At 48.0% G+C, this 60948-nt stretch overlaps 1 protein-coding gene and 1 long non-coding RNA gene across 3 annotated transcripts; one reads left to right on the top strand and one right to left on the bottom strand.

Moving 5' to 3' along the window:
* Positions 1-5742: 5742 nt before the first annotated feature.
* On the bottom strand, positions 5743-20732 carry LOC138845146 (uncharacterized). The gene is made up of 2 exons (XR_011381945.2): positions 20556-20732; positions 5743-10358 (listed from the first exon to the last, which is right to left on the bottom strand). It is a non-coding gene; the product is annotated as an uncharacterized LOC138845146 (long non-coding RNA).
* A 100-nt stretch (positions 20733-20832) lies between these two features.
* Positions 20833-46784, top strand: RGMB (repulsive guidance molecule BMP co-receptor b). 2 transcript variants are annotated; one of them, XM_051853608.3, is made up of 6 exons: positions 20833-21356; positions 21518-21715; positions 22560-22617; positions 25206-25459; positions 30139-30647; positions 43434-46784. In XM_051853608.3, the coding sequence occupies exons 3-6, from the start codon at positions 22613-22615 to the stop codon at positions 44100-44102; spliced, it is 1437 nt and encodes a 478-aa protein (XP_051709568.1). In that variant the 5' UTR covers positions 20833-21356; positions 21518-21715; positions 22560-22612; the 3' UTR covers positions 44103-46784. The 2 variants fall into 2 exon arrangements, with proteins under 2 accessions (XP_051709568.1, XP_089169187.1); XM_089313061.1 differs by having other exon boundaries at positions 21134-21262.
* The last annotated feature ends 14164 nt before the right edge of the window (positions 46785-60948 follow it).

A 60948-nucleotide genomic window follows, 5' to 3' on the forward strand; every position in this document is an offset into this window, starting at 1 on the left:
ACACACACACACACACACGGTTGCACATATGTGCTTATATATGTTTTTGTTTTTTTTTTTTTTTGACAGGCAGAGTGGACAGTGAGAGAGAGAGAGACAGAGAGAAAGGTCTTCCTTTTGCCGTTGGTTCACCCTCCAATGGCCGCCGCGGCCGGCGCGCTGCAGCCGGCGCACCGCGCTGATCCGATGGCAGGAGCCAGGAGCCAGGTGCTTTTCCTGGTCTCCCATGGGGTGCAGGGCCCAAGCACCTGGGCCATCCTCCACTGCACTCCCTGGCCACAGCAGAGGGCTGGCCTGGAAGAGGGGCAACCGGGACAGAATCCGGTGCCCCGACCGGGACTAGAACCCGGTGTGCCGGCGCCGCTAGGCGGAGGATTAGCCTAGTGAGCCGCGGCGCCGGCCATGTGTGTAGTTATATGTATAGAGACTAGTAAACATGAAAGAAAAATATCTGTTACAAGATCTTGGAACCATCAGTTGCAGAAGCCAGTACAGGAGGAAATAGATAAGTAAGATAGAGGAGCACAAAGCCATGAAAGAAAGGGCTATTTGCACAGATCTGTATCCAGAGGGCACAAGTAAAAATTAAGATAAACAAAAAAATACACTTTTTGGTAGCTCACACTACATCAATCATATAGTAAGGAGCAGGTAACCTTCTTGGCTATTTTATAAAGAGGCTGTTATCAATGTTAAGACAGGCGTAATCCTTTGCTCTAACGTGTTCCCTGAAACCTTTAAAAAAAAAAAAAAGTAGGTTTTGGCTGGATTGTGTCAGATCACGCCACAAGTCATTTACTTTTGTGGACGCTTTGCTAAATTTCGAAGCCCAAGATGAGCTATATAGCAAAAATCTGTAAAATTTGACAGTTTATATGACAGATGAAAGAGCAAAGATCCACCTTCGGTGCGCCAAGAACAGAGGGAGTTAAATAGTAATGCACTTCATGGAGACAGCTGTTGAGCTGTTTCCCCTCCCTTTGATCTGTCACCAGTGTGTTTGACACTCCTGCAGCTTAACAGATAAACTTTGCGATTCTCAGTATCTCCTCAGCCCCCTGGGAGATTTCACTGAAAATCTGTTGTTGGAAAGGCTGAGGACTTGCACAAAATGGCTTAAAGTGTCAGGTTCCTGGGAGCCAGCATTTAAATCACCTTCTCTGCCTACACCACTTCTGGTCCAGCTTCCTGCGGGACAACAGACGATGGCTCTAGTACTCGGGTCCCTGCTGTCCATGTGGGAGACCTAGACTGAATTCTGGGCTCCTTAATTCAGCCTGACCCACCCTTGCCTATTGCAGGCATTTGGGGACTGAACCAGCGAATTAAACAGTTTTCTCTGCCTGTCTCTCCACGCTGCTTTGCTTTTCAAGTAAATAAAAATAAATAGATGAGGCTCCAGTGCTGTAGCGTAGCAGGTAACAGCTGCCACCTGCCTTGCTGGCATCCCACTTAGGTGCCTGTTGGGGTCCCAGCTGCTCCACTTCTGATCCAGCTCTCTGCTATGGCCTAGGAAAGCAGTGGAAGATGGTCCAAGTTCTTGGGCTCCTGCACTCACATGGGAGACACTGATGAAGCTCCTGGCTCCTCGCTTCAGATCAGCAAAGCTCCAGCTGTTGCAGCCATCTGGGGAGTGAGCCAGTGGATGGAAGACTCCTCTCTCTCTTTACCTCTGCCTCTGTAACTCTGCCTTTCAAGTAAATAAATAAACCTTTAAATAAATAAATAAACATTTTTAGGGGCCGGCGCTGTGGCACAGCGGGTTAACACCCTGATCTGAAGTGCCAGCACTCCATATGGGCACCAGTTCAAGTCCCGGCTGCTCTACTTCCGATCCAGCTCTCTGCTATGGCCTGGGAGAACAGTGGAGGATGGCTCAAGTGCTTGGACCTCTGCACACACATGGGAGACCCTGAGGAAGCTCCTGGCTCCTGGCTTCAGATCGGCGCAGCTCCGGCCATTGCATCCAACTGGGGAGTGAACCAGTGGATGGAAGACCTTTCTCTCTCTCTCTGCCTTTCCTCTCTGTGTAATTCTGACTTTCAAATAAATAAATAAATCTTTTAAAAAATAAAAATAAAAAATAAACATTTTTAAAAATCAGATTTCTGGCTCTGAAAAAAGCTACCATCTAAGGCCAACAATATTAATAAGGCCAAAAGATTAAATTATGTCAGTGCAATACAAAAAATTACTTATTTAAAGATAAGAGAGGTTAAATATTTCCTTGCCTGTGAATTTCTAAAGTAGGATTTATACGTTTTTCAGGGCCAGTACAAAGTAGGTATTCAGTTCTCTGTTGTTGGATAGAATTGAATTAAGAAGGTATTAGAGTGCTTAGCCTGATCTAATGTGAAAAGGAAAACACTAGAAAATCCACACGGTGCAGAGAATTGTAAACACCCACATCCACCCATGTTCCTCCTGGCAACAGGGCCCTGACATCAGCTCTCCTTTCCTCTCAAACATGGGCTCCTGCCAAGCCTCCACACCTAGCTTGGGGTTGGGGAAGAGTGTGTGACACACATCTGAGCCAATCAGCATGTTACATTACCCTGGGCCATATTGACTGGCTCAGTGATTGACACAGCAACCAATGAGAAACAAAGACATGCTTCTGCAAATCCAGAGACAAAGGTTCTTGCTCTTCTTTTTTAAGATTTATTTATCTGAAAGTCAGAATTACAGAGACAGAGAGAGAGAGAGGTCCTCCATCTGATAGTTCACTCCCCAGTGGGCCGCAATGGCAGGAGCTGCACTGATCCAAAGCCAGGAACCAGGAACTTACTCTGGGTCTCCCACGTGGGTGCAGGGGCTCAAGGACTTGGGCCATCTTCTACTGCTTTCCCAGGCCACAGCAGAAAGCTGGATCAGAAGTGGAGCAGTCAGGTCTCCAACCAGCACCCATATGGGATGCTAGCACTGCGGGTGGCGGCTTCACCCACCATGCCACAGCGCCGGCCCCAGTTCTTGTTCTTTTGTATGACATTTAAAGGCCAGATAACAAAAGATTGACAGCTGCTGATGATCATGAATGAAGTCAAAAGTGAATTAAGACAAAGTGGACACAAGAGATGGAAAGAGGTTCTTCAGCCCCAACTGGCTCTGGTTGAGCCCCTGCATTCAGCTAATCTAGATATCTGCTAGCTTGTGAGTCTGGTCTACTGTTTGCCATGGCTCACTTGGCTAATCCTCTGCCTGTGGCACTGGCACCCCGGGTTCTAGTCCCAGTTGGGGCACTGGATTCTGTTCCGGTTGCTCCTCTTCCAGTCCAGCTCTCTGCTGTGGCCCTGGAAGGCAGTGGAGGATGGCCCAAGTGCTTGGGCCCTGCATCCAACCAGGAGGAAGTGCCTGGCTCCTGGCTTCGGATCAGCGCAGCGCACTGGCTGCAGCAGCCATTTCAGGGGTGAACCAACGGAAAAGGAAGACCTTTCTCTCTGTCTCTCTCTCTCTCTCTCTCACTGTCTAACTCTGCCTGTCAAAAAAAAAAAAAAAAAAAGACAAGCAAAGGGAACCAGAAGAATTTTTCTCTGAGTCACACAATTTTTAATTTTCTCTGCTCTCACTAGATCTTATCACTATACCTCTTCTTTGCTTCTCTCATTTGAGAATCACAAGTGTCATCTTTATTTTTCTGTGATTCGGTTCATTTCACTCTCTCCAATGGACTGGAGATGCAAAATTGTCTTATTCGTGTGTAAGCCTGTCTCTCCTCAGGAGCTCCCTCAGGAGAGGAATTATAGATTATTCATTTTGTGTGCATAGTACCTACGTGGCTTATATTTTGAAACATAGTAGGTATTCACAATAATCTCTGATATAAGGTGGTGCTATGGAGAGGTTATGAAGGAAGCACATATAGATTCAGACTAGCTACTTGTTTCTATTACAGACCACCTGGCTGGACACCTCGGTAGCCTCATATATAAAGCAGGCAGAATAATGTCATCTTCCACGATGCCATAAAAGTAGTGTTAGATGACTAACTTAAAAAATTCCTCAACAATTATTATTTAATCCCATTTCCAATAAACAAGCAAAACATAATGAAATGTGGTGGAGGGCTAGTCAAAAGCAAAGAGAAAATCAAACTGAGGAGATACAGTGAATGCAAAAACAACATATTTTGGCAAAGAACTAAATAGAGTGAAGAGTGCAGATAATTAAAAATCACAAGATTTGAAGATGCGAGGATGCCAGTGACAACTTCATTATGATGCAGAAAATAAGCAGAGCACATGTCATCAGCTTGTTAGCAAATCCTCCTCCAAAGTTCCAACAATGTAACTGGCATTAGCAAAAGTGAGCTTATTTAACTACTGACAGTGTGCTGATTAGTTGGACTCTAATTCTCTGTTGGGGCCTCCATAAACCACTCCAGTAAATAATTGCCCAAATTAGTGGTAAGCATTGTATTCATCAATACACAATTTAATGAAAATACACAGCGTAAGGTATAAAAAGAAAAAAAAAAAAGCAACTGCTGACACCCAAAGTGAGATCATGCTACCCCACAGAAATTTAGTCCTTACTGGAGACCATTCCCTGCCGAATCACCTGAGTTCCAGGCCTTTCCACTGAACCCATATGGTGATGTTTGCTGGCTGGAACCATCAGGAATAAATCTAATATCAAAGTGAAGTGGAGGGCTACATGAGCGGGAAAACTTTTTTCTGCCACCAGCCATTTGGTTATTAATAACAGCATTTGTGGGCCATACAAAATTATCAACTCAAAAATTAGCCTGCTGAGGCCAGCGCTTTGGTGCAGCAGGTTAATGCCCTGGCCTGAAACGCCAGCATCCCATACGGGTGCCAGTTCAAGACCTGGATGCTCCACTTTTGATCCAGCTCTCTGCTATGGCCTAGGAAAGCTATAGAAAATGACCCAACTCCTTGGGTCCCTGCACCTGCGTGGGAGAAGAAGCTCCTGGCTCCTAGCTTCGGATCAGCACAGCTCTGGCCGTTGCAGCCATCTGGGGAGTAAACCAGTGGATGGAAGACCTCTCTCTCTCTCTGCCTCTCCTCTCTCTCTGTAACTCTGACTTTCAAATAAATAAATAAAATCTTTAATAAAAAAAGAAAAAAGTGACATCACACTTTAAAAAAAAAATAGCCTGCTATAAATATACTGAATTTCAATTTGCCATGGCAAAGCCAGACCAAATGATTTCACTGGACTTATACCACAGGCCAGAGATCCCCACCACATTACAGGTCAATGAGTGAAGTAAGTTAATCCAGTGACGTCTTTTTTTTTTTTATTACTAGAAAAGAACTAAACTCATCATGACAACATATTTCCACTGACAGTGTGGGTACTGTTAATACAGGCCAATGTAATCATTTGTAGATTAGCTAGAGTATTAGCCACATCTCTGTTCAATCAACAGAAATCTGTGTATCCAGATTTAGACAAAAAGTATAGCATATTAAGCATATTGGCTGTAGACTCTGATGAATGGATATTTATGGATGGCTGACTTTTTTTAAGCTTGAGTTTATAAGTTTACACAACCAAACTCATTTTAATTTTGTTGGATGGAACACTTTCCAAAATAAATACTTACTACATGACTCTTTCAATGCAGATTATTAGAGATACAAGTTTATCGTTATAATTAACAATCATTAAAGACTTAACTATTTGAATGTCTTTTATCTTAGTATTTTCACTACTAGAAATTGACTTTCACATAATAAAGTTGTCCAAATACTTTACTATAAGAACATTCATACAAACTTGATTTCATAAATGATTTATTTATACAGTGTATACTCAAAAGCCATTAAATAAGTACAGATACATGATTCATGAAATATGCAGTATTCACAATATTTTTACTAAGTGAAAAATGACAATGAATAAGTCACATTAATTTTTATTATGATAATTATGTAATGATACAATGATATCCTTAAGATCCATTGGTGAGCACAGAGCTGTTTGCTCTCTAAAAATCCCAGGAGTCACTATGGCCATTTTCAGGACTCGTGCCTGGTTCTTGAGATGCCTTTGCCTTTCCTCATTAGTATAAGGCTGTTGGTTCTGTCTTCTCAACATTGACAGTGCACCTGTTCATTGTCATAGACCCATGAGCTGGAACAGGATGTCACCTTCTAAGTGTTCCAGCCATCCTGTAGACAACCCAGCCAAGATGCCGTCTAGCTGAAGTTGGCGCCCATCCCCTTACAACAGTTCACTCTTCCAGCTGTCTATTCTTCCTCTCAGTTTTGTCAACTTCTTATCTGTATTAAATCACAATCATCTTTTGATGAGTACTAACTTTTGAAGCCATTCGTATCTAAACCCATTCCAAGTTATAGGTCTTCTAATATCTGAAAGGAACTGTCTCAGCACCCAAAGTTTTTCTCTTTTCCTTCATTTTTCATTCATTCAATATATAGTTACTAAGCCCATACTAATGGTTACTAAGCCCATACTAATGGTTACTAATTTGGGAACTACTCTGGATACTGGGAAGAAATAATAATATCAAAAGGGGCTGGTGTTGTGCTGCAGAATGTTAAGCCACTGCCTGAGATGCCAGCATCCCCTGTGAGTGCTGGTTCGAGTCCTATCTGCTCCACTTCCCATCCAGTTCCCTGCTAATGCACCTAGGAAAGCAGCAAAAGATGGCCCAAGTGCTTGGGCCTCTGCATTCACTTGGGAAATGCAGATGGAATTCGAGGTTCCTGGCTTCAGCCTGACCCTGGGTCCAGGCATTGCAGCTATCTGGGGAGTAAAACAACAGATAGAAGATTCTCTCTCCCTTCCTCCCTCCCTCTCTCTCTCTCTCTCTCTCTCTCCCTCTCTCTCTCTCTCTCTCTCTCTCTCTCTCTCTGCCTCTACCTCTAACTCTGCCTTTCAAATAAATAAACAAATCTTAAAAACACACACACACAAACCACTAAGATCTCTGCCCTCATCAATCTTATGTTCTAGAAGATAATGAATGAGAATAAATAAGCAGGTAAGACATCACAAACACAGTAAGAATCAGGAAAAACTGAACAAGGTTTTGTTCTGGAAAGGTATAGGGAGAAACTGAGTGCATAGAACAGGCTCCCTATCTGAGTAGACACCTGACAAGTTTCCCAGGGCAGGGAAAGCCAAGAGAAAAGCCCCCAGGGCAGAAAGAAGAGCCAGTGAATTCACTGTCAGATAAGAAACTCTCTTTGTGATCAAGGAATATGAAAGAGGCAGTTGTGGCCAGGGAGGTGAGAAATGGTGAGAGATGGGAGAAGTGGGAGAAGTGGGAGAGGTCCCCAGCTCTGGATCCTGCAGGGGCTTGGCCAAAGTCTTCCATTTCCTGCCACATACAATGGTAAGTCACACACATGATAGTGATAAAACCTGATGCACATTTTTTTAATCACTCTGGCTTGCCTAAACACTAGGAATTCCTGTAACCATTTCTCCGAGGAATGATTGCTTCTCTAATCTTGCTCCAGTTTTTCTACATTCTTCAGGGGAAGGGAGCCCAGAACTGAAAGCCATGCTTTGAGGATGATCTAATCATTACAGGAAGCTGAAATAATCACCTCTCCTCCTTGGAACGTTCTTCACTTACTGCAGCTGAAGAGTCAAGATTTCTTTCATGGTTTCCAGGGTTAGAAACCAAAAGGAAGAAGATTGTTAGAAACAAAAGTAAATAAGCTCTGCTTGAGGTGGTCCTCAGCCTTGCTTAGAAACACCTGGGGAGCTTTTGAAACCTCCCCGTTGTCCAGACAATATCCCAGACCAATTAAATCAGAACCTCTGAGGATATGCCTTTAAAGGGCCCCAGGTGATTTTGTTAGGCACCTCACAGCCAAACCCACGACAGAATGCCTAGCACTGTACTTTCCGAACTTCAATGTACAGAGGAAACATTTGAGGAGCTTGTTAAAAAGCAGACTCTAATTCAGAATCTAAATAAATTCCTAAATAGCTTCCAGGTGATAGCTTTGCTACTGGTTAAGAAGCAAACTTTGAATAGCAAGGTGATTAGCCCAAAGCTTCCCATAGCACGCACCCAGTCACCTGGAGGGCTGGAGGCTGGAAACCACCTCCTGAGATTGTGTTGCAGAAGGTCTGGAGAAAGTTCTGAGAATTTGCATTTCTAACAAGGTATTGGACCATGCTGATGCTGTTGATCCAAAGACTACACTTTGAAATCCATGAAGCCATTCAACAGGAGAAAAGAAGAAGAAGGGAAAAAAACCATGAACCACATGAACCACAGGCTCTCTAGTCTGGAGAACAGACTTTATCATTTCAACTTTCATTCCCCAGAAAGCTTTCATCTCTTTCCACTCTCCTCTCAGTTCCATCTGGACACACTGTTACTGTATGTTCAGCACAGGAAAATGCTAGCTAAAAGGAATTTTATTTTGGAAAGAAGAAATATGACAACGACAGGCCAGCAAATGTGCATTGAATAAGGAGAAGGAAATGAATCTGAAACACTGACACTAACCCTGAAATGTCTTATCACTGGGACAAGTGTATGCTAAATTTTGAATTATTTATTTCTCATAGATTTTTAGCTGCAGCACACAACCAGCGTCCCTGCTTAGTAAAAACTTGAACCTTCTACATTTTGAGTGTCCATTGTGCACCTGCCCGTCTGCTCTCCTGTTTGTTTTGTTCCAATGCATATGTGTCTCTTTCTTGGGCATAGGATGCATAATACAAACTAATAAAAATATATGTTACTGAAGTAGGGAGAATAGAGTTCTGTAAACAGAAAATAAGGTGAATTGTTCTTTAAGCATCAAGCACTTCAGTAAGCATTTTTATGAATAATATTCTGCCCTTAGGCTCATCTGCATACCAAAAAGGTGACAGATATATTATACCTCATCATTTATATATATTTCTGCTGTGACATTTCTCATTTCCTTTTTCTACATCTTGTTCCAGGATAATTATTTAGATTTTATGAGTAAAGCATGTTTAAAAGAATGAACCGGAAGTCTGTTTTCCCTATACAAACCTTACTTAATAAATAATTTTTATTGATGTCCAGAAATTTCAAAATAATATTTGATCAGCTGTCTATAAAGTAGATATTAAAAAACTACCCAGCATTCTTCCAGGAATTCATTAAGAATTCATACAGTTATGATATAACCAAAGCCTTTGTGTAAAACCCTAAAACAATTATGGCACAATTCACCTCAAAATAGCATGGATTTTTACAGCTCTAAATTATAGTATGAAGGTGCTAACCGCGAATTGCATACTTGTCAAATCAGTTGGGAAGGTAGTTGATGGGAAAGCTCCAAGTATTCTATCAATTACCTATTATTCTCAGAACAAAGGACAATAATAAAGGTACATTGAAACAATGTAACAGATTTCTTTCCATTTAATTTAAAATATAGAATTTTTTTAGTTTTTTTTTATTTTATTTATTTGACAGGTAGAGTTACAGACAGAGAGAGACCGAAAGGTTGGTCTTCCTTCCGTTGGTTTACTCCCCAAATGGCCAGCACGGCCAGCGCTGCACTGATCTGAAGCCAGGAACCAGGTGCCTCCTCCTGGTCTCCCATGCAGGTGCAGGCACCCAAGCACTTGGTCCATCCTCCACTGCCTTCCTGGGCCACAGCAGAGAGCTGGACTGGAAGAGGAGTAACCGGGACTAGAACCCGGTGCTCATATGGGATGCTGGCGCCGCAGGCGGAGAATTAGCCAAGTGAGCCACAGCGCCGGGCCCTAGAATAATTTTTAAGCTTCCTGATTAGAAACATCCTCTGAAGAATAACAAAACAACAGCAAAGCTCCTTCAAGCTGCACTTTATTATTATTGTTGTTTGTAAAACAGAAGCAAAAGATTGACTTAGAGACTCACTCATAACAAATCTATTCTGGAAGACTTACTTATAATAAATCTACTCTGGCAGAAACTCAAACAGAAACTAGAAGTTTCACATCAGAAAATGGGATGTGATTGACGTCTTGCTTGACATCAGTCTTGACAGTTTAGGAAAATCACTGAGTTAACATAGTCCTGTGCATAGAAGTATAAAAAAACTAAAGAATATTCCAAAACTCGGATTCCATGTGTCAACCGTTAGAAAGGTTTCATGATTTCTTTATTGGCTCACTTACCAGGATTACCCACTGCTGACTGGCTGCAGAAATCATGGCTGGACATGCATCCCCAAAGTCACCAGGTCATGGGTATTGCAGGTGCACACAGTATAAGCGTTTTGTTGTTTGTTTGCTTTTAGGTGAGTCTGTCTTTGAGGACAATGCTTGGGAACAACTAACATTTTGGTGACAAGAAAAGCAAAATGACCAAAGGCACCTGCAGCCTACATAGGTTTCCACAGCCAGTACTGTTTCTCATTTCTTCTGTGTCTTACATCCTGGAAATAAGAGAAACAAAAATGTTTAGATGACATTGCTAGAAGATAGCATACATTTGGCAAAAATTCAAACCCAAAAAGTAATTATAAATGTAAGGTACCCTGGGCCAACACCACAGCTCACTAGGCTAATCTTCTGCCTTGTGGCGCTGGCACACCAGGTTCTAGTCCCAGTCAGGGCACTGGATTCTGTCCCAGTTGCCCCTCTTCCAGGCCAGCTCTCTGCTGTGGCCAGGGAGTGCAGTGGAGGATGGCCCAAGTGCTTGGGCCCTGCACCCCATGAGAGACCAGGAGAAGCACCTGGCTCCTGCCTTCGGATCAGCACGGTGCGCTGGCCGCAGCGCGCCAGCCGCGGCGGCCATTGGAGGGTGAACCAACGGCAAAGGAAGACCTTTCTCTCTGTCTCTCTCTCTCACTGTCCACTCTTCCTGTCAAAAAAAAAAAAAATGTAAGGTACCCTGACCAGGAGGAAAGGCTACTTAAAGTTCCACAGAGGTGCTATTGGAAGCCACTGTTGTTCGATGTTTTCATTAAAAGTGGAGATGTTAATACTCATTGAATTTATGAAAGATTAGGGAAGTTACAATGTCTTTGAACATTAGAGTCAAAATAGGATACAAGCCTGAGAAGTTGTAAGAATTGATTTAAAACAATAAAAATGATCAAAAAAGGCAAAGTATAAAGTGGTTAACGTAGAATATGGTGAGGGACCGGTGCTGTAGCATAACAGGTGCAGCCGCCGCCTGCAACAACAGCATCTTCCATGGGAGATGGTTCGTGTCCCTGCTGCTCCACTTCTGATCCAGCTCCCTGTTAATGTGCCTAGGAAAGCAACAGAAGATGGCCCCGGTGCTTGGGCCCCTTGCATACATGTGGGAGACCCAGATGAAGCTCCTGGCCAGGCTTCTGGCTGTTGTGGCCATTTGGAGAGTGAAGCAGCAGATTGAAGAGCTCTCTCTCTCTCTCTTTCTCTCTCTCTCCACCTCTGCCTTCCAAATAAAAAATAAATATATAAAAAAAAAGAAAATGGCGAGTACTACAAAACCCTAATAAGAGCAGTGTACCAAAAAGCATAAGAAAAATGAAAGATGTCAATCATATGTCACTAAAAAAGAAATGCTGTAATACATTTTCTTATTCATCAAACATAGCATTTAACACAATTGAAAGAATTTCACTTGCATTACTTTGGTTTAGTACCAAATGAAATTTTCAGTTCACTCTGGGAGTATTATATAATCAAAGAGACAGACTAATTATATAATTCAGCAGAGACTAGCAGACTTAATAAAAGGCTAAGAAAGAAACACCTTCACTGCAAATGGTACAGGAATTTGTTAGTCTAGAAAAGAAGAAAGTAAACAGGAAATGATAGACCACTTGTATAATAAATATAATTGGGAAGTAGTACAAGGTATAATGAGTAAGAAATTTTTTAGAGTCATTGAAATGAGTTTGAGTCCTACTTTTCACCTTCCCACCATCCACAGAAGATACTCATAAAAGCATGATTGGGTAAGAAAGTTTCCTCAATTTTCTAAATTCCTTTATCCATAGAATGCAGAAAATAATAGTATCCAGGATTATAAACTGTTGTGAGAATTAAGTGAGATAATATCTTTATTACAGAGTTTACATTGCTTTATGAGTCTTATTTTCTTCACAAATTAAGAGAGTTTCGTTAGTGGCTGGCACTGTAGCATAGCTTGTAAAGCCACTGCCTGTATGGGCGGCAGTTCGACTCCTGGCTGCTCCACTTCTGATCCAGTTCCCTGCTGATGCACCTGGAAAAGTACTGTAAGATGGCCCAAGTGCTTGGGCCCCTGAACCTACATGGGAAACCCAGATGAAACTCCTGGCTCCTGGCTTCAGCCCGGCCCAGCCCTGGCTGTGGCACACATTTGGGTAGTAAACCAGTAAATGAAAGATTTCTCTCTCTCTCTCTCTCTCTCTCTCTCTCTCTGCCTCTGCTCTCCCTCTCTGTAACTCTGTCTTTCAAATAGATAAGTAAATCTTTAAAGAGAGAGAGATTTTAAATGATGCTTTTCTTTTTTTTTAAGATTTTATTTATTTATTTGACAGGTAGAGTCACAGACAGTGAGAGAGAGAGAGAGAGAAAGGTCTTCCTTCTGTTGGTTCACTCCACAAATGGCCGCAATGGCCGGAACTGTGCCAATCCAAAGCCAGGAGCCAGGAGCTTCCTCTGGATTTCCCATGTGTGTGCAGGGGCCCAAGCACTTGGACCACCTTCTACTGCTTTCTCAGGCCACAGCAGAGAGCTGGACTGGAAGAGGAGCAACGGGGCCTAGAACCAGTGCCCATATAGGATGCTGGCGCTGCAGGCAGAGGATTAACCTAGTGCGCCACAGCACCAGCCCCTAAATAATGTTTTTCTAACACACACACACACACACACACACACACACACACTGCTCCACTTACAATCCAGCTCTCTGCTATGGCCTGGGAAAGCAGAAGAAGATGGTCCAATTCCTTGGGCCCCTGTACCTGCACGGGAGACTGGGAAGAGGCTCCTAGCTCCTAGCTCCTGGCTTCAGTTCAGTGCAGCTCTGGCCAAACAGCCAATTGGGGAATGAACCAGCAGATGGAGGACTCTCTCTCCCTCTCCCTCTCCCTCTCCCTCTCCTTCTCTCTGTGTGTAACTCTGGCTTTCAAATACATAAATAAATCTTTAAAAAATAGATCCAAAATGTGGCTTATTTTAAAGTCATCTTTTCCCCCCAGAAAATAAAGGGAAGGGTAAAATTCAGATTCCCAAACCTGCAAGCAAGGTTTATTTATAATATCTGTTACATTTCACAAATGCCCTTAGGTGCTGGATTTCAGTTAACACTTATCTTTTGTATCTTTTATGCTTAAATCTTAATTCTAGCATTTCCAAATTCACTACATTCTTTCTACCTAGAAACCTCTTTATCCTCACCCCTCTCATCCTACAAAATATAATTTGCAGTCTATTTTTTAATCTCTCCCCTTAGAAATCCCCATATCTTATAATTTCATTAACCACTTTGATCAAACTTTGTGTTGAACACCATATGAAACATATGGTTTTCTATGAGGAGTGTTGGGAGGGTTTGGGGAAAAATCTAGACCAAGAATTTGTTGTAGTGTAACCAAATGCACCATTTCATGTATTTGTTATGTATAATTATCAAAAAAAGTTTTTAAGTATCTCTAAGAGAATCTATTAATTCAAGGTATGGTTTCTCTAGGTGTCTACAAGAAAAAGAATATATGACATGTATGGGGGTGAAACATGAAATAATTCCTGGCGGGCACCTAGCAGTCTTTACTGAATCATGAACCCTATCATTGAAATATGAAATATCTGAAGTGTCAGATGAAACCTCCAATTATATGAAAATGGATAATTTAGCGGCACAAATGTTGTCTGTAAGATAATTCTAATTGAGAATTCATTAAAAACTCAAGGTTACCAATTAAAGGAAAGTGTATTAAATCTGTTCTCCCAAGATTAAGCCATACATTTTATAAGCATTCAATCAGGCCAAGAATGTTCTTTCAAATCTTGACAAGTTCTAGCGGCAGAATCTGAGTTGAGAATAGAGGAGACTCTTTAGTTGTTTATTTGAAAGGCAGAGTGAGAGAGAGAATCTTCCACCTACTAGTTCACTCCCCAAATAGCTGCAATAGCCAGAACAGGGCCAAGACAAAGCCAGGAGCCACATGAGTGACTTGGTCCGTCTTAGTTGACTTTGCAGGCGCTTTAGCAGGAAGCAGGATGGGAAGCAGAGTGGCCAAAGACTCCAACCAGTGCTCTGATATAGGATGAGGGTGTCACAAGCAGAGGCTAACCCGCTGTGCCACAATGCAAGCCCCTGACTTCCTGAATGTACTGTACAATATTGTAAAGCAGGTCTCTAGAACTCCTTCCCCTTGCTCACTGGAAACATTATCCCTATTGATCAGCAGCCCTCCATTTCCCTCTCCTCCCAGCCCCCGGGAGCATCATTCCTTTCTTTGGTTCTTTGGATTGTGTAGCCTTCCTGTGAATGGAATCGCGCAGTGTTTGTACCTCTATGACAGGCTTATTTCATTCGGCCACATTTTATTTTCACTGTATACCTGCATATTTCAGAATGTCCTTCTTTTTGAAGGCCAAATAATATTCCATGGTATGTATATATTTTCATTATCCATTAATGTACCAACAGTCATTAAGGTTCTTTCTACATCTTGGGTACTATGAATATAGGAATGCAAATCTCTCTTCAAGATCCTGATTTCAATTCTTTCAGATAAAAACCCAAAGTAAGTTTGCCAGATCATATGCTGGCTCTTTTTAATTTTGGGGGGGAACCCCATGCTGTTTTCATAATTTCTGCACCATTTTCATGCCCAGCAACAGTGTGCAGGGTTCCAATTTCTCACATCCTGGTCAATATTTGGTGCCATATATATTATATATATATAATATATAAAGCTGTATATATATTACACACACACACATATATGTATGTATAATCGCAGTCCTGACAACTGTGAGGTGATATTTCACTGTGGTTTTAATTTGCAACTCCCTGACGATAAGTGACCTTGAGCTTCTTTTCATACATATATTGGCCATTTGTGTGTCATCTTTGCAGAAATATCCATTTGGCTTTTTAGCACCTTATTTAATCAGGTGATTAGCATTTTTCTATCGAGTTGTAGCAGTTACTTACATGTTATGGAAGTTAACCCCTCATCAGAAAAAAAATGGTTTGCAAGTAGTTTCTTCCATCCTGAAGGTTGCCTTTGTGTTTGTTTATTGTTTTCTTGTTGCATAGAAGTATTTTAGTTTGATGTGGTCCCACTTGTCTATTTTGGCTTTGGTTATCTGTGCTTTTGTTGTCACAGCCATGAAATCATTGCTAAGACCAATGCCATAGAGCTTTTCCTCTGTTTTCTTCTAGCAGTATTGGAGTTTCTGGTCATGTTTTAAGTCTAATCTGTTCTGAGTTTTTTTATGTTCAGTTAACATATGGGACCAATCTCCTTTAGTGGGTATCCAGTTTTCATAACACCATTTCTTGGGGAGACTATATTCAAGGATTTATTTCTAGGCTCCTTATTCAGTTTCATCGGTCTAGTTATCTTATTATACAAATAGCATGGTGTTTTAATTATGGTAGCTTTGTAATATATCTTACATGAATACATATTTCATAATATTAAAATTTTCTACCTAACTTTCCTCATCTGTAGAAGAACAATAATCTGTTCTTCAGGGAGAGGCCGTGAAGGAGCAATTAGTTGAGAGCCAAACACCATGTGGAGTTCTGATTGTAGTTAAATAAAAACTACTTCCATTCCTTATTTCTCTGAGGTTTAGAAACAACCAAGATCTTCCTCACTCAAATGCCAAATGTAATGAAAGGATTCTGCCTTTTGTTGTTAAAAATCCTCCAGGAAATGGTATTCTATGCCCCCAGCTTTCTGTTCTGTTCTTTGAACAGTCCATGAGTGCTCCTTCCTTGAGACTTTGACTTCTGTTGGGAACCCCGGCCTTCCCCCGTGTTCTTACGTGACTACCGTATTATTCAGGCCTTTACATGGTACCTCAGAAAGTCCTTTCCAAAAATGATGGCTCCAGAGCTGTGCTGTGTCACAGCAGATTCAGCCACTGCTTGAGAAATCAGCATCTCAGATTGGAGCAGTGGTTCAAGGCCCAGCTGCTCTGCTCACAATCCAGTTCCTGCCAATGCACCTGGGAAGGCAGTGGAAAATCACCAAAGTACTTGGGTTCTTGCCACCCATGTGGCAGACCAGGATGGAGGTTCTGGCTCCTGGCTTCAGCCTGACCCAGATCTGGCTGTTGTAGCCATGTGGGGAATGAACCAATGGATGGAAGCCTTCTCTGCGTCCCTCCTCTCTCTCTGTCACTTTGCCTTTCAAATAAATACATAAATAAATGTTTAAAGAATGGTGTTCCTTTCTCATCCCTTGCTACTCTGTGTCATATGCTGCCATAACAACCTGTTCCTTAAATTCTATAGCATTATTGGAGGTGCTTTGTTTATCGATTGTTTCCTATGGACATTCATGGAGCCTTCTGTGTTTGGTTAACAGCAGCATCCCCAGCACGTAGAAGACCTGCTGGGTTCAACAGTGGATATTCAAAAAACTTTGCTGAAAGAAAGAAGAGTAGACTTTCTATTTGCACACGAAAGAGTACCATCTCCTTTCTTTGGCAGCCAGTGAGGATGCTGACTGCTTACCAGGAGGCCTGGGGGGCAGCTCCTTTGCCAAGCCCCCCCTCCCTAGGGGGCAGAGGGAAGGGAAACCACCTATTTCACACGGATGCCTGGACCAGTCATGCATTCCTCACATTCTTTGTTGATGGACAGTCTCAGCTGGGACAGCTGAGGAGCACATTAACAACTCAGCAGCAAGAGCCCCAACCCTTGAGAATCCCCTCCTACTTCCAAGCTCTCCTCTTCTGTAAAGACAATCTCCACGCTGCATTCAGCCAGATTTCTCTCATGCAAACTTCTTATGAACATGCACAATTTTCATGCCTTGTTCCTTCTCAGGCTTGGGTCTAACCTTGCATCTGGCATAAACGCTACCTGGGCCTTCTTGTGTGACTCAGGAAGTTGAAATGATGTGGTGACAAAATAGAAGAAACAGAGATGAAAAGGGAGGCTGCTCAACACTTTTGTACTTCTATTTGAACACTGACTTCTTTGGTTCCATTATTGTTTCAATTTATTAAGTTAGGTTAAAATGTTCCCTTGGAATTTTTGCTAGTATTGCTAATGCATAAAAATCTATCATCTGTATATTCTAATACACCTAGATGGGGTTTTTTTCTACTTAAATTCTTAATTGGTAGTATTGGTGATTAGAATAGAGGTTATCAATATATACCTTACATTTCAGGGTACTTTAAGGATTCTGGTAATATTGTATTCTGTCATGTTTTTATCATGTTCTTGATACTGTGTATATGGGTGAGTGCAAGATTAAAGATTTTGTGTCTAAAAGAAACTATGAATTATGACAGGTCTAAACTGGTATACAGGTGGGCACCATCACATTTATTTATCTCTCTCTAAAAAGGTTCTTTTCCAATTTTGTAAAGTTCATTTTTAGACACCAAATGCAATATAAAAGTGTGAAAGTCCTTGAAACATATTTTCCCTCTTAGAATGTATATTGAAGACCTAGAAAAAACATTGTGTCTCCCTGCGTGTCTGTGTTTTGGGGAGGGGGGTGCCTGTAACATCTCCAACTGCAATCAGCAAATACAACAGGGAAAGACCAGTTCTGCTGTTTCTTGGTGAGCTCTTTTTCACTGTGCCGAATAGCTGAGAGACTCCTAAGAAGAGCTTCTGTAATAGTTAAGTAAGAGAAAAAAATTTCTCCCAATGCTTCAAGGATTTTATTGCCTACTCTCTTTTTTACTCACTTATTTCTTTATAAATGTTGACTTTACTAATTTAACATACATCCGTTTATGTGCAACTATGTGCAAAAAACCTGTAGAGTCATACTTCAGAGTTGCAAAGTTTCTTGTGAAAGTCAGACACACTTTGCTGGGTTTTTGTTTTTTAAGATTTATTTATTTAATTGAAAGGCAGAGTTGAAGAGAGGCAGAGGCAGAGAGAAATTTTCCATCTACTGGTTCACTCCCCAGATGGCCGCAACAGCTAGAGTTGGGCCAATTTGAAGCCAGTAGCCAGGAGCTTTTTCCAGGTTTTAGCAGAGAGCTGGATCAGAAGTGGAGCAGCAAGGACAAACCAGCGCCCATATGGGATGCTGGCAGTGCAGGCGGCACTTTACCTGCTATGCCACAGCGCAGGCCATGCTTTGCTGTTAGAATGTGATAGTTTTCATCTTCTGAGAGACATACTTTTATTTCTTTGAATTTTCCTGGTTCATTGGCTATGTGCTCAGGACGTTCACTTTTAAAATTCACAATTTACCAGAATTCCTTATGTTACCTTAGTTATCACATTAGTTGATGGCTGAAGGTAATTTTCTTGTATCCTTGTACAAAGGGAAAAAAATAAAGCAAATCCTCACCCTTTTAAAAGTGCAAGTAAGTCGCGCCGGTGCCGCGGCTCACTAGGCTAATCCTCCGCCTTGCGGCGCCAGCATACCAGGTTCTAGTTCCGGTCGGGGCGCCGGATTCTGTCCTGGTTGCCCCTCTTCCAGGCCAGCTCTCTGCTGTGGCCAGGGAGTGCAGTGGAGGATGGCCCAAGTCCTTGGGCTCTGCACCCCATGGGAGACCAGGAGAAGTACCTGGCTCCTGCCATCGGATCAGCACAGTGCGCCGGCCGCAGCGCACTGGCCACGGCAGCCATTGGAGGGTGAACCAATGGCAAAAGAAGACCTTTCTTTCTCTCTCTCTCACTGTCCACTCTGCCTGTCAAAAAAAAAAAAAAAAAAAAAAAGACATTTTTAAAAAAAAAAAGTGCAAGTAGGTCTTAGATCCTTTGTGTTTCTACCCAATTTATACATTGATCTTATGAAGTAAAAAAAAAAGTTTTATGAACTTTAATAAGATTTGACTAAGTAAAATATTTTTTTTACAAAACCACATTTAGAAAGTGGCATTCTCTCCTAGTATTATGTTATAAAATTCTTTTCCTTACCACTTTTATTATTAGTACAACTAATATTTATAATAGTGTAATTTATTAACAATAATCCTCAAACAGTATAAGCAAATAAAGGAATTATTAAGGGGGCTATCAATTTCAACAACACATGCAAGGAAAGCAAAACAAGGACTAGAAAACAGATCCACATGTTTCCTGGTAACTGAGATGAGGCCCACAGTTTGCACAAATAAAAACTTAGAAAAAGTAAGCCAGCTATACTCTCAGCAGCTGGGAGGTCGGATTATCCACTAGCTGAGCTTCGTAAAAGCTCAAGTTCTGTCGTCTTTGCATGGATACTCGGAAAATGGTGCAAGTACATATTGTATTAGCAGTTTCCTTACAGTCAACAGAGAAATGCTAAGTATACTTCACTGAAAAATGACTTTCCTCTCTTACAGTCCCATTTTTGGCTTACCTTGATTGGTGTGAGAGGAAAAAAAAAGAAAAATCAAAACAACATGATGGGGGAAAATTGTAGAGCACTGAGCAAGATAAAGGATTTGAGAATAAAAACAAGCCAGGTCTTTTTACTTGAACCTTACTGGAACATCTGAGGTGTAATTAGAAATATAAATGTTTTGGCATACATGAATGGGACAATGGGAATGTTGAGGTTGATACAAATGAAGGTAACTGTGATACAGTTAGTAACCATGAATTGTATTCTTGAAAATCAGAGAATGGTTATTAAGTATCCTCACTAAATTTGGGACATAACGCTTACCTTAATCCCTGCCATATAGTCATGCCACAACATATACATATTTCAGTCACATCATGCACAATATATATGATTTTTGTCAACTACATTTTTAAGGAAAAGCAATTACACAAGCTCACAATATTTTCCCACCAATATCACTAAATGCAACTTTTTAAAAGAGTGCCTTGCTTCGAAAATGAAAAAAAAATCCTGAAATTCTGCTGTTGAAATTAAGCAAGGCATTTGTAGTTTAAAAATTAGTACTTCTATTATGAAAGTTCATCCTTTTACGCCTTTGTTGCAGAGAAGATTCCACAGGAAACAAAAGTGCAGGTCAAAATTCCTATGTGGGCTCTGAACTGAAACCCCTGAGAGACATCATGAGATAAAGGAGAAATGCAATGTGTGGTGTGATGAATGCATTCACACAGTGATTGACAAGTTAGCATCCAGGTTCCACTGGCCAAAATCACATGGAGATGGATGGGGCAGAAGAGGTTCTGACGGCTTGCGCCCATCGTCCAAAGCTAGCAGAGCCGGGAAGTGGTGGATGACTGGGGCTGCATTAGAAACATCGGCTGGGCTGGCTCCCTGGGCTGACTTTGAACTCTTGTTCATCATTATTTTATGCTGCACTCCACTTTGTATTGGTGGAAGGGAAAAGAAAAACACAGGAGACTAGCTTTTAGCTTCTAAATCAAAGCTCTGCTTTGCTGATTGCCGGAGTGGCTTTTCAAAGGCAAAGCAAGTGGGGGCATTAGAATTCCTTGTTTCTCTAGACCAAGAACTGAAGTACCGTTATTTTTTTTAATTCTCAGTAGCAAAAAAAGAACATATTTCAATGTATCTTACATTTACCTTGAAGCAGCCTCTGTGGTGGTTCCTTTTTTCTTTTTCAATTTGATTGGCACTTGCAGAAGATAAAGCAAGGTGGGAAAACATTTAACAGGGAGCCTGCAGAAGGGCGCGAGGAGGCGTGCATTGTCACGGAATCTCAGAACCGGGAGGAGCTGTGCCCCTTGCACACCCTGACTCAATCCCTCACGCAGGTGCCTCGGGAGTCAGGACGGCCCCTCCCTCGGCCGCCCTCGTGGACTGCCCGATGCTGCCCCCAGCGGCAGCCCGGTGAAGTGCGAGGAGGCCGCGGGGCGCGGAGCGGGCGCAGGGAAGCTGCGGGAGGGTCCCGCAGTCCCCTCCGAAGGGAGCCGCTCGCTGGCCCCACGCAGCGGCCCTGGAAATTCGGCCCCGGCCAGGAGAGCAACGGCTTTGTTTCCCCGCGCCGCGCCGCGCCGCGCCGTCCGCGCGGCGACTGTGGTCCCCGGAGCATTCCCCGGGGCTGGCTCCAACTCCCAGCGCTTCCTCCTCTCCTTGTTCCCACAGCTTGGCCCCGGGCTCGCTCGTTTATTTATGTTTGGTTATTTAAGAGGCTGAAAGACAGAGACGGCCGGGCGGCCAGGCAGGCGGATCTCGCATCTGCTGCCTCGCTCCCGCACGCGCCCGCACCCAGGAACTCGCTCCGCGTCTCCCGCGCGCTGGCGCAGGCACCCAGCCACCTGCTAGCTCAGGTCCACGCCGGGGCCGGCCTCGGGGACCCGAACCCGCCCCCTGCCCCCATTCGGAGACCCTCGTGGGGAGAGACAGCGCGGCGGGGAAGGCGAGGTCTCGACTCAGCACCCGGCGTGGCGCGGGCCGGGCCGTGGCGGCGGGGGTCCTGCGCGCGCCGGCGCCGTCGGGGGTCGCGCCGGCAGGGGGCGGTGCGGCGCGGGGCGCGCTTCCGAGGAGGGGGCGGCAGGCATTTGGCTCCTCGCCCTCTCCCCTAGGTGGCAGAGCGGGCGCAGCCCCCGGCCCCCGGAGCTCGCCCCGAGTCGCCTCGCCTGGCGAGCGCCCCCCACCCCGAGGCGGAGCCTCCCCGCCGGCGCCCCGGGCCCCGCGACCCCCCACCCGCGCCCGGGCCGCGTGGCTTGCGGCTTATTTTCCCAGCTGGCGGGCGTCGCGCTGCAGACAAGGGAATGCCTGTGGTGAGTTGTTTATTTTGTCGGAGTTTGCGGTGGGCCGGGGGGCCCGCGGGGGGCGGGCGGCGGGCAGCGGCCGGCACTGCTTGGCGTTAGCTCTCCGTCCACCTGTGTGGTATAAATCAACCAGCCCCGGGGTGGCGGGGGCCGGCGCGGGAAGAAGCCCCCTGTCCCCCCTCGCGGACCCGGGGTACCACGTTGGCCTCTCCGTCTTGCTCGCGGGCGCGCCCAAGGGCAGGCGGCGCCCGGGGCCGGTGGACAGCCTGCCTGGGACCTCCACCCCTGGGGCCGGACCCCGTGCCAAGCCAAGGGGGACGGGGGTGCGGTGGGGTGGGGGTATCGGCTCGAAGGGCTGCCGCGACATTCGTGGGCACTTGCTCTGGCGGCTTCTCTGGGGCGTTGGGTACCGCGAAGTGGGGATCCTGGGGGAGCCCCCCACCCAGGGGGCTGCTGGCCGTCGTGGCCGCGGCTTTGCTGCCCTTGCCTGGAAGGGGGAAAAAAAAAACCTAACTACATTAGCGAGCTGGTAAAGCTTTTAAGGCCTTCTTGGGAGTGAGTGGCTGGCTAATGAGAGGTTAATTTTGTTTCGAAGGCAAGGCTGCGCTGGTTTCCTGAGATAAATGGACAGGAAGCGCATTACCTCCGCGCGCTGGCAAGCGGCTCCCAAATGCTTTTTGCACCTGCCGCTTCGGGCGGTGCGGCCCGCGGGGACCGCGGGGTGCGCGCGGGGGGCGGGCTGCGCGCCTCGCTCGGCGCGGGAGCCCGGCACCACCACCCGCACCCCCGCACACACCTGCCTCGGGGGGCGCCGTGCTCACGCCGCGCTCGGGGGCTCTCCTCTCACCCCCAGGTCCTGCGTGTTCCGGAGCTCGCGGGCCCCCTGCAGCAGCGGAGGGGTTAAGCATGACGTAAGTACGAGCCTGGAGCCCTGGGGGCCCGGGCCGCCTGTGCCCCAGCCCGCAGCCGGGGAGCCCTCCCAGGCGGGTCGCGAGCCGGGCCCCCAGCCCCTTAAGTCCCTGCTAAGCAGGCAGAGGTGGACGGTTTGTTAACTCGGGCTGGGGGAAACCGGCGAAGGCGGCAGGTGCAGGTGCAGGCTCAGGAAGCGGCGCCGCATCGCGCGCGTGGAGTGCACGCCCTGGCCGCGGTCGGCTTTGCCGGGGTCCCCAGAAAGTGCGGTTCTGGTCTCGCCCTCAGACCCAGTACAAGTGGCGAGGAACCGGGGGGGAGACTTGCGAGTTGCACGACTCCTTGGAGTTTTGCAGGTTTTTTTTTTTTTTTCTGATTAAAATAGCAAACTTGCTGAAAGTCGTCGATGGCGTGTGCGGTGCGGGCCTGGCCCACGGCTGCTCCTCCGTGGGGTACAGGCCGCCCCCCTTCCCCGGCACGGACCCGCGAGGCCGTGGGCGGACCCAGCGTCTTGAAGACGGGGGACCACCTTGCGGTTTCGTTGTGAAAATTAGCATTTTTCTTCTAGCGGCTGAACGCTTGTGCGGCAATAAAAAGTGGATTGTTAGGCTTATAAATCTTGAGCTTGTCAGATTTTACAACAGAGGAGCAATAAAGCGCCTCGCAGCGGCCCGGGGCCCCAACGCCGGGCTCCGCCGCGCCTCCGGGGCGCCCTCTGCCGGCCGGAGACTTGGGGCGCGGAGGGGAGCCCCGGCTCGACCTGAACCCCGGAGCCACCGCCTCTCGGCCAGGTGTTCTGAAGTGTGGCCAACAAAATGGGGTGCTCCCGCCGTAGGGCTCATGAAGAGGAATTGAAAAACATATATATATATATATATTTACTGTCAAGGCTTTGCTAACAAAGCACTTGCAGACACACAGCGTCCTGTTCGACCATGCTTTTAAAGGACTTATAGCTGCATGTCACCGAGTTGATTGTAGATAGGAATTGAGAGAGAGGGTACCTTTTTTTTTTTTTTTTTGGCTCTAATCGTTTTGGGTGCGCGGCCTTATCTAACGATTTCAGGGGCTCCCTCCCTCCGCGCCCCTATCAAAAAGCCATTTCTGCAAGGCAACTCCGGAGCTATCATTAGGAACATGAAGCATGTGCAGAAGGCTCGGCTAGTGAAAGGTGTGTTTGCCGCCTGAGTCATGCCGCTGTGTCATAGCGATGAAAAAGTTAGAGGAGGAACGGTCTACTCCACTAGGGACCTAGAGGCTCGAGCAGCGCGCAGGCCGGTGGGGTGGACGGCCGCCACCACCGCCCCCAGCCCCCATCACCCCGCTCCACCGCCGGATAGCTCCGGCGAGCTAGCAGCGCGTCCGCGGTGCACAGGAAATGTCTAACCGGAGATCCTGAGCTACGTGGCGGGCAGGGCTGCCAGCTGCGGCCCGGGGCCCGGCGGCGGCGGCGCCCGGGAGCGCTACCCACCCGCGAACGGCGGGCTGCGACCCTCATCGGGCCCCTGGAGGCCCCTCTCCTAGCGCGAGCGGCCGGGGTGGGCGGTTTGTTTTCTCCACCTCAACCCCCCAACCCCGCCATTGCGCTCCTGGGCTCACGGACGGGAGGCGTGAGGAGAAGCCAGCGAGCAGCGCCCACTCGTCGCGGCGCGATCCCGCTGCCTGAAAACGCACCCCGCGTTCCTCTCACCGCCCCGGGACCCAGCCCGTGGAGGGTCGCCCCCTCTCAGACCCCCACCACCACCGCAGCCTCCTCGCCTCAGGAACACCCCGGGCCGCAGCACCCGTTCTCCCGGCTTTCGCCGAGCGCCCGCAGCGAGGCCAGGGCTGGGCCGGGGGCCCGCACGGCGCGTGCGGAGGGGCTGGGGCTGGTGGGCGCCGAGCGGGGAGCCGCCGTGATAACCGCACCAAAGACTCCGCGAAGCCGCGCAGGCTCGCCGTCATTCAAGGAGAGGTCAGAGGCGGGGTGCTTTGAAACGCCGGCGAGAGCGAGGAGGCGCTGCCGCTCGTTTCTATTGGGCGCCAGGAAACAGTAAATCGCGGAAGAGAGGAGGGTGCGTGAGGGCGGCCGGGCCGAACGGACGCGCAGGCGGCGGACGCGGAACTCGCTTTGCCCTGAGCGGACGGGAGGCGGGACGAGGTGCGGGGGCGGGAGCACCGGGCCCTGCGACTGGACGGCGGGGTCCGGCGGACCCGCGCTTGCAGCCAATGGAAAGCAGGCGAGGGGCGTGGCCCAGCGCGGATTGGCGGGCGACGGGCGGGGCGGAGCGTCAGTGCGGGGCTGAGATTGATTGACCGCCCGGGCCTCCGAGCAGAGGTCCTGCGGCCGCCCGCGGCTGTTAGCCTGCGCTGGGTTGACCCTTCTCGGAGGTCCACGCCCGCCCAGCCCACGCTGGCCGGGGGCCGGGGCGCCCGCGCGCTCGCGGCTGGTCTCGGCGGCTCGCTCACGGTCTCTGTGTCTTCTCCCTCGTCCCTCCCCGGCCGCCGCGATGCCGCTACGCCCTGTTGCCGCCGCCGCCGACTCGCTCCGCCCGGGGCGCGCTGCTCGCTGCGGCGGTGGCGGCGGCCCGTCTCGGTCGCTGGCCTGAAGGAGGAAGAAGAGGAAGCGAGACGCGCCCCCCAGCCCATGCCGCAGCCACGGGCCGGGACCCGCCACGGCGCCCGCGCCGCCGCCGCCGCCCTCGCCGGAGCCCCCGAGACCTGCATGGACGGGCATGGGCTTGAGAGCCGCACCTTCCTGCGCCGCCACCGCCGCTGAGCAGCGCCGCCGACCCCGGCCCTGCCCGCCGCCGCCGGCGCCGCTGCTGCTGCTGCTGCTCCTCAGCCTCGGGCTGCTCCACGCAGGTAGGGACGCGCGCGCGGGCTTTGTTCCTCCCCTGGGGCCGAGGGCCGGCGCGGCGCCCCGGGAGCGGCCCCCCGCGCCGCCGGCCCGCACCTGGGCCGTGCGGGGGCCGGCACACGCCCGCGCCGTGAGGTGGCCGGGGGCCCGGGCTCCGGATGCGGGGTGGCCCTCGGCGGCGGTGTTTACTGAAACTCAGGGCTCGGATCAGGTTTCCGCCGCCGCCGCCGCCCGGGCGGGCAGACAAGGAGCCTTGTGCTGCTTCTCTCCCGGGTAGGGGGTTGGCGAGGCGAGGCGAGGCGAGGTGAGGCGATCGCGCCCTCCCGGGTTTGCAGACCTGGGACCCCGTACCGAAGGATCGGGAGCTTCCAGGGACCTGGGAGGGGGGATTCTCCCGTGCATTATTATTATTTATGTATTTTTTGCACTGGCTTCTTTTTAATGCGGCTCGGTTCGCGTTCCCCTGGCGGGCGAGCCTGCAGCCGGCCGGGCCTGCCGGTGTGCGCTCCGTGGTTTTGGAGGTCGTTTCCTTTAAAAAAAAAAAAAAAAAAATCCAGGACGCCGAGGACAAAAACACGTGCTTTTTTTAGGAGTTTGCCTAAGACAAAAGATTTTTTTTTTTTTTTTTTTTTTTTTTTTTGCAATGCAATCCCAAAACCGAAAGGGAAATTCTTAGCTGGAGAACAAGCTACTGCCTACGAGGCCTCCCTTCGAGGCCTTTCTCGGCCCCCGGGTTTACAGGACAGCGGTCACGACGCCCCGAGCTGGAGAACCGTGCATTTTAAAGCCGTGGAGTAATTTTTATTTATTTATTAAGTCTCGCCAGCCGCGCTGAAAACCGGGGAGGTCTTTTCAAGTAATGGAAAAAATGTGGCATCGAAGGAGACGACTTAATTTACTTTGCGTAACTTTGCGCTGTGATGTAACAGCTGCGTGTTAACGCTGTCACTTGGGGAGAAGTCTCATTAAGAAGTGGGACAGGAGGTTTCAGAACGATTAGGGCTTTACATGAAGTAACTTTAGAGCCTTAGGAAAAATTGTCAGTCGGCAGGCAGTTGCGAGGAACAGTTTGCATGGCTCGGGGAAGGATAATATTCAGAAAAATTACGTGCCCCGCGGAGCTCAGCTGTGCGTCTGGTGAGGTGGACCCTGGGTGGTGGTCCTGGTACTCGGCCTGCAACGGGGTCTGAATGTGGCTCCCCGAGGCTGGCTCATGAAAGGCCTAAGAAACCCTTTGAGAGGTTTAGCAGAATGCAGGTGCCCTGGTTCAAGAATCTGGAATGTGAAGCTCATCTCAGCGTGGTAATGCGCCCTTCCTTCCTCTCCACTGACCCCGACCCCCAAGTGCTGTCGTTGGCTGATTTCCGTGGACAACCTGTTGCCCTGGTGCGGTTGATCTGCTCCTGGGAGAGAGGGGGCTCCTCTTGCGGGATCTCTTTGAAGAGTGGTGCTGTGGAAATGCAGGGAGCCCAGCCATTGCCTTCTGCAGATGGACCACCATATGTTTTATGTCTGGATGCGTATCATTTGCCGCAGCACCCCATATGGCTCTGCATTTCACTTAATTCCGCCTCGGCAGATCTCATTTCTTTCATTATAAACCCGTGATCGTGCTGCACATTTGCCCGGGCAGCCTTGGCATTAGGAAAGCTGTCTTGAGTGGTGAGGCCTTTTTTGTCTGATTCATTAAAAAGTGATGAAGAAGTGAAAGCTCTGGATCCACACAGCCTTCAGCACTTCCAGGAACCAGCATTAGAAGTGCCGGCCCAGGGATTGTAGGTGTTGTGACCCCAGGACAGAGATCTGACTGCAAATTTGGGATTCTGCCCTTGGGAGACGGCTTTTGTTTATGCCGTTTTTTGTTTTTGTTTTTGTTTTTTTTGGTTTTTTCTTTCAAAACAAGCAAACCTCTGGGATTCCTCAATGGAGATCCAAGATGGGAGTTACTTGCTTACTCATAGGCTTCATTCTTGAGGTTGGTTCTGCTCTGCACTGTCTTGGCATTTTGACAGGAGGCTTATTTTACCACCTAGAACGGGCACAAGTGTGCTTTTCCATGATAAGGTCGTGAAGCCTGGCTCTTTCTGGGTGCATTCTACAAATCAGTCACGATTCAGGAGCCTGAAGGCAGGCGCTGACCCTTCCCCAGTGAGCTCCCTCTCCCCAGGGAGCCCTCGGCCTTCCAGTCATCTCACTGTTTGAAACCTTCCCTAGAACAAAAGAACCCAAGGAGTTTTATTTCATGTGAGAATTTTTTTTTTTTTTTTCAAAGTCTTCAGCACCTCCCTGCAATGCAAAAAGCAAAGAGAGGAGAGAGGTGGAGCCAGTAGGGGAGGAGTGAGACAAGGCACCAGGAATCTAAATACTGCTTTTCTTCCCTTCTGAACAGTTGCATCTGCATTTGCATGCCGTTCTTACTTTTGATATTTTATGACTATTTGAAATAATTATAAGTAAATGTATGCTCGGATAGATTTTATAGACCATAAAAAGAACAAATAGGCACTGCAGGTTTAGCGGAAACTTGTCGGCCTGTCATTTATTTGTAGTTTGAAAGCTCTTCAGTACTAGGCAGTCTTGACCCTGGTTGTGTTTCCTTGTTTGCTGTTTGCTGTGACTGATTTAAAAAGAAAAATAACTAGTTAGTTAACTCTCTGTCAGATCCGCTATTGCTGGAGTCAGGAAATTAAGGGATGCCGGACCCAGTGGTGGAAAACCGGGAGATTTGAGGCAAGCCACCGCATTCTGGCTTCATATTAGCTGTGTGTGATCCAGCCAGGACAGGGCCTGTTAGAGTCCTTTGCCTTGGTTTTCCCATCTGTAAAATGGCTTCAAGGTCTTTGTGGAGTTTTGGTCGGTTGATTGTGTTGTGTTCTGCTTTTGATACTTGGTCTGCTTTGGAGAGAGGAATTCTAGAACACCTGGAGCTCCTTTGTCAGCTCTTCCCTGAGAGAACACAGAACAGGACAGACACATGAAGCTCTGGGTTTTGTTTTGTTTTGAAGTGATCTAGTGACTGCTATAAATCCTCAGCTCCAAATATAAAAATGTGTTTTAATCTTTTATTCAGCTTAAAGTGAGTACAACATCCAGGTTACGGTGTTTTTCCCTCCTTGGGATTTAAAAATGACAACAGGGTTCTCATCAGAGATTGTCACCACCCACCCTTGTCTTCCAGCTAAAGCCAGACCCAGAGATGACAGGCCATTTAATTCAGATTCAAAAGCAGGCCAGTACAAAGTGTCTGACACAATATCAGGATCAGTAACTGATCAGTCTTCCTCAAGTGAAATGCTAAATCTTGACATTTGCCTGAAGTTTATTGCTCCCACATTTTTAAATCATTACACAGTTAATAGTGAATCCACTGACCCTCACTGTTTTCCTCATCCAGAATACAAACCACAGGATGCGTTGTCCCAGGAGAAGGTCATGGGGTTCCTTGTGCCACAGCCTCGTTTCCAGATGAGGAACCTGAGATGTGCAGGGCGCGAGAGACTCCTCCATGACCCGGAGACCTGCAAGAGGTCTCGGGGAGCCAAGAATTCGTTTCCGTACAGTCACAGATCCACCAAAGGAAGGCGCTTCTCTTGTCACCAAGTCTGTTCTACTGTCACATGACTGCCAGTTCTCGAGTTTGTGTACCTCTGTATACTTTTAGAGGTTTTGCGAATTGTTTAAGAAGCTAGTGGCAAAAAAAGAAAAAAGTAGTGGTATTTGGAAATATTTTTTTTCCAATATAAGGCAGTAGTACTTGGGTCTCCATTACTTCATTTAACTCATTGTATTTGCATGAGTTGTGAGGGGAAATGGGGTTTACAGGTGCTCCAGGGAATTCTGGGCTTTGTAGTTCTCTAGTTCTCTTTCTCAGACATGCTTGGGATCATCTGTGCAGCAGGATTTCAGCGTGTTGCACTTGTATCTGTTTTGACGTGGGGTCCTTTTTACTTGAAATTTGGAAGCTCAGGTCCCAGGGTGACAGAGATGGAGATTTATTAGGAGAGAAGTTAGGCGGATCCAGTGGGTCACTTTAGTTATTTTTAACAAAGCATTTGCCTTTGTAAGAAACCAGGAAACCGTGTCTGTTGACACGTAGAGTTTGTTAGTAGACGGGACTCAGGCAAGACAGAGTAGTGCAGCACCTGGATTTTCTGTTGATATTCTTACCCTGTAGCCATACTGCAGTCAGGGAAAGGTGGTGATTTTAACCAGTCGTCCTGTAATTTAGGGTTTTCCCCTTTCGTGGTTTTGCGCTCAGCGCTGCTTTTACAATGCTTTCCGAAGCAAATTACTCATGCAGTTCTCGAAATCAAAACCAAGTTCGTTCGTGTCTCTGATTGGTCGTCAGAGCAGAGGAACCATTCTCAAAATCTGGGAACAAGCAGCAGACCTGATCAGATATTACATTTTCTGTTCCTTTGTCACGTGAAGCTGAGAACCCTGGGCTCCACTCGATCCACGTTAGCTCACAGTGCTGTGCCACCTGTGAGCACACTGCCTTAATGAGCTGCGGGCACGTTTTCTCCCAGTGGCTTAATCTGAGAGAGGCATGGGAGCCCACTGTCCCCCTCTTTCTCTGAAGGCTTCACAAAATAGGAATGCATGAGCTGGAGCACACGGTCCCCCAGGGAGAACTGCATTTTCTCCTGCGCTCACATGTGCCCTCCTCTCTCTTCTCCCATAGGTGACTGCCAACAGCCGGCCCAGTGCCGGATCCAGAAATGCACCACGGACTTTGTCTCCCTGACTTCACACCTGAACTCTGCCGCTGACGGCTTTGACTCCGAGTTTTGCAAGGCCCTGCGCGCCTATGCCGGCTGCACCCAGCGAACTTCCAAAGCCTGCCGTGGCAACCTGGTCTACCATTCCGCCGTGTTGGGGATCAGTGACCTCATGAGCCAGAGGAACTGTTCCAAGGATGGCCCCACGTCCTCTACCAACCCTGAAGTGACCCACGACCCTTGTAACTATCACAGCCACGCGGGACCCAAAGAACCCAGGGGACGAGACCCGGGCCCGCCCAGTTACCTTTTCTGTGGCTTGTTTGGAGACCCTCACCTGAGAACTTTCAAGGATCACTTCCAAACATGCAAAGTGGAAGGGGCCTGGCCCCTCATAGACAACAATTACCTTTCTGTTCAAGTGACAAACGTCCCCGTGGTTCCTGGGTCCAGTGCCACCGCCACGAATAAGGCAAGTGCACTTTTCTCTCTCTTCCCCGCCTGCCCACTCATCATTCTCACAGGGTTGATTACTCAGCTTGCGAAATGTGATATAAAAGGCCTAGCTGAAAAAGGAAATGCATTTCTTTTTTCTTCTTGAGAAGCAATCAGCAGTGGATAAAGGACTGAATCAAAGTTACTTAGTAAAGGAATTTTCTGAGAATGTAAAGTGTGGGTCTAAATATAAAAGAGTAATGACTTGAAGAACAGAAAGTAAACAGTGGGATCCAGTCCTCCAGGGAGGGAGGGCAGGCCTTTGCAGTGGGGAGGCGGGGTGGGAGAATGTGCACTTTTTCACTGATGTCCTTTTTTGAGTGCACACGCGTGTGACTCTTCTTGGGGAAATCCACACTGAGATTTTCAGCTGACTGAAGTGGGTGTTCTGAGCAAAGAAAGCTCTGAAGCCTGAGGCAGCGACCCATCAAGAAACACTATTTTATTGGAGATTTGGAAGCGGCAGTAAAATGACATGGCTCTAAGCCAGCTTCCCAGCAGCAACCCCACACCGGCGTTTTGGTCGCCAGCCTCTTGTTGACCAAGGAGGCTGAGAATCAGATGGTGCAGAACAGTTGCTGTGTGAGCTCTGTCGTCTCAGGGCCCGAGGCTCAGCCCCAAGCTAGAGAGAAAAGTTGACAGAGTTGAGCTGCGCCTGCGCTGCCTTGCTTGCAGTGTCTAGGGGTCCGTGTTGGTTTTCAAGAAAGAAATCCTGTGCAGAGATCCTTAAAGCCAGCTGCCAGGCACCAGTGTCAGTGCAGGTAGGTAGAGAAGACCTGGCAACTGGATACCTAGTTGCCAGTCACTGCTAATTCAGTCGTTAGTAAACAAAGAAACGATTTTCCACTAAAATAGGGTGAGTCCCACCTCAACCACCTGCTTCCCCGTCTTCCTGACCCACAAAACCACTCATACGGACCACCTCATTCTGCTTCATTTTCTGTACTTGTTCTGTCTGCTTAGGAGTTGGTTCAGACCAAACTATAACTGACAAAAATCAAGCTTTTGGAATACTTAGGACTGTCCTTTTGATACCAGAACACCAAACATGTGTGGCATATTTTTTTAAATGATTGCTAAATTATTGTACTTGGCATTCAGTGGAGGGAATTTTACAGCACCTCAGGAGCTATCTGGAGACACCCCCGGGGTGTCACAAATCTAAGATTAGAAGGCAGTGCTGTAAACAAAGAGGACTGTGAACACTGGTCCACGCGTCCTAGGGGGATTCCACAGTGTTTATACTTGGACTCCCAGCAAAAGCTCAAGTTTGCCTTGTGCCTTCTCAAATTCTGCAGCCCCAGATAGTCTTGCCTTCCCCTGGTTTTTATATGTGTGTAAATAATACTGCAGCTTACGTATTAGCCGTAAGTTATCTTACAAAGTTATACAATCTCGAAGCTACAAGATAATGACCAAAAAAAATCGCCATTGCCTCAGTCACAGGACCCCTAACACCTGTGAACAGCAGTCTTTGGGTAACAGGAAATCCCAGAAGGCACTGTTGGCGAATGAAGAAAGTGTCCATCAGTTGAGCATGTAGGTGACAACTTGGAAGAGCAACCTTCCAGTAACTGTTCAGATGAATGAAATAATGGGTGGTTAGCACGAGCGTAGGGTTTTATTTCTCACGCCTTCCTTCCAGTCTCGTGTCCCAGTGTTGCTCAGCTCTTCAGAGTTGTAAATGTTTTACTCATTATGGAGAAGATATTTGGGGATAACCAATAATTTTATGAAGTTCAGTATCATGTAAGTGGAAGTTTACACTGAAGTACTTAAGGTTGTTTCATTTCAGATGTTGACTCTAACATTTCTTTTTATTTTCTAAATAAAAAGTACAACTTTGTTTTCACCCTCAGCTGTTTGGTACGCATCAGAAGTTTGTACCCATCCCACAAAGGGGAGGACGAGGGGTTCTCTGACATAAATCTAAGTGGACAGTGAGAATGCTCGGTGCTTAATTGCACCGTTGGAAAGTATTTCCCCACATCTGGCGACCATGCTGTTCAGCAACAAATTACTCTCTGGCTTCACGGCCTCTAGGAGCTGTTGGGGGTTTTCCTTCTGTTCCCTCTTAAGCATCTGGAAGGTGACTGCTGATGGCCGATCTCAGCGCGGCTGTGGCCTGTGCTGGTGGAACCAGGCAGAGACCTGACTCCCCCAACACGATTTCCTCTTGCCCACTCGGGGCCAAAATAAAAGCTTCAAAGACTCTTAAGCACGAAAACACAGTGGCGAGGAAAACAGAAACAACAGGAGGCGAGACATTAAGTTCCAAACAAGATCTGATTCATTTCTCTTATGACCTACATGATGCTTAAAAAAAGAGGACTTGGGAAAGATTGTGTGAGAGAGAGAGAGAGAGCCCCAGCTTTCACACACAGCCCGTGGTCGAGTGACACAGCACTGCCCACTGAGGCTGTCTCGAGCCACTCCTTGTGTGGTCAGGCACGTGACCCAGGCGCTCAGTGGCGCTGAGTTTAAAGGTGGACTGACGGTTGTTGTGCTTAAAGCGTCCGCTCACTCAACGCCTTCAGACCCAGGTTTGTGCTCAGTGACAACTCGATGCCCGCCATCTTCAGCCTCGCTGGCTGAGCCCTTCCTCATCACAGAGAGACCAGTGGGAGAAAACCCCAACAACACAAGGAAAGAACAAGGAGTCGTCTGCACTTGCGGGCCATTTGATGGCCTAGCTGTGTCTGCACGTTTAAGGCGGGTGGGCCTGGGGGTGTTTGCTGGGTGGTTCTGGTGAGCACACGTGTACCTTCTCAGGGCCCCCCAACTTGCTCACACCTGGGCCGGCCTGTCACGCCCCCTCTCTTTGGGAGAGCCTGTGGCAGTCGGGCCCCCTTGTCACAGGTTATGGGTGTTACGGAGCGTGGCGTTTCAGCTCCCGCCTTGGCGGCTGCAGGAGCTCTGGAATACGGCAGACCTGGGCCCAGATCCACATCAGCTCTGGGCCATCTTCCCCACCTGCAGCTGGCAAAGGCAGCTGCAAGCGCTTGGGCTCTGGGGCAGAGGGCGGTGAGAGGGGCGGGCTGAATGGCAGAGGTAGCTCTGGTAGGAAGAAGGGGCAGCGTTCGCATCAGGGGAGGAGGTGGCCCACGCTCTGAGCTTCCCAGAGGACTCGAGTCCGGGCCTCCTGTGCCTCGAGTTCAGCAGGGGATGCTCGCACGTTCGCTTTGCCAGGCTCTCCCACTCTGGCTCAGCTGCTTTCGTGTATCATTGTGTAGTGTGCTCATTTCGGACCTGTAGAAGCCAGCATCACAGGGAATTGGGAAGTCAGCTTGTATTAAAATCACCAGTCTCTCAAGTGCATTTAAAATGATTGCTTTTCATAGAAAAGTCAGAAGTTCTTTATTGTGCACCCAAACAGCAGTGTCTCTAGTGAAAGTATTATTACTACTAATTTGCATGTCTCTGGGTATATTTCCCTCAGTTGTGAGGTAAGCCTGCCCTCCTCCACCGTCCTGACGTTCTTATCCTTAAGTCTCAGTAAAAGAAAAAGTGTGAAAGGAGATCGGGTGGGGGGTGGGGGGTGGGGTGGCTACAGGTCCTGTCCCAGATGTTCCACTTCACATGAGTGACACGTGGTTCACCTTTAGGCAGTTTGCATGCAGGAAAGGGGGAAAGGGGTGGGCCCTTGCTGCTGGGCCAGAGGACTGGGGGCCTGGTGAGTGGATGTTCTTGGCACTTGGAGGGGCAGCACTTAGGGCCTGCTCAGGCACAGTAGGAGGCCTTGCCCTTCAGTTTTAAAAGTAAGAGTACTTCAAGAAATTTGTGGAAAATGAATTAAAAAGGATCGGTTGATTGTGGCGGGCACTAAGACACCTGCATTAATATTGGCGTACCTAGGTTCAGTATCCAGCTCCAGCTCCTAAGTCCTGGCTTGCTGCTGATGGCAGACCCTAGGAGGCGGCAGTGCTGGTTCAGGTGTTTGGGTTCCTGCCACCCACGTGGGAAACCTGGATTGCCTTTCCAGCTTTATCCTGGCCCAGCCCAATCCCCTGCTGTTGGCAGACATCTGGGGAGTGAACAAGCACTCTCACTCTTGCTCATAAATTTTTTTTTAAAGATTTATTTATTTATTTGAAAGAGTTACCCAGAGAAAGGAAGAAAGGCAGAGGTAGAGACAGAGAGAGAGAGGTCTTCCATCCTCTGATTCACTCCCCAGTTGGCTGCAATGGCCGGAGCTGAGCTGATCGAAGCCAGGAGCCAGGAGCTTCTTCCAGGTCTCCCACATGGGTGCAGGGGCTCAAGGACTTGGGCCATCTTCTGCTGCTTTCCCAGTCCATAGCAGAGAGCTGGACCAGAAGTAGAGCAGCTGAGACTCGAACCGGCGCCCATATGGGATGCCAGCACTGCAGGCGGCAGTTTTACCTGCTACGCCACAGCGCCAGCCCCGATAAATAATTTCAATTAAAAAAAAAAAGGACAAGTTTGTTTTGGAAAAAAAAAAGGAAATCCTTGCATACAAGAGGCTTTGAAGAAGTTTGTGAAAAATACAAATTAAAAAAAAATTGCATGGGTTTCAAATTATTTTGTGCCAAAATAAACTTATCCTATGTTCCATGAACTTTTGAAGTATACCCACGTGTGTAAACTTTAAAATTCCCACAGTCACTCTTCTGAATCTCATTCTGGAGCGATTTTCCTATGTGTTCCGTTGACGGATGACACCAGAAACTTAGAGTGGTTCACACTTGGTTGGCACCTGCCTCCCCTGGTTTTCCATAAGGAAGCATCCTCCTCCTCTTGTAGGCCCCTGGAGTGTGAGGTGGCCCCATTCCTCTCTGATAGCCTTTGGCGTGTAGTTAGCACTGCACAGCAGCACGTGGGCACGTAAGCCAGGATTCTGGATCCTTCCCTGTTCACTGCAGAAGCAGAGCCAGACGTGCCTGCATTGCAAAGGCTTCCAGCTGTCGTCAGAAGTCTATCTCTGGATCAGGGTTTGGAAATCGGCCCTCTCTTGACCCCATAGTACTTTTTTTTTTTTTTTTTCTTTTTGAGGCTGAGTTTTTACCGCACAATATGGTTTCAGATTCTTCGTGGAGATCCTGGGATCTACACAGTCATGATCCTTCTTGTTTGTGTGGTCTATGAGAGAGTCTCCTCCCGTTCGCAGGCTTGTGTTCTGGATGTATGGACGCTGCTCTTGCCGGCAGCATTGTTACAGAGAGGATGAGCAATGTTTTTTTTTTTTTTTTTGGGAAATACAGAGGCCTTTCCTTCCTGAAGGCGCAGACTGACCTGCAGAGGCATTGTAACTCTCCTCACGATCTAAGATTGCGTTTCTTTTCCTTATGATTACATTTGTTGCACAAGGTCATTTTTTCCATTGCTGTGAGAGAGACTTGCTCCTTATCTTGATCCTCCCTCCTTCAAAAAAAAAAAAAATCCTACAAAGTGTTCAGACGGGGTGAGTGAAGCATGCTGGGAACCGGGACGTTTGCAGTTAGAGCTCCCTGCTGGACACAGTCACTATTTTTAATTTCCTCTGATGGGACATCTGATGAGAGGAGTGCTACACCTGGAACTCTGAGGATTAAAGGCCCCAGGGGTGTGTGTGTGTGTGTGTGTGTGTGTCTGTGTGTGTCTACGCACACACAGGAAGAGCTGAGCGCCGCCTCTGCTGTGGCTTCAGTGCATAAGTGACATCAGCAGCCGGTGGAAAAGCGTCGAGGTTGCATGTAGTAAACCCAGGCGTTTCTCAGCGTTTCTTTGCACAGCAGTAGGGAACGGCATTCACAAGCTGCTTCTGAGCCATTGTTCCTTGGCAAGTTGAGGCAAAGGCGGAGGGCCAGGAGAGTGGGCCAGAGAGCTGGGTTGTTGCAAAGGCCTGCCCCGCAATACCACCCGGGGCACAGCCCTCTCCGCCTTGGCTCACAGGTCGCTCGTTTTACTCCTGGGATTTGGCACAGTCTCCTCCCTCCCTCTTCTGCCTGTGTTTGCTCATACTCCCTTACCACCCAGCAGGGCCTGGGACCCTGGCTCCCACTTCTGCAGAGTTGTTGGTCTCTGACTTAAGACCAAAAGGCCTCCTGGAATTTGATTATCCCAGGGAGCAGCTCTTAGCTTCAATTCATTGGTCGAGACCCCAACTCATCCTTAAAAAAACTTTTGATGAACGCCTGTGGCCTGTGTCAGACATTCTTATTCTCCCAAAGTTTACTTCTTGCCCAAAGAATACCGAAACATTTTAGAAGAGCAGAAATCAGCCGTCACCCGGGCGGCCGGGTTCTCGTCAGCGCTCTTCTGGTTCCCCCGTGGCTCTGGTTCGTTAGAAGGTCTTGGGGTCTGGGTTATAAGGTCTTAGGGCCCAGGAACGACTTAGGTGGGCTTCATGTGCCCTGAGTAAGTTGCCAGGAGGGAAGAGGACCTCCGAGTGCGCGTGGGGAAAGAAAGCAGGGGAAGAGCAGCAGGGCGTGGCTCGCGCTGAGCCCTGAGTGTGAACGGTGGTTCTGTGAGTGGAGGGGCCCTCCTCGCTTGCTCTTCCCGCTGCGGTTTGCAGCGGAGGCACACGGACAGGGCTCTGGGTACAGAGTCCTCCACTCCCTGAGTGCGCCGCTCCCTCCATCCAAGCGCGGTCTGGAAGGAAGAGGAGACCTTCAGAATCCCCCGTCGGTGAGTGACATCCACCCAAGGCCTGCCTGAGCTGTGGGCTGCTGCCGCTTTAAAACGACTGCGCTCTTCCTCCTCCGTGGTTTAACCCACAGGCACGAAGCCAAGTCTGATCCACAGCTGAGAGTTAGAACTTGTTTTTCTGTCACACTTCCAGATGTCTCTCTCCCTGCCCTGTAAAATTCTCTTTCGAGTCAACATTTGCAGGGGAAGGGGCGAGAAGGAAGCAGCGGATGGTGGGCACTCTTCTGTGCTGGCCCCCGAGGCTGCCAGCCAGGCAGTGTGTGCCCAGGGCCCCGGGGGACAGCCCTCTCCCGTGTGCCACGGCGAGCATCGCCGCTGTAGCCGCGTTGTCTCTGTTTGTTTTGACTGCCACAGAGCTTGCTGTTGTGAATGTTGTGTTCTGGGTGGGGTGAGGCCGGGACTTCTCACACTGCTCAGCTTGTCGGTGACTGATGAAGTAAGGAGAACAGCAAACAGGCATCTGAGATGCAGACCTTGGCCGGGCTTGCGGTAGAAACGTGGTGCTGTTGGGTCTAGAAGGGACTTAAGGCCAAACTGGTTCCGCAGAGAGAGGCTCCAGTTCTCTGGTTATTTTAAGAGTTGGAGCCAAAAGTACATTGGGCCAATTCCAGGGGGGCTGGGAGGAGGGGTGGTCGTTCATGTAAGGAACATGGCATGTGTACTGCAGATAGAATTGGTAGGACAGCATTTAATCATGGGGTGGTTTAGGTGTGTGTGTCTGTGGCATTGACGGCCACCCCTCCCTGCCCAGGCCGCGCGCACACAGAAGGAGATTGTTTCGTAGCGTTCCAGTTAACTGGCCTCATGAAATACATGCTCCCTGCTTCTAACCACTTCGCCCCTGAGTTCTCAAGGGCCTTCTTTATTTCCTTTTAAGCCCTGGGGACTTGAAATTGAACCGAGAAGTGACAAGGTGTGAGTGCATTGCGGGGACCCAAGAGACCTTTCACTGTTGCCCCTACCTCCCAAAGCTGAAAAAAAAAATGATCAAAGAGGCCGTGATTTCCTAAGCCCCCTCAGTCTGGGGAAGAGCTGGGCTGAACCTGGGCCCAAGGTTGCACCCTGGGGCCAGGCCTCCTGCCCCATCAGAAGGGAGAGGCCCAGAGACAAGACCTGCTGGGGCAGATTCTCTCAGCAGTTACTGCCTCCAGCCCTGGCTGGCTCTCTGCTTTCCGAATGCGCTCAGCCTCTGCTCTGGTCGCAAAGTACACACGCACACACACACACACTCACACACTCGCGCCCTGTACCAGTACAGCAGGAAGGCGGCAGGCGAGCCGAGCGGGACGCTCCCTCTGCCCTCTGCCGTTGGTGAAGTGGCTGCGACTTGCAGGCCTCGAGGCCTTTCCTCTCTGCGTTGCTCCACTGCGCAGCAGGAAGCTGGCCAGTTGCCCTGTCCCGGCACCCATGTACACCGCCCGCCTTCCTCGTTTTCAGCGTTCAGAAGTGGCTCTTGGAAAGCCAGCTCTCTGGTGCCTGTAGCTTTTCTGTCATCTCCGGGCTGGCTTCCCTCTCGCCCTGGCAAGCTCCCGCCAGCTGCTGAGCCTGGTGCTCCTCCGGACCACTGGGGCTGGAGGCCCTCAGCAGTGGGTGTCCTTGCCCTCCGCTTCGGTTTCTTCTTTCTCCGGCTGCTGCTAAGGCCCCCACCTGCGGCCAGGGCGGCTCCTGTCCCTGCGTGTATCTGTTACCCAGCGCAGTCTGATGCTTTGCAGTTCTCTGGGCCCTGTAAGTGCTCTGTGGAGGGACTGGAGCGTGGGTAAGTAGAGCAGTTTTGAAACCTCTTTGGAAGGCTGCAGATTTCTTGCAGTCTCCTTCAAGCCCTGCAAGGAGCAGAGTCAGGATTTTAACCCGCCACTCACCCCGTGCACACATGTGCTGCCTTGCAGTTAGTATCTTGTCCTAGCTCAAAACAGCTGCGTAAGAGACGGTTAGATTTGTGGGTCCTGCATGCAACTTCCTCTAGGTAAGACATGTGCTCTCTAGGCTGTGACAGGACATTCCAATTCGTTGACTTCACTGCTGCCTAACAGACTGATTCCCCCAGGTTTTTTTCTTTTTTTTTCCTTTTTTTTTTTTTGGAAAATTATCAATGATATCAAAGAATTTCCCAGACCAGTGTTTTTGCTGAAATATGGAAGAGATAAAAACCCACCTGGGTGTTGCCTGAAATCACTCAGACAGGAAGTTAATCGAAATGAATGTGCTAGTTTTCCCTCCTCCACGGAAGGGAGAGGACACAGAATTCCCCACAGTTCTTTGTGGTCAGAAGACCCTGCCTCCCAGCCTAGACACAGGCTCCACCCAAGCTGAGAACAGCACCTCTGGGCACCCCGGGAGGGGGCCGTGGGGAAGGGTGAGTCAAGGGCAGGCACAAAGGAAGGAGCCCCCAGAGGCTCTGGCTTCTCAGAGATCCAAGCTGAGAGTCTTAGAGATGGCCACGTGCACGCGTGCTGCTTTCCTTCTGTGAAGCATCCGCCCCTGGGGTGAGAGTCGGGCAGAGCTGTGCTCTCCGTCCCCCTGTGCATCTCCTGTAGGATATGACAGGGCTGTCGTCTCAGCTAATTACACGAAATAAAATTCATTGTATCTTCTCATGACAGAAGTAGAGTTGTAAGCAGGTCCACGTCAAAGCTGGGGCAGTTTCAGTTCCGTTTCTTGAACCTGACCTAAGCCGGGAGTAGTGTGTGTGTCCTTGCTCCTGGAGGTCCAGCCCTGGGACCTGGGCCTTCCACGAGGGCCCTGCACGTGCAGCACCGAGGGGCCTGGTCAGCCTGTCTTCCACAATGCACTCTGCACAGACAGTTAAGAGTACAGTGTTGTTGTGCCATGGCCGTGCCTTGGAAAGATGGGTAGGCAGAGTCTGGGTTTTCCTCTTTTTTATTGAATTTGTTTTTTTCTTTGTCCTGGTGGAAGGAGAGGCAGATGTCCTGGTGTCTCACAGCAAACCTCCCTGGGTTCTTGTTGCCTTGGCTTGTTCGAAGGCTGGTTTGTACCTGCTGTGTTTCTCTTCCTAAGAGACCTTGTGGGTGGTGAAGATCTCAGGGAGGGAAACATTAAAAATGCATGAAGAGGACTGGAGTAGTTTGTCTAAGGTGGGGGAGGCTGAACAAAAGGCATTGATGTTCTAGAATGCACAGAAATGCCATCCATCAATAATAAATGGGTGGCATAGAGCAGATGTGCCAAATTGACTTCTTATAGTATATGGATCAGTCCGGAGCTGGGATCTTTTAAGTTGTTCTTTCTGAGAGCTACTAAGTATCATTTTGAATAGTCTCTTCAAATATAGTAATAACCTGAATATTCTGTTCACTATGCTCTGATGGCTGCTAGTTGGAAATACGAGGAGTTCATAATTTCCAAAATTTTTTGTTCAGTGTTTTTGAAGTAAGGATTATTAAAAATGAGTAAATTTTGCTCTTCTGAAGATCAACATGATCTGAAAGTGGATTTCTTTCCCTTTCATGGCTGAGCGCTCTTTTAAGAGCCCATGTCATCATCATGAAGAATGCAATTGATTGCAAAGCTGGAGTCAGTGCTTCCTATGTTTTTACGCTGACTCCGTCTCCCAGTCCCTGTGTGCTTAAACTAGGAAGGAAGCCCCGGAAACGCCACTCCTGCTCTGGGCTGTGTGGGAGTAACGGTGTCACTCAGCAGGGGAGCAGCAGCGAGAGGAATCCCACCGCCTCTGGCAGGTTGGAGAGACAGAAGTCTGTCTGACTGACTGACCTGGAATAGTTTGTGTGACAGTGGAGCAGAAGGCGTCCCGACCTGGCCTTTCGGCTCTGTGCAAGTCACTGGAAGCATCACAGGACAGCAGAGGAAGCAGTGTGGGCAGTGTCTGGAGGAGCTGCTCGGTGCGAATCCGTGTGCTTGAGGAGCAGAACAGACTTGAGGAGCTGCGGGATTGCCCCACTCCTGGTATTGCCCCTTGCTCGTCTTTGGGAAATCTGTTTGGGATTGGCTATCTCTGCTTTGTTGTCCCAACAAAAGGAATTCGTCTCCCCCTTAAGTGCAAAAAAAGTACTTCAGTTCTTGAGATAAGGCCAAACTGGCTTATATTTGATGTTGGTTAGGCTGGAAACAAATTGCTTAGCTGGTGTGAAGGAGTGGCTTGCATCTTTGAGTCTGAGTGTTACGGCTGAAAATGAGGATAGCAATTCTATATTTCAAAAATCTTTTACTAATTCATATTTTAGCCATTTGTGTTGTTAACCTTGAACTTTTTCAGGTGCAGAATTCACTTGAATTAATCTTCACCTCTATGGGATCCTTGCATGCCTTTAAAAAGCACTTGTCAAATTGCCTTTAAAGCCACCACATAAATCTATTTTATAGTCCCATTAGCTATCTAGCTGCAAACCCCCAGCCACCCTGGAAGGGCCCATGGCTGGATGCACAGCAAATTTCCTGCAATCATCCTCTGGTACACCTCCTTGGGGTTGTTAAGAAGGTGTTGAAATGTGAGAAGGCTGGTAGTGAAATCAAATTGTGACTCAGGGTCATTAGGCAGGGAGCAAACCCGGCGTTTTCACAAGGCATTGTCTGGCTTGCAGTTGCAGCTGCAAACAACGGATATGAATTTAACCAGTTGCTGCGGCGCAGCCGGTTCAGATCTGGCTTTATAACTGGCTGAAGTACAATGAAACGGCTGGAAAATTCCAGTCAAGTAACACCAGTGGGAACATGTGGAATTAAATAGTGCGAGCAGATGCTGGCTGAGGTGGGGGAAGACTTCAGCCATCAACCTGAGGAGGTGGGGAGGCCTGGTTGTGTGTGTGTCGGGGAGGGCAGGGGTGGGAGCATTTTCTGGCCTTTTTCACAAGGGGCTTTTGTTTTGATTGGCACTCTGCAGGAGTAGGGGGTTCCTCCCTCCACAGTAACTCAGAGTGTTGGGCTTCTCCGGCCTCCCTGTCTGAAGTCACCTGATGCCTTTTTTCTTTTTCTTTCTTTTTTTTTAAGAAGGAAGAAAAGAAACTGCTAAGCTCTGGCAGTCACTGTCCCAGTGCAGGCAGGAAAGGGGGTTGACTCTGAGCCGTCGCTGTTGCTTCCTCCTCCGTGAACTGTGTGCAGAATTTGGAGGCTTCAGCGTTGGCTGGGGACGGCTTTCTGAGGAGTTAAAGACCGTGGCGCTGTTTGGGGAAAACATTTGCTGTAACTAGGCTCAGGGTGTTCGGTCTCTGCCAGTGCCTGGGAGCTGTGTTTGCCAAGTGATCTCCCTGTCACAGGGATTAGCCAGTGATGTGAAACATTTGATTAAGGGACTCAGGGAAGTCTTGCCTCACACACGTGATCAGTAGCCGTTGCCGGAGCACCGCCTGCTCTCAGTATCTGTGCTAAGCCAGGGTGCGATGATGAGGGTCACACACCAGCAGTGACCCTTTCAGACAGCAGAGTTCTCCTCGGTGTATGGTGCATTAAGCCCCTTAAAGTGTTTTGGTTTTTTTAAAAGATTTATTTATTTTAATTGAAAGAGTTACAGAGACAGGTCTTCCATCCACTGGTTCACTCCCCAGATGGCTTCAACAGCCAGGGCTGGGCCAGGCGAAGCCAGGAGCCAGGAGCTTCATCCACTTGAGGGGCAGGAACCGAAGCCCTCGGGCCATCTTCCACTGCTTTCCCAGGTGCATCAGCAAGGAGCTGGACCTGAAGTGGAGCAGCCGGGATTCAAACCAGTGACCATATGGGCTGTGGCACTGCAGCTGGGGTTTAACCCACTGCACCACAAGCCCCTTAAAGTTTCTGGGTAACTTAGAAAGGAAGCTTTTTCTTTCTTCTCAGATCCATACCATGTTTCATCCGTGTTTGGAAAGTGACATCAATTACCAATCAGTTACCAATAAAACTGGCCCATTTTGCAGTAACGACTCTGTTCTCTGACCTACAAAAGTAAAGCTTATCTTGATGCACATTCCTTGGGCTTATATTTTATATATATAAATATTTTATATATATATATAATTTTCTCTAAAAGAGTCGCCATGGCTCTGTGAGGCCAGAGCAGACAGACTGAGCTGGGTGATTCTGTCCTGAGTGAAAAAGGAACTCCCCCTGCAGAGGGCTGCCCCTTTGCACCTGCCACCCACCCTGCTAAACCTTGCTCGTGTCCTCCCCACAGATCACTGTCATCTTCAAAGCCCACCACGAGTGCACCGAGCAGAAAGTGTACCAAGCTGTGACCGATGACCTGCCAGCCGCCTTCGTGGACGGCACCACCAGCGGTGGGGACAGCGATGCCAAGAGCCTGCGCATCGTGGAGCGTGAGAGCGGTCGCTACGTGGAGATGCACGCCCGCTACATAGGGACCACGGTGTTCGTGCGGCAGCTGGGTCGCTACCTGACCCTGGCCATCCGCATGCCCGAGGACCTGGCCATGTCCTACGAGGAAAGCCAGGACCTGCAGCTGTGTGTGAACGGCTGCCCACTGAGCGAACGCATCGACGACGGGCAGGGCCAAGTGTCCGCCATCCTGGGGCACAGCCCGCCTCGCACCTCCTTGGTGCAGGCCTGGCCCGGCTACACACTGGAGACGGCCAGCACTCAGTGCCAAGAGAAGATGCCGGTGAGGGACATCTACTTCCAGTCCTGCGTCTTCGACCTGCTCACCACTGGCGATGCCAACTTCACCGCTGCAGCCCACAGTGCCTTGGAGGACGTGGAGGCGCTGCACCCGCGGAAGGAGCGCTGGCACATCTTCCCGAGCGCCGGCAGCAGCGCGCCCCGGGGAGGCAGCAACTTGGGTGTCAGTCTAGGACTCGCGGGCTTGATCCTTGTTGTGTTTTTGTAGGGGTTGTCTTTTTTTTTTTTAATTTTTTTTGTCTATAACAAAATTTTAAAATATATATTGTCATAATATATTGAGTAAAAAGAGTATATATGTATATACCATGTATATGACAGGATGTCTGTCCCGGGACCCTCACCAGATTGTACATACTGCGTTTGGCTGTTTTCACCTATGTTGGATGTAGTGTTCTTTGATTGTATCAATTTGGGTTTTTGTGGTTTTTTTTTTTTTGATTTTTTTTTTTTTTTTTTTTGGTGAAATGTTTTATAATGTCCCTGCCTGGGGACCTGTTAGAAAGCACTTTATTTTTTATATATTAAATATTTATGCGTGTACCTGATTAACATGTATAGTACGTATACACAGACACCATATGCAGCGCGCCCCTTGATGGTGACCAGTTGTTTGTAGCTGTTCCCGGCTGTTCCCTCCTGCCCTTTCCCATTGCTGCTGAGTGGCCAGCGTGCAGTTTCGCTGGCCGAGGCCTGGTGGCGCTGCCTCCTTCCTCTGAATGTGTCCCCGCCCCTCCGTCTGCCCTGACTCCACAGGGAAGGATCGTTCACTGCCCCCTACGGGTGCTTTCGACTCTAAAACACTGATTTAGGGAGCCATCTCCCTGTCTATGAGCTGTCACTTTTTCAGAAGGTGGAAGAATTAACAATAGTCCCTTTCACTCTCAATTCAAGTCGTTCTATTTGAACACAGATGAGATTGAGTCGTAGGAAGCTGCTGTTTTTTGTAGGTCAAAAGGTCTAGTGTTGGCAGTTTCATAAATACCAGATCCCTCCCTAGACCCCAGCAGCTCTCCGACTTTTTCTCATCCTCCGTTTAAATTGTAGTCCCTCCCTCTTTTAACTCTATTTACATTAAACAAAACATGAAACCATAAAGTAATCATGCCGGCTTGCTTTTTGCGCTGTCTGTAATTTGAGCAAGCCCATGCTCTTACCTTTCGCTTCCTCAGCTGTGTGAGCCCAGAAGCAACAGAGCCCTCACTCGGCCTCACCTGAGGGATCCAAGCCCTGGGGTTGGTTGGACTCTCTGACGTGGAGTTTTCAGCTCTGCCCTCCACCCCGCGGGCTGCACAGTCTGCCTGAGCTGTGGGACAGAGCAGGACACTGATGCCCAAGAGGCGGCCTTGACCTGAGTGTGGGGTGCAGCTGAGCCGAGTGCTGTCTCATCCAGACCTCCGTAACCAAACATGGTGCTTCCCAAGTCGTCTCTCTTTCGAATCAGATCCACTCCCTCTTAACGTCTATGATTGACTGTACCTGGCTGGTTGCTCCTGAAACTTGGTGGAATCCCTATGAAGTCCAGCAAGCTCTCCGTCCTTTGCCTCTTCCGTTGTTAGTTCTCCCGTGTATCCAGAGGAGAAGAGCACCGTGAGGCAGGAAGCGTAACTGAGAGTCAACTTCAGGACAGGTCAGGCCGTGTTGCTGTACAGCGTCTAGGTGGACGTGTCTTGTTCCAAGAAGAGGCGATGCACTTTGTACCTGAAAATTTCAGGTTGACGCAGAAGAGAAAAACTTAGGCAGTGTAGGGATTTAGGCCAAGGTCATGCTTTGTTCTTTGCCACGTCCTGATGATCAGGGGCCCTGACTAGCAGGAAAGGAAGATGTCGTTCTGTGAAGTTGTAGTTGGTAGTGAGCGGATGGCTGTACAGCCACACAGTGGACTTGGGAGTGTGTAGAGAGGTTCGAAGCTAACCTGCTTGGGTGTGACACAAGGACGTTGGACAGTTTGGGAACACGGTGAAGGCACCTTGCTTCTTACTTGCTTCATCTCCCAGCAGTTGGAACCTAAGCCTGGCATCCTTTCACAGAAGCTGGGCCAGGGCCCTGCCTTCCACCACCTCTGAACTGCGACTGCTGCTGCTGTTCACCTGTGGGGCCACGGACCATGTTCAGAAGCGCTCGTTAGCTAATGTGTTTCCTAGTGGAGTAGGACGAGGGAGGGAAAATCGAGGATCCTTTTAACCACTATTTTTGTGCAGATAGTATAGAAGTGAAGTGAAAGCAATAGTAGAACTATCTACAGCATCTAGGTTTAGAGTGGATAGGTTACCTTTGCCTTTTCAGGGAAAGCTGACTCGTGGCGGGGAAGGAAATTGGATTCTTTTGCCATGTCAGGTAGCTGGCAGGATGCTCTCCGGCCTTTGGCATCTCTAGCAGTGACTCCACAGTAGCTCAGTTCTCCCTCGGGAACCAGTGCCGCTGGGAGTGAGATGTTTAAGAACCCCCAAAGATAGCATTCAGAAATAGCCAGTATTTCTCTAGACAAGGGCAAGGCCGATCTCCTGTCCTAGGGTTTCTAGAGAAAATACCACTTGCAAGGTGTTGGTTCTTGAAATGCTGCTTGGCCAGGAAGGTTTCAGACTAGCCCAGTGCATGGTCTGGCTGCAGCTGTTCCCAGTCCCAGGGGAGTGTAAAACTAGAGGGGAAAACACTGCTTTTCACAAACGCTCCACATGGCTGTCTTTAAAAAGATTCAAAATCTAATTTTTTTTTTGTTCTCTGTTGTGCTTGGAAACCCCCCACAGTGTGTGGAGACTTTGCAAAGAAACCTTTAGATGTGGTTCATAGGTATATGAATAAGTATCTGTGTAAAACAGTGAGTGTGCAGTGTGTACAGACTTTAAATTATTATGCTAGAAAAATAAAAGTTACCTACCATGCTGTGGAATGTTTGCTCTGTGATTATAGCGACACCTGCTGGAAGATCTCCGAAACGGCTGCGGAACAAAGGGCAGTGGGGAGTGTGTGTTTTCCCTTTGTAAGTGTAAGCAGTTGCAGATAAGCCAGTATCTGGGAGACTGGCTCACTGGTATTGTCCCAGAGGTCTGTCTGCTAAGAGTTTGGGTCCCTCCCATACAACCTGCACTCTCAGCCTCTCTCCTGCCGGGGAGCGGGTGGGGGCCTTTCTGGTTCTGAAAACTTTCGTGAATCCTCACTTGTCAGGTTCTAAAAGGGGAGTCACCAGATCCCAGGTTGGTCTTTGTTCCAGAAGCATGCCAAAGGGGAGAGAGTTTGGAGAAAGAATGAAGACCCAGGAAGGCACTGTTGCTCTCACTAGATGGAATTCTAAGCGGAGCAAGCTGTGACTGGTGGAAAACACAAGCGGAGCTGTCCTGACAGTGTAACCGTTGCAGTTTGTGTGTGTAGCAGTGCAGAGCCGCACAGGATAGGGGGACAGCGGTCTGCTTACTGCGCATGTATTGAATGACAAAATCTGTGTAACACAGTCTGTGCTTGAAGTCACAAGTAATTCTTAGCCATGCTCAGTGCTTTTCAGAGACCAAGCTTCATTCTCCTAACCAGCAAATTTGTCCTTTGTTGTTAAAACTGTCGCGGCAGCAGCATTCTGTAGTCGCATCAGCTGGATTAGCAGAGTCTTCCATGGCTGTTCTTCTAGAGCTCAGATGCCTGGCTGCACTTGTTCCTCTGACCCCACAAACAAATGGCAGTTTGCACATGAACCAGGGAGCATCCCCACAAAGAATGTCATCACGACATTCAAGAGGAAGCAGTTCACGGTTCTGCCTTTTTCTTCTACTTCCATCCCTTTTCTGTGTGTCTTCCAGTTGCCCAAGTCACATTCCTGCCATCACCATGACTTAAATGGTACTTGCCTTGGAACCTACTGCTTTCCTTCCCACAAGTAGTGTACCACTAGTAAGCAAGGCTTTTGATGTTGCCAACTAAATAGAGTGGTGCGTTGCTGTCCTTTCTATCCAAAATGGGATGGCATGGCTCCCTGCAGCGAGGGGTCCTGCTCTGAGTGGTGATGTCTTCAAGGCTCCTGTCTTATGAGCAGTGTGCAGAGTGACAAGGAAAGCGGAGACTCCAGGAGCCTATGCTGACAGCCAGAAGCTACGCCCTCGGGCTCATCAGCATCATGGTCATAGCAACTGCGCCAATTCCGTCCTGTCGACTAGAATGCGTGAAAGGAGATCCCTCCAGCCCCAGCAGGAAGGAAGCAGCAGGGAAATGTTTTCTGATGGAGCATTCTTCCTGGGTGACAGTTCTAGGACCTGGTTTTCATTTCAATAATGAAAACTCCAACCCTAGAAGAAAAAGGAATAAACATTTTGATACCAGATTGAATATATGAGACCAAACCACAGGTGAATTAGGCAGGAATTGGACCTGCCGTAAATGACGTTTTTTAACATAGAATTGTTTTGATCAATAATGTAACACTGCCAAGGGAAATGGTGCCATTTGACAACCCAGAGGACTTCCAAAGCCTGCTAAGAGGAAGCAGTGAGGTAGGATTCAGTGAAGGGGGAGAGTGAGGAAGACGATGAATACTTTCTGGAGAGACCTTTTGAGCTCTGAACAGTAGTGCCATTGATGCACTGTCCTCAGTGCAGCGAGGCTGTGGCTAGCGCTATTGATTGGCTCCCTCTAAGTGGGCCTGCGTCCCTCCGTAAGTGGGCGTCTTCCTCCTAGGAAAGGAGACAGTTGTGAAACAGTTGGGACAGCACAGAATGGAAGATCCTCATGCTGTCAACATGAAATTTGGGTGACATTTGGAGCTTTGGACACAGCCAGTTAAGCTGCTGCTTGGGATACCCACATCCCCTGAGTGCCTGGGTTTGAGTCCCACCTTCACTTCCGATGCAGCTTCCTGCTTGTGTGCTCCCTAAGGGGCAGTGGATGATGTACACATGTCACCTACGAGGGAGACCCAGGTGGAGCTCCTGGCCTGTGGCTGCAGCCTGGCCCAGCTCCAGCTGTCGCAGACATTTAGGGAGTAAACCAGCAGGTGGAGGATCTCCCATCTCTCCATCTGTTTCTATCTCTCATAAAGCAAAATGATGAGGATGGAATGCATTCCAAATACATCCAGCCATAGGGCCATTGCTGAGGGTTTGGTTGTCTGTAGATGTTTGTGTTATATGTTCTACCTTAGAGGAAGTAGCACACAGTAGCAGTCAACATTATGGATGGTGAAATAGCACAGAATTGAGTTTGAATCCACCTCTTTTACTCATGAATGCTATGAGAGCATCATACTTCAAATATCCATTATGATGATTAAATGAATGTCTGCATGTAATGTTCTCAGCATAGCACCTGCTGCACGGCTAGTGCTTAACATACATTGCTCGAAATTCTACCTTTGGAGAATCGTATGTTCACCTTTGGGAACTGACAAACCCTTGAGCTATTCATGGAGACAAATTTGCATTTATACCCCCTGTGAGCACTCAAGAATTTAGGGCTGGGTCAAAGCAGAGTGTAACAAATCTGAGGGGGAGGAACTGTGTCTTGGCTCCGAGGACTGTGCATTGGACCAAGGCAAACATCGTGCATGTCAGGTGCCTCTTCTCCTCAATGCAACCACCCAGAAATCTCAGCATAAGGAAATAACCCTGACTTATGAGCAACCACCTGCCCTGGACAGAACTCAGAGGTTACAGGTGTCCTAGCAACAAAAAGAATTCTTTGGAAAAGCTGCTAAGAATAAAATTATTGCTATAGGTTGGCAACCATGTACAAAAGATCTTCAAAAATTCATGGAAAGAGTATGTTATACAAACGCTACATGGATTTCAAAGTATGTTTTGAACCAAATAAACATACCATTTAATTCCATTTTTCATGGACTTTTTGAAGAATCTCTGTGGGGAGCAGCTCGGACTGGACTAAGTTACTGGAATTAAGACTTATTCTATGCATCTGCTCTCCCACAATATGGCGCTGGGAGAGAAGTAAACAGCTTTTACACAGCTGCCTCCAGTTCGACCAATAAACTGTAGGACTTGCTCCTGATTGGAGAGCAGCGTACTCGGCGTGTGGGCAGCCGAGTTAGGATTGGCGGAGGAGGACTATAAAGGAGGAGAGAGACGGCATGCACCAGGGACATCTAAGGGGAACACCTGTGCAGCCCCCGAGAGAGCCGGCTGGCGGTGTGCCGCTCCCCTGCGGAAGTGGGGAATGTGGCCAGGGGGAACTGCCCTTCCACGGAGGTGGAAGGGACAGTAGCCAACCCGGGAAGAACCAGCAGCAAACCCGGGGAGGGCCGAGCAGACGAAAGAACAGCGCAGGGTCCTGTGTCGTTCCTCCACGAAGAGGGGGAGCGACAAATCTCCATATTATACATCCCTCGGGCCTTGAAGAGCATGATGACTGGCCGAGACTGTGGTTTCATCAGCACAGTCCTTGTGAATTGTCTCCAGCACGAAGGGAGAAAGGACAGGTTGCATGGAAGGGAAGAGAGGTACTTTATGAGTCCCAGTGCAGTAACAGAGCTCACTGTGGAGGGCTTCCCAGCAAGCTGGAAGCAGAGCATAGGGGTGCTGTGAGAATCTCCTCTGCTCCGACTCCTCTCTCATTCTGCAGGCTGATTTCTCTACCTCACAGGTACTCCTGGGGGACACCCCAGCAGAACCATGGGTCTGTCTTCTCCAGAAAGTTCACATTCTCGGGGGGGGGGGGGGGCTCTTTGGCTCAGATTATGCCAGGTAAAGACAGCATAAAGAAAAGGGCACCAGGTGTCTCCTTCATTGCACCACAGGCATGGCAGGGCTCAAGGAGATAGGTGCGGCCCAGCAGGAGAAAACAAAGCAATAGGAGTAACTGCGTCTGAGCTCCCCAGGGGACCCATGGACGAAGCAGTCCAGCCAAGGTGGGGAAGGGGGTTACACACACAGGCTCACTTAGTGGAAGTGGTGCAGGCCAGAGGCCCCATCCAGTGGGTAAGATAAACCCTCAAGCCCATGTAAGATGTCCCCTTAGCATTCTTGGGTATCTGAGTGGAATCTTTAGGAGGCATTTGGGACGAGAGTGTGAAAATTGGGCTCTTATTGTTAATTGCCAGTGCCTGTTGAGGTTTGAGGCTGTTTACTATCTGTAAAGCACCTGCCAAATGGCACATTGTATGGTACATACTGAAGCTACCTATTCCAGGTATCTGTGGTAAAATTTTAGAAGTTTGGTTTTCCAGCTCTGATTCCTCCCCTGCCATACAGATCCAGACTTGGGTTCCAACTCTGCCTATTTATCACCAACGCATGGATATCTCAAACATGCCAAACTTAGCAGATCTACAGCCAAAAAACATTTGATTCTCCCCATCCAAATGCACACACAATCCACTCATCACACGGATTCTCCCATTCAGGGCACTAATCAATATTTATTGCTTGGCTCCAGTGCCTGCCTGGAGTCAGCTGTCCCTGCTACTGATGACCCTGTCTGTCCACGCTTCTGTGGGCTCTGACCCCCATCACAGTGGGGCCCTCGTCACCAGCAGGAGACTTCCTGGGGCGGGGAGGCAGGAATGGAGCCTCTAAAACACAAGCAAAGTCACTTCACTCCCTGCTCAAAGCTTCCCATTGAATTTCAGGACGTTCCGGGGCCTTCTACGAAAGTACCAGTGTGTACTCTGTTGAAAACTCTCAGTGTTGTAAAAGATAAAAGATGAGGATCTGCTCCATACTAGGGCAAGATAAAGAGGCCAGTTAGAGCAGATGACCCTGGATTGGGTCCCGGTGAGAAAAGGAAATGGCCCTGAAGACGATGAATGAAACTTGAACATAGACTACATATTAGATAGTAGTGCTAGACAATATTAATCAGTGCTATACAATATTAAGCATTTTATGAATTACAAAGGAGAACAGGAGGGTACTTTAAGAAGTTCATGGGAGGGGCCGGCGCTGTGGTACAGTGGGTTAAGGCCCCAGTATGCAGTGTTGGCATCCAGTTTGGGCACTGATTAGAGTCCTGGCTGCTCCACTTCCGATCCAGCTCTCTGCTATGGCCTGGGAAAGCAGTGGAAGATGGCCCAAGTCCTTGGGCCCCTGCACCCACGTGGGAGACCAGGAAGAAGCCCCTGTTTCCTGGCTTTGGATCAGCTCAGCTCTGGCTGTTGCAGCCACCTGGGGAGTGAACCAGCGGATGAAAGACCTCTCTCTCAGGCCAGCACCGCGGCTCATTAGGCTAATCCTCCACCTTGTGGCGCTGGCACACTGGGTTCTAGTCCCAGTCGGGGCGCCGGATTCTGTCCCGGTTGCCCCTCTTCCAGGCCAGCTCTCTGCTGTGGCCTGGGAGTGCAGTGGAGGATGGCCCAAGTGCTTGGGCCCTGCACCCCATGGGAGACCAGGAGAAGTACCTGGCTCCTGCCATTGGACCAGCGCGGTGCGCCGGCCGTGGCGGCCATTGGAGGGTGAACCAATGGCAAAGGAAGACCTTTCTCTCTCTCTCTCTCTCTCTCTCTCACTGTCCACTCTGCCTGTACAAACAAACAAACAAACAAAACCTCTCTCTCTCTCTCTCTCTCTCTGCCTCTGCCTCTGCCTCTCTGTAGCTCTGCCTTTCAAATAAATAAATCTTAAAAAAAAAAATTTCTTGGGAAAATGGAATTAAAAGAGAACTGTGTTTTGGTGTAAAAAGTTTTGAAGCCCATGTGTAATAGTTTTCAAAGGAGGCATTTCCCATGAACTTTTTGAAGATCCTGTAGATCCTTGTTCTTAGGAGGTACTGGGAAAAACATTTTGGACTGAAATATCATGAGTCTGCAATGATTACCAGATAGTTCAGCAAAAATAATATTAGTATTGTATGTACGTAAATCTGTACAGATAGGTAGGTAGCTCAAACAGGGCAGAAATTTGAGTCATTGTTAGGTGAGGCATACACAAAAATTCATCGTCAGGGCTGGTGCTGTAGCATAGCAGGTAATGCCGCTGCCCACAGTGCTGGCATCCCATATGGGTACCGGTTCTAGTCCCAGCTGCTCCACTTCCAAACCAGCTCTCTTCCATGGCCTGGGAAAGCAGTAGAAGATGGCCCAGGTCCTAGGGCCCCTGTACCCATGTGGGAGACCCAGATGAAGCTCCTGGCTTCTGGCTTCGAATCGGCACAGCTCCGGCTGTGCAGCCATCTGGGGAGTGAACCAGCAGATAGAAGACCTCTCTCTTTCTCTCTCTCTCTCTGCCTCTGCTTCTCTCTCTGTGTAACTCTGACTTTCAAATAAATAAATAAATCTTAAAACAAAAAGAAGTTCACATACTATTTCTGCAAGTTATATATTCTTTTTTTAATATTTATTTATTTATTTATTTGACAGGCAGAGTTACAGACAGTGAGAGGGAGAGACAGAGAGAAAGGTCTTGCTTCCATTGGTTCACCCCCAACATGGCCACTGCAGCCGGCGCTGTGCCAATCTGAAGCCAGGAGCCAGGCGCCTCCTCCTGGTCTCCCATGCGGGTGCAGGCACCCAAGCACCTGGGCCATCCTCCACTGCCTTCCCTGGCCACAGCAGAGAGCTGGACTGGAAGAGAAGCAACTGGGACTAGAACCCAGCACCCATATGGGATTCCGGCGCCGAAGGCGGAGGATTAGCCAAGTGAGCCACGGCGCCGGCCCGCAAGTTATATATTCTTTAAAACAAAGGCAAAATTAAGAATAAATTCTTAGTCCTAAAGCTGATTGACGTGGTCTAGGAGTAGCAACCTTATATCCCAACAACTCTCCCTTCCAACCACACCTGGCCTTTGTTTCTTTCATGATAGGGATGCCTGTGTCTCAGGCCTTCTCCCTGGATCTTCGCAGTCAGAGAGCTTCACTGTATTCAGGCTCTCAGAGACCCAAGTCACCATCTTATCTAAAATGACTCCCCTCCTTCACTGGCTACCCCCAAACCCTGCTTTATTATTTTCTCTTCACTATCTTACAACATTCCTTGTTTATATGTTTACTGTCTGTGTCCTTAATCAGGATATAAAGGCCATAAGGGCAGAGATCTTGACAATGGGGCCTACTAAGTGTGAAAACAAAACGAGAGAGGGAAGAATTCAACTAGGTCACAAGAGGAGAACTGGGGCTGGAGCCAGAGCAAAGAACAGAGTGAGGAGTAGCTGGCAGGTGTGAGCATACAATCAGCAAGATGGCCAACCTGTGATAACCACTTTGTCTGACACTTGCCTATTAGCGATATCAGCGATGGAGGCTGTGTGAAAGGGAAGGAGTTGATTCTAGATTCAGATTCTGGATTCTGCCTCCAGCGAAGGGGAAGCGAAGAGGTCTAATATTTGTCGATCACCTGTTACGTCCCAGACACAATGCAGGTGCCTTGCAAACTCCGTGAGATTTGAGAAAAGTGGACAGCAGCGGTCGAATCACCCATGAGTAACTGATTACTGAATCCAGCTCAAGGATGTCAGCCTCCTACTGTGAGGTCCACATTGAGTCATAGCACCTACCTGAAACAAAATGCTAACAAGGCCTGGATAAACAGTTGGTTAAACGGACTCTCTTTTATAAACAAGTAAATACTGCAAATGACCTTTTTTAATGGTTTGTGAACAAAGTGTCTAAAATATTTGAGGATATTGTCATAAAACTGTAAATATTCTTCCCATGACCCTACTTTGGAAACATTTTGTTTAGCTATAAAATTAACTTCATCATCTTTGTCTGAATTGGTGGGGTCAAAATTAAAGAATGTCTAGCCTGTTTTGTGTGTAAACACTTATTTAAACACACGGGTTTAAGAGTAATGTCAGTGAGGATTGTGTAAGTTCCATCATTACTACTCACTTCACAAAGATGTGCTGAAACTTGTCCACTCATCAGAACCACATTCTTTGGCAATCATGCAATAGGATTATGAATTCAGTTTATAAAATAACTTGCTACGTTTGAATAGGGATTTTAGCATGCAGAAAAACGGGACTGAGTATAGCATGAAAGGGAAGAGTCGGTCATTTAACACGCATTTATTGAGTGCCTACTAAGTCCAAAACACTCTACTGAAAACTAGAGAGTGAATGCTGAATAGCCGTATTTCCTTACATAGAGGGAATATTAGTCTAGGAAAAAGGGAATATTATGTTCAATTGTCAGTGCTCAACTTTGAAATGCTGTAAAATGGGCTCCTGTAGTTTTCATGTGTCAAGTGTAACTCGTTTGTGTCATGTTCTGTGCATTGACCGGCCTCCGGTGCATGATTTGGCCTTGGGATCTGTCATACAGTGGTGGCCAGAGGCCTCCTGGGGCTGCAGTGATCTGAAGTTCATTGGACTGGGTATCCAAGACAGCCCACTCAAACGGCTAGCAATCAGTGGGGACTGTCCCCCAGGGAGCTCCACTGGGTGGTAAACCAGAGGACCTGCTCATGGCCTTTCTGTGTGACTGTAACTCACACTTCTACCACAGCAGCTCTGAGAGAGAGCACATCGGGAGTGAGCATAAGGCAGAAGCAGTTTCTTAATAACCAGGGGAGAAGGCCGGCACCGCGGTTCACTAGGCTAATCCTCCGCCTTGCGGCACCGGCACACTGGGTTCGAGTCCCAGTCGGGGCGCCGGATTCTGTCCCGGTTGCCCCTCTTCCAGGCCAGCTCTCTGCTGTGGCCCGGGACTGTAGTGGAGGATGGCCCAAGTGCTTGGGCCCTGCACCCCATGGGAGACCAGGAGAAGCACCTGGCTCCTGCCATCGGATCAGCGTGATGCGCCGGCCACAGCGGCCATTGGAGGGTGAACCAACGGCAAAGGAAGACCTTTCTCTCTGTCTCTCTCTCTCACTGTCCACTCTGCTTGTCAAAAAATAAATAAATAAATAATAACCAGGGGAGATAATAAATCAAACGTGGTTAAGGGCCACAGCAAGAACTAGCAGTGTGTCACTTCCACTATCTTCTATTGTCAAAGCACTCACAAGACTTATCCAAATTCAGGGGCCTGGAGAAATATGCTGTGCTTCTTGATGGGAGAATATCACGTCCACAGGGCAGAAGATACTATAGGATTAGAGATATCCTTAGATATCTTTGGAAAACACCATAAACCACAGATAGACAGGCCATTGTTGGGAGCAATGTTTCATTTGAGATTATTTTAACCTAGAGTTAATACTTTTAAATGCAGTAAACATCGTCTGGTTAGCAAACAAGGTGATCCTATCTACACTGTCCTATTGTCCTATGGGAAAGAAGGAATTTCCCTCAGATGGTGACACAAACACCAGTTCAGGTCTAACACGTATACAACATTCACTCACATCCCACATAGCGCAGGAACACGTTTTTATTATCCAGAGCAACATAATGTATTAGAACGGAGTCTTCAGTGGTGATAAAACTAACGCTTATCATAGGGTGCTGAATCCTATCAGTTCTTCATCAGTTCAGCAGAAATTAATCTACTGAAACCATCTGTGATTTTTTTAACTTCTGTATTTATTTTCTAAGTTGGTTAACCTGTACTACTGACATATTTGTATGGAGTACAATGCAGTATTTCAACATACTTATACAGGATAAATGATCACCTTGAGCAGCGAACCTTTCCATTTTCTCAGTGTTTGGAGCCTACTGGCTGCTCTTTTCCTGCTGTTCATACAGAATATAATACATCTTATGGACTCCAGCCACCCCACTGTGCTGCAGGAAGTCTGAACCTGTTACACACACTGTATGGGGTTTGGGTACTTATTTTCCACCCCATACCTCTTCCCCCAATATCCCAAGCCTATGGTAATCACTATTTTAAATTCAGGCCAATTGGGCCAGCTTGTGGTATAGCGGGTTAAGCCACCACCTGTGATGCTGGCATCCCCTATGGGTGCCAGTTCAAGTCCCAGCTGCTCCACTTCCAATCCAGCTCCCTGCTGATGCTCATGAGAAAGCAGCAGAGGATGGCACAAGGACTTGTGCCCCTGTCACTCATGTGGGAGACCTGGAAGAAGCTCCTGGCTGCTGGCTTTGGCCTGCCCCAACCCTGGCCATTGCGGCCACTTGGGGAGTAAAGCAATTGAAAGAGACTCTCTCTCTCTCTCTCTCTCTGTAACTCTACCTTTCAAATAAATAAGATTAATTAATTAAATTCAGACCAACTCTGTGTGTGTGTACACATACAGAGTATATTTCAGACACATACACACACAAATAAATGAAGTATATTTCTCCATGCCTTGAATTTTTTTTTGATTTATTTTATTTATTTGAAAGACAGAGTTATAGAGAGAGGTAGAGACAGAGAGAGAGGGGTCTTCCATCCACTGGTTCACTCCCTAGATGGCCGCAATGGCCGGAGCTGCGCCGACCCAAAGCCAGGAGACAGGAGCTTCTTTTGGGTTTCCCACGTGGGCGCAGGGACCCAAGGACTTGGGCCATCTTCTACTGCTTTCCCAGGCCATAGCAGAAAGCTGGATCAGAAGAGGAGCAATTGGGACTAGAACTGGTACCCATATGGGATGCAAGCACTTCAGGCCAGGACTTTAACCCTCTGCACCACAGCACCGGCCCCCATGCCTTGAATTTGGATAAGCCTTTTGAGTACTTTGATGAAATAATATACATACGTGTGTGTTGTGTGCGTGTGTGTTTAGCTTCCACTGTAAGAACAAATGTGAGGTATTTTTGTCTTTCTGTATCCAGCATATTTCACATAATAGGGTGGTTTCCAGTTCCATCCATTCTGCTGTAAATGTCAGGATTTCATTCCTTTCATGGCTGAATAGTATTCCATTTGTACACATGTCGTTTATCTATCTGTAGACACCTAGCTCAATTCTGTATACTGGCTGTTGTGAATGGTGCTACAGTGAACATGGGAGTGCAGGTACCTATTCATATGTTGATTTCATTTCCTTTGTGTATATACCCAGAAGAGGGGTAGCTGGGTCATGTGGTAGATCTATTTTTAGTTTTTTAAGGAACCTCCACACTGTTCTCCACAATGAGATATTAATTTGCATTCTCACCATTAGTGTATTATGATTTCCTTTCCTCCACATCCTCACCAGCATTTGTTATGATTGTTATTATTTTGATGGCCATTCTTACTGGAGTGATTTGATACCTCATTGTAGATTTGATTTGCTGATAGCCGGTGATACCCAGCAGTTTTTTCCTGTATTTGTTGGCTTTTTGTATTTCTTCTTTGGAGAAATGTTTATTCAGATCCTTTGCCCATTTTGTAACCAGATTATTTGTTTTAGTTGAGTTTTTTAGTTGCTTATATATTCAGGATATTAATTCTTTGTCAGATTACTAGTTTGCAAATATTTTTCTCCCATCCTGTCGATAGTCTTCACTATTAATTTTGTCCTAGATTTAATCCCATTTGTCTGTTTTTGCTTTGGCTGCCGATGCTTTTGGGTCTTATCCAAAAAATTGTTGCCTATGCCAACATCCTGAAGTGTTTCTCTTGTACTTTCTTCTAATAGCTTCAGTTCTCACATTATGTCTTTGAGCCATTTTAACCAGTTAGCTTTTGAATAAAGTGCGAGATGCCATGGTTCAATCTTCTGCATATGGATATCCAGTTTTCTCAGCACCACCATGTACCCTTTCTTCAGGGTATATTTTTGGGGTCTTTGTCAAAGATGGGTTGGCTGTCTATGTGTGGGTTCATTTCTGGGATGTTTCTTCTGTTCCCTTGGTTGGTGGGTCTAGTGTTATGCCAGTACATGCTGCCGTGGTTATCATCACTCTGTAATATGTCTTGAAGTCTGGTATTGTGATGTGTTCACCTTCATTTTTGTTGTTGTCATTCAAGATTGCTTAGAATACTTGGGTCTTTTATGCTTCCATTCTAGTTCTGTGAAGAATATCATTGCTATTTTGATGGGGACTGTGGGGAGCAACTGGGACTAGACTGTTACTCGAATTAAGACTTATTTTATGCATCTGCTCTCCCACAATATGGCGCTGGGAGAGGAGGAAACAGCTTCTACTCAGCTGCCTCCAGTTCAACCAATAAACAGCAGGACCTGCTCCTGATTGGAGGAGAGCAGCGTACTCGGCGTGTGGGTAGCAGAGTTGGGATTGGTGGAAGAGGACTATAAAGGAGGAGAGAGACAACATGCACAGGAAACATCTATCTGAAGGAACACCTGTGCAGCCCCCGAGAGAGCCGGCCGGCGGTGTGCCGCTCCCCCACAGAAGTGGGGAAAGTGGCAGGGGGAACTGCCCTTCCACGGAGGTGGAAGGGACGGTAGCCAACCCGGGAAGAACCAGCAGCAAACCCGGGGAGGGCCGAGCAGACAAAAGAACAGCGCAGGGTCCTGTGTCGTTCCTCCATGAAGAGGGGGAGCGACATAATGGTGCCGTGACTCGGATATGAAGCCTAGGCAGGGTTTAGTGTCGTTCCTCCATGAAGAGGGGGAGCGACAGGGACTGTGTTAAATCTGAAAATCACTTTAGGTAGTATGAACATTTTGATATTAGTTCTTCTAATCCATGAATGTGAGAGGTCTTTTCATTTTGTGTATGTGTGTTGTTCAATTTCTTTCATTAGTATCTGTGTAATTTTCATTTTAGAGGTCTTTCACACCCTTTTCACACATCTTAAATTTATTCCAAGGTATTTATTTTGTAGCTATTATGAATGGGGTTTCTCTTGTAATTTGTTTTGCAGTGAATTCATTATTAATGTATACAAATGCCACTAATTTTTGTGTATTGATTTTGTATCTTGCAATTTACTGAATTTGTTTATAAGTCCTAATAGTCTGTTGGTGGAGTCTTTTAGTTTTTCTATACATAGAATCATGCCATCTGCAAATCAGGATAATTCAACTTCCTTCTTTCCTATATTGAGCTATCCAACCGGGGTTACAAGGTTCTTGACTGCAAGCCCGAGTGTTTGCGAGTCTTGGTGGCCGCAAGTGGTGCCCTGGGGGGCAGAGGGAGGCAAGGGATTAGGGAAGAAGCAGCCTGCATCCGAGGGAGTAGGTGCCACTGCTCGTAGGGTCTGGGGCAGGTTCCCCTGCTGTTGTGTGCCACCTGGCTGAGTGCTACATGGGCTACTGTGCTACCTTCACCATCGCTGTGCCATGTCTGGCTGGATTCAGGGGGATGCATTTTTTCTGCTAGTGTGGTGGGAAAATCTGTGGGGCGTCAGAGATGAAGATATGGATTTCAACAGTGAATCCTTTCTCAAGACGGTGCCCCAATATCGCAGCCGGTGCTCTGGGGGTTGAAACGTGAGTTCCTTCTCTGATTCAGAACAACCGTGGGTTCTCCAGGCAGCTTGCCTCACTGAGCTCCCAGTCTGGGGGGCTGTGGGTTTTGTGCAGATGGTCTCTGCTGAATCTGCTCCATCCACACACACCCCTTTCCTCTATGGGGAGCCCCCCGCCAGATGCTGGGTGTGGGTCTTAGTGACCACTTGGCTTTCTTCCTCTCTGTACGCTGCCATTTCCAGGCCATTCCAGGCCATTTCCACATCCCACTGGGTTCCCATGATCCCCTTCCTGAGTTCTTCTGAGTTCCAGTGTGTCCTTTGGTTTTCACCTCAAAACCAAGCTGTCCATTTGTTGCTTTCATTCTGCAGTGTGGAGAAGGTGAACTCTGAGCACCTTTAATTTGCTGTGTCAGAGCCTCTGAAAGCATCTTTGTAACACTATTAAATGTTAGAGGCTCTATAAAAGCATATGAGCCCAAAATCAAGTCTTCCTGGAATTCGCCACCTCTGCCAAAGGGCAGAGAAATATTCTTTTTCAGGATTATTCTCAACGATGTTTGCTGTTTCTCAGATTATTGAGGATAATTTATTCTCCTTATTCTCCTTGGGAAAAAAAAAAAAGTGGCTACCAGAATAAGTTGCACAAAATACAGAATTAGCTTTGAGTACACTGCCTTTTAACCTGCGATTTTTAGAGACATCTCTTCTTTGCACGTCATTAGAGACCAGAGGACCTCAACAGTTCCCCGCTGATGCTCCAGACAAAAGAGCTCCGTCCCCAGTGTGAGCCTGGCTGCCACTGATCAGAGTAGACAAGCCTGATGACTCCAAGCTCTCAGAATGATGAGGTTACAATGAACGTGGCAGGCAGGAGGTTCACCGGAGGCCACGCTAAATCAATTGTGAGCATGTGTTGGGTGTGGGGG

This window comes from Oryctolagus cuniculus, chromosome 14 (assembly GCF_051225735.1).
Source record: "Oryctolagus cuniculus isolate XC-2025 breed Fujian yellow rabbit chromosome 14, ASM5122573v1, whole genome shotgun sequence".
NCBI classification, from domain to species: Eukaryota; Metazoa; Chordata; class Mammalia; order Lagomorpha; family Leporidae; genus Oryctolagus; species Oryctolagus cuniculus.

Bases quoted from the DNA above. Each gene is read 5' to 3' on its own strand.
- RGMB (XM_051853608.3), top strand. The intron at 25,460-30,138 runs GTAGGGACGCGC...CTTCTCCCATAG, and splicing joins CCTCGGGCTGCTCCACGCAG to GTGACTGCCAACAGCCGGCC. The intron at 30,648-43,433 runs GCAAGTGCACTT...TCCTCCCCACAG, and splicing joins GTGCCACCGCCACGAATAAG to ATCACTGTCATCTTCAAAGC.